Here is a 72,089-nt window from a genome sequence, read left to right on the forward strand (position 1 = left end):
GTTCGTTAGATAACACCTTCTTTAGATATTATTAATGAGGTACTAGCTTTACCTTAAAAAAGACTAGTGATGTAAAAAATAGCAAAAAAAAAAACGTTTATATTTACTTATTAATATGAACATATAAAACATTTATTATAAGAATAATCGTGTTTAAAAATCTAAAAATTATTATTAGCTATTTTTGAACAAATTAAAAAAAAATAATGAATCGACAGCAATCTTTAAATAACTGCTTTAAAAACATTTATTTGGTTTGTCTCAAGTAATTGTACCTGAAATTTATCAAAAATATTTCAAATCTAAAAACATTGAAAAAAAAAAGTTATGTTGGGGAAAATTGATAATTTCGAATGAAAGATCATTTTGGGTTGTTTATTACATTATAGAGAGTTTTATTGTACTAATGGTTAGAAAATATTACTGAAATAAGGAATACAACTACAAAAATTGATTAGAATGGAATGTAAAATTAAGTAGTAATGGTTGAGAAAAAAGTAAACATTTAATATTTAATGTGGTTTTCCGATATAAGGTGAAATCGAGAATCGTCTGCTTTAGTAAGGTTTTTGAGTTCTTTTCGTTCATAATTTAATGCAAAGAATATTTGGTAATAATACAGCACTACATTAATAACATTAAACCTCTATCCCATAGTGTGCCCAAATCGCGTTTTACTGTAAACAGGGAATGAATTCCTTAAAAAATCAATATTTGTATAGCTTTAAATATACTTAATTTTAATGTAGTCCAAGGTTGAATCTTTAAATATTTAGAAGCTAAACAAAAAAATCATTTAAAGGAAAAAATACTTAGAGATCAATTTGAACTGAAAAAAAGCTGAGTCAGCAAACTTTTAATAAGTGGTTTTTTGATTTTCTAATTCTATTTATACCCTTATCCCTAATCCACCTTACCCAATTACACTAAAAATTAATCAAAAGAATAATTTAAAATAATTAAAATAAAAATAAAATAAAAATAGTTTTTTTTTACTGACTCAGCTCTTTTTCAGCTTTTTTTTTAGCTCAGACTAACTTTATATATACAATCCGAGGAAAAGTTATATAACTTTAAGAAGTAGCTTTTTAAAACATTTTTACTCTATGCATTTTTTGTATTAAAAATATGTTTATTTTTTAAAAAACTAATGCAAGTTAAATTAATATTTGAATTAGTTTCTCTTTGTAACAGCTTGAAGATGTTTAGTAGATATAAAATAAAAAGTTTTAATAATAAAAAATCTATTTATACTAAAATTAAATAACTAAAATTGATAAATCAATAAAACATTTATTTGTAATGCTTTTTATCGATTATCTAGTATACTTTTCAAAAAAAATACTGGTCAATATTCACCATGTTTTGTTAGTGTCTTTTTGATCTACTAAATCTCAAGTTTAAAAAAAATGTATACAAATAATATATATATATGGTTTATGTAAGCTTAAATTTGTTATTTTTAAAAGTATACTAGAATGTCGTTAAAAAAATTAAGATACCTTATTTTATTAATTTCTAAAACTAAAAAAAATAAGTAAAATTTGATAAAAATGTTAAATTTATTAGTCAACTCTTTAAATTACATTTTCTAAATTGCATTAAAATTAATAAATCCTGTAATGTTATAATTTTTATAGTTTTTTTTTAATAGATTTTATTTAATTGCTGATTTTCGATATTTAAAGACATCAAAATCTGAACTAAGCAAAAACTCTATAAATGGCTTCGAGCCAACCGGTATACCTTTTGCAATAGATGGAATTTATTCGTTTAGTTTTAAGCACTAAATAAACTAAAATCTTGGCTACTTACCAACAAATTTTCATGAAGAAGTTATTTCTTTTTTTTTTCAGTTGTTCGCCCACTGTGGGGTGGGGGTCGACAGTCTTTTGCAAGTCGTGGGCGATTATATCTAGAAAAAGTTGCATACAGGACGCAATTTAAACATGTAATAATAAATATAACAATATTATTTTAGACCTAGCAAATGATAAAACGAAATAGTGAAACACTAAAAAAAATTGTAAATAATTTAAGTAAATACAGTTAAGAAAATAATATTTTTCTTGCTCTTGGTAGTCTTCAAAACTGTTATCTGATTAATTTGATTATTTCAATTATATTTAGAAGTTAAAGTTTAGGATAAAATTGTAGTATATGTGTTATACAATAAACTGTGACCTACATAACATACGTGCTATTTTGGTGATGAAAGTTTCACCGAAGTAATTCAAGTATGACATTTTAGTTTAAAAAAAAACAAAAGCTTGTTAAGTTTATTCTATGTTTCTGACAAGCCTACTACCGTCTTTATAAAATTTCAAGACTAGAAATTATAAGTTTAAAATCTGCAGTAATATTTTATTTTTGTATATGTTTCCTTAAATACCTAAATGTCAGCTTTCGATTTTTTCCTTTCACTTCCGTTTGTAAAACTAACTAAAAGTATTTAAGATACTTTAACTCTAAATAAATAAAACTTTATGATATCGCATCAAAAAATTTTATATTAGAAGTTCTCACATTTTTGATACATTTAGGTTTTTTATAAAGATAAATCTGATCAAGGGTAGTTAGTATGTAGTATTGTAGCGTATAGTTACTGAGTGAAGTGAAATTTATTCTAGAAATTATAGTTTAAAAGTGTTTTAGTGTAATAGTTTATAAAATCGTGCTACACTTTTGAAAATTTGAAAATTCTAAAAATTCAATAAAAATAAAGTAATATCTTATTTAGATAATCTGCAAAATTTCAGCTAACTCATTTTTTTAAAACTAGAGTATCGTGTATATAATAACTTCTCCAAATGAGCTACATTTAAACGCATTTTAAAAGGAAAAATTTATGAAAATCTTTGAATTGAAAACATTTGTAACTATTGTATAAATATATGATTTTGAATTCAGTTTTAAATATGTTAATAATTTTAATATTTTGCAGAACTTTAAATTTAAAAATATAACTTAGTGTCAAGTTTGATAAGTGTTTTTACTTTTTACAAACTTTTTGCAACCTTTTTATATAACTACTACAAACCTTATCTCTACTATTTTTATTGTTAAGTTGATGGAACTTTATTCAAAATTGATATTTAATTTTGTAAAAACAAATTATACAGTAATCTTCCTTTATTCTACCAACATATGTTTCTGTGTGTCAACGAATCAACACACTTCAACTGGGTTCTGTAAAAAATAATTACTGTAATGAGAGAATAGAAGCATGTTTTACATGTTTTCATTAAAATAAGATATTTTCTACAAATAATAGTAATTAATAAGTGAAATACTTAATATTAAATCCGACTGTTATAAAACTATATAATATTTGTGATTATTAAGTCTAAAATAAATAAGTAAGCTAAATTACACAACAAAACATAATATAAACAAACAACTCACGTTAATGGGAAAGATAACTAATTCAAATTTTATTGTTGTTAACTAATGAAAAATACATTCGTTACAACTAATAACTACGTCACAATGTAAATGAGGTTATTTGAACTATTTAATTTGTATTGTAAAGAACATTAATTTAGTTTTTATGTAATCTATTTTGAACAAAAATAAATCATTAACCATTAGTTAGTGAATCAATAAAATTTAATAAATTTTAACGATGCTGAAGGCAATAAAAGTCCTAAAAACTCGATGTAACATGTATATTATATATTGAATGTTTGTAATGATTGAATCAAAGTTATATAGAATTAGGAAGCAGGTTTAGTCCAAATGTAAATATCAAAAATTAAAAAATTAAACTTTAAGGAAAAACAAGTTAGTTGTAACGAATGTATTTTTCATTAGTTAACAACAATAAAATTTGAATTAGTTATCTTTCCCATTAACGTGAGTTGTTTGTTTATATTATTTTTTTTGTGTAATTTAGCTTACTTTATTTATTTTAGACTTGATAATCACAAATATTATATAGTTTTATAACAGTCGGATTTAATATTAAGTATTTCACTTATTAATAACTATTATTTGTAGAAAATATCTTATTTTAATGAAAACATGTATACACCTACTTTATTCTATGCTTCTATTCTCTCATTACAGTAATTATTTTTTTACAGAACCCAGTTGAAGTGTGTTGATTCGTTGACACACAGAAACATATGTTAGTAGAATAAAGGAAGATTACTGTATAAATTGTTTTTATTTATATTCCAGTGAAGTTACTTCACTAGGATCTTTTGTTAGCAAACAATTAAACCTAAATTTTGAACAGTTATTTAATTTTATAGTTAGATATTTTTTATCAGTAATTAACTTGTCAATTTTTGCTTTTTTCTGCAGATATGGAATTATAAAACTACGTAAACGTATTCAAAAAATTCTAAAACTGCTTATAAACAGTAAAAAGTTAAAGCATTTTATATTCGAACAGAAAAGATTATGAAAAATTTATAATACGAAGGAAGCGTAAAATTTTTATTTATAATAGAAAAGGAGTCACAATGAAAAGTTAGTTTGTAGAACAAGGAGGGTAATATTTTCATAATTCAATTAAAATACTTTAAATTCATTTTTTTCTATACCTGTAAAAAAAGCTCAATTAGAATTTTTCTTTGAAAAAAAAAAATCAAAAAAGTTTATAAATTTTTTGTAGTGACGAAATTGAAAAAAAATAAGTGCTGCTGGCTTTGCAAATGTTTGAAAAGAATTGTTTTAGACATTTTTATATTCCTTTTGATATTTTTCCTTTTGATACCTTTTAATATTTTTCAGTTTTTAATATAACTATCTCAAAATAATATAGTTTTTGAAGTAAAATAGTTTAACATCGGACTAAGCATTAACTTTTGCTTTAACAACTTAGTTAGTAGTAATATTATGACTTCTAACTTTCATCATGAGTAAACTTTTTAAAAATCTGAATACAGTGGTGGCGTTAAAAAACAAAAAAGTAACGTCGTATATTTTTACACTTAAAGTTTCTTAGTTTTAATGTAAGTTTTTTGCCAGATAAAACTAGTTTTTTTAATCTTTATTAAGAGAAATATATGATTATTCTACATGAGTTTTATACTAGATTTTTTACATTTCTAATTAGCTACCTGATTTGTTTTAAGTATTGTTAATGGAGTTTATTAGCTTAGCATAAACTATACACATTTAAGTTACTAAATAATTGCTTATATATATATTTTTTTTAATTCAGGTACTATTCGGTATTTTTATGATATTCATATAATGTTTTGAAAATATTTTCATTTGCTATAATAATTTTTTCAACCTATTGTTTGCCTTTGTTTCAATAGTCGTAAACATTTAGTTCAGTAAAACCGTGTTTTTTAAGGTTTTACCTGAATAATAAAATAGTAGTACTTTAGTTAAATTGTGAAAGAGAATAATGTTGGCTTTAGTTAGTAAACACTTTCATAGTTAACTTGTTGTAAAATATTATAAAAACATTACTTTATTATTATTTTTACAGGTTTAAATATGAGCAGTGTTTACAGTAAAGAAATGAAAAAAAAGGAAACATCGAAAACTTTATTCTTAGTTTGTAAAATTCAGATAACATTTATACTTTTTTATTTTAATTGACAAACATAATTTTTAGTTTTTTTACTTACTTTTCTTGTTTTGTTTTAGTTCGTGATAAATAGCTTTAAATGTAAATAAAATAAAATTTTATGCACTGAATTTTCTGAAAGTATATTAAACTTTGATTTCTTTTAATTGAAAATAGTTTTTTATTATTATTTATATGAAATACTTACTTTTGATTTATTTTCTGTTGATAAAGTTACAAGAAAAAATTAAATTACATGCTGAAAAAAACAAAATCTTTGTATTTGTTCGGTTTTTTTACATTCTTTAAATTAGGGAACCACAGGAAAGGTAGAAGTTTATGCCTGGTTTCAAAACTAAATATATATTAAAATATATAAAGTATTTAAATTACTAAAACATACAAGAGAATGAGTACCGACTATCTAAATTAACTAAAAGAAACAAAGTGAACAACTATCAATAGAATTTCAAGGTTTGCAACATTGCCAAACGACGTTTCAAGTTTGATGAAAATTTTGATCTTGATGATTATGATTTTGAAGTAAGCTATTAGACTTATGAAGAGAAAAAAATAATGGACATGTTTTTTGAAAATATTCATGAAGTTCTAGTTAAATATCATGATATTTTGCTGCAAAATGTTTAACACAGTAACTATTTTTGTAATAAATATTTTTTTGGTAAAAAAAAATCGGAAGTAAGAAAACACTTGTTTGAATTTTGTACATGCATAAAGATTTCATTAAGTGACGCAGTAGCTCTTAAGCCTAAAAACTCAAAAACAATAACGAAGTTCCTTTGTAGTATTTATACAGCGCATCTAAACTTATTGATTATAACTGTTATTTGAACACATTCAGAAGTATAAAAACTAGTTAGTAATTAGACAATAGATGACTTAAAAGAAAAATTTTCAGTAATTTTAGTAATTAATTGCAACAAAAAAAACACTTTACAAGCTTTAAAAAACTGTAGAGAGCAGAAAAAGTTCTAGAGAAAAGCATGGTAAAATTAAGGGGAAACTATTTTATTTGAAATAAATGTTAATGAATACTCAAAAAACAACTTCTTACAAATATTTACTTGCATATCTAATACAAGGGAAGTTAATTAATTATTTGTAAAATAAAAATAAGCAAAAACAATCCTTATTTTTATTATTTTATTGTATTTGCTCAAACACGTAATTACTAATTGATTAATAACTAATTACTTTCTGATTACCTAATCTTATTATATATATTTGTGTGCTTCACTTCGTTTTATTGTCAATCAAAAAAGCTCTGAAGAACCTTCTAGGTGAAACGGCGTAAGCTTGAATTGACAATTGTTGAATAAATTATATTTAATAATTAAGCTATTTATATTGAGCACTGTACTTCATATAGTTTTACAAAATGTGTATATGTAGTTTTAAAAGTTAACCCTGAAATTTTGATTTACATATCAGAAAATTTGAAAAAAGTTTAAAAAGAACTGTATGAATTTGTATTACCTCAAAAAAGTGTTATAGAAGTCTAAGATGTCTACTTAACATATTCTTTCAAAATAAGACTTGACTTTGCAAAAAGTAGTTTTGATCATTCTAAAACTGGTGTAAATTTTTTTAGCTACACAAATTTTAAAGGCCGACGAACTAATAAGATGGACTTATTGGGTGAAGTATGTTACTCAGACATCTACCTCAAAAACAGCTTTGATTTTTAAAATATCGTTTCATTAAAAGTTATTAGGTCATTATAAACGAAAGCATAAATTTAGGTAAAGAAATTGAAAGAATGTGTCATGATACGTTTTTAGGAAACACACAAAAGCAGGGAAAATAAAAAAATAATGCTCATTTTATACAAAACTGAGAACCACCGTAGAAAAAAAAAGAAATTTAGTTTTTAAGGAAAAAGAAACTAACTTGCGCTTACTTGAATCAGCTTTTCTTCACGTATGAAGGATATACAGATGGGAACGGAGAAATGTTAAAACGCCACATTTGCTTTAGTTAACTGAAAATAGGTGCTGAAGATTGCCACTAGCCTTGCGGATATTTTAACTGCAAGACTTGCATTGAAGGGTGGTTTGATATTAGAACTGAAAATTTTAATTAATTTTAATATCACATTTTGGACACAAAAGTTTATGAAATTTCAAATAAAAATGACAATAAACACATCATATAAAAATAATAATGACACTTGAATAGAATAAGAACCAGAATCAGATGAAATTTCAGAAGCACCATATTTGGAAGTAGATAACGATACAGCTTCAGATGTACATTAAAATTAATATGCGGTGGATGAAAATAAAAAACAAAAAATAAATATCCTATTTGTAAACATATTTTAAATACTTTCTATAAATACCATTTTTAGTAGAATTAGCTTTTTAAGTTTAAAGGTTATAAGGTTTACTTACCATTAAAAGAAATTAAGTTTTAAATTATTTTTTTAACAAATAAAGAAATTTTTTTAATGGTTTTTTGTTAAAAGTATAACAATACTTTATAAATTATCATTAAGCAATAATTTTTTGCTATTTAGTCTATAGGTTTAAGTTTCATCTTATTACAACTTTAAAAATAAAGATTTTTGTATAGTATTTTTATTAAAACGATTACGTTACTTTTCTTATATTTCATTTCTAAAAATATGTTAATGAAGAATAAAAATTATAAAAATAAACATGAAAATTGAAATTAAGCTTGAAATTTTTTGAATACATTTGCAATCTATCGGTTTTATTTAAGGTTGTAATAAATTCAATTTCAATTAAATTTAGTTATTAAAAACATTTTTAATAAACTTATTTTGTCTTGCATATTATTTTTAGCATTAAATATTGAAAAAAAAATCATTTTTTTTTAAATAATATTTATAGATGTGCTTATATTTGATTTTAAGTAGACATCTGGTTATTATACAGTTATAGAGAAATAATTCAAACCAGGGCTCGGCAGTATTTATAAGTTATATCCCTAACCGATCTTTTTACCTAAACATATAACTAATAAATTAAAAAACAATAATTTTATCAGAAATAATAAAACAAACTGAAATCAGATTCCAGTCAATCAGAAGCGCTTTAACTTAGCTGAAAGCAAAAAAAGTATTTATGTTTTTTATTTAAACTCATAAATATAACTTAGGGTATTTACCATAGGTAAAGTTCATTTTTGCACATGTAATTAAAGAAACCATTTTAAAGTATTTGAAACATGAATTTAAGTGTATCTTGCCATACTAGTAATGGTTTCCTCTTTGATATAAACACTTTTACCAGGATTTGAAAAAAATTAAAATGTGACAAATTGATTGTCCTCAAGTTTAGTTCAGGGGTAGGCAAACTAACTGCCTCTATAATTTTACCACTTGGTTTTTGTGTGGTTTTCTTAAGGATTATATGAGAAAACTTCGGTTAAAATAGCAGGTTGTGTCATTGCATCATGTGCCATCTCTTTTGCTTCAATGAAACCGATTGTTTCATTGACATCTTTCTCATCTAGACTTCCCCATCCTAGCACCTATTTGCTGATATCCTCATATGCTAGACCAGCCACTATAACTTCTTTTAGGACTAGGTCTGTGAAGTCTATTACTTACAGGGTTGCCACACACTCAGGGAATTCAAGGAAACTCAGGAAATTTTCAAATTATGAAAAAACTCAGGGAAACTATGGAAATTCTGACTTTTTTTTAAACTCAAAGAAACTCAAGGTAGTTTGGATTTTTTCTATAAAAATCAGGAAAGTTTTAAAAATTTTTTAAACGTCTCAGAGAATTTTTTTTTTAGATCTAGAATGAGATTTAGTTAATCCAGTTTCAATATTTTGGTCAAAATAATCAATTTTATTTATTTTAAAGTGCTTATTTAGAATTTATTTAGCGTTGTGGCTAGTTTTTCAATATTCTTAAAATTTAAATTAATTTATTAAATTAATTTTATAATTTTTTTTTAAATATTTTATAAAAACTCCAGGAAACTCAGGGAAGTTAAAGGTTACTCAGGGAAGTTTCTAGTCACTCAGGGAAGACTTTTTGCTCAAAGAATGGCAAACCTGTACTTGATTACAGTCATCTTTTGGGCAAGTACAGGTGTAAGAGCATGTACTGGCTTTTTCCTTTTAAATGGACAGCAAATGATCTGGTGTTTTCAATCGAGTCCTGTCTTGTACTAAGAAAGTCTGATTGTTGGACAACTACTGAAACAGTAATTACTGCAAGCTGCTTGATCATACTTAAAAGCTCTTGCTCAATTAAATTTACTGTGCCAGCATGATATTTAGAATAGCATCGCCTAAATCTTCACCACAGCACTGGTACAGTTGATGATGTTTTTTTTAGTCTGTCATTTCTGTGCTGTCTTTAAACAATGTCCATTTTTGCCAAAATATGTTCCATACCTCTTCATTACTGTCTTTTTCTATTTGAAGACAGTTCATCTTTTGAGACTTTGGTATTGAAAAACTTGCATTAATGTGGACATTGTTATAAATAATTAGCAAAGAAGCAGCTACAGAAGCATCAAAATCTGGCGTCCCATATGTACAACTCTCCACTGGGTATTTAATCACAGGTATTTTTTTATTCAGTACAATTTGATCATAAATAAAAATATTTATTGGCTAACTATTGTTAATGTTTAGACTACAAGAATGATCAAATCTGAAATAAATAAAAACATAATGAATTTAATTATTAACACAAATCTACAACTATAGCTGGGCAAAACAGTATACAGTATACAAGTACAATTATATCTTATACATACACTACTTAGAACAGTAAAAAACTAACATTTACATTTTACATCATGTCTGCAAAATTTAAACAGATTTTGTAAAGAATAGTTTGTGTTAGACTTAAAGTGCTTTTGATAATAGCCTATACTTACAAAAATCAAAAATAGGTGTTTTTATAGGTAAAGTTGAGACAGTATTAAAAATTTTTGTAGTCAGATAAAATGGTAAAATACAAATGGGTTTTATGAAAGTTTGTACATTTAATAATATTTCTGCAAATTCGAACTTTTTATATAAAGAATTGATTTTGTTTGAGTGTATTGTCTGGTTTTGCAACTATATCCTTTTACAAGAGGTGGGCTAGTTTTCTTATCAAAAGCTGCTAGCAGGCCGCTATTAATAAAAACGTTTCCGCTGACCACAGTTATTTGTAATAATTTTAGTAATCAATGAAAATACTTTTTAAATCAAAAAATACAATATAATAAAAGTGACCAAATTTAAGCACCAGTAAGCAGTTACTAACAAATGTAGAGCCTAGTTTTAAGTTTTTACTGCAAAATTTTAAAAAGTAAGTTTTAACTAAAAAGTAACTCAAAGGCAAATTATTTTTGCTTTGCTGGCTTCATTTGGCACCAGGACTGCAGTTCGCCTACCTCTCAAGTAAGGTTCAAATCAGTAGTTTGCAGTTTCATTAAGAAAAATATTTTAATATATAGTGTTATCTCTAAAAAATAATCAATCAGGGAATTAGTCAAGAGATATAGCTGGTGTTTACTAGAAGGTTTTTAGGTTGTCAAAAATGTGCATTAAAAACTATAATTCATTAACTCCAATATGCTCAAGAGCATATAGCTAATCGTATTCTTGCAAATGGTCCTCAACTATTGAAAAAGTCTAGAAACTCCATTGCAGAAATGATTATGTTGCTAGCTGTAATAAAATGTTGCCATTTGTGTTAAAAGAGCAGAGTATATGAGCCTGTAACTTAACATTAGTCACCTTTTTAGAACTTTATTTAAAGATCTATATAAAGCAAAGTATAATTTCTTTATTTCACCACAATAAATAAATGCAAGCATGTTACACAGAATATAGCAAGCTACACAGATAGCAAAAGTAGTGAAAATCATTATTGTTGTAGGTGCAGAAGATCCATTCCTTATCACTAAAAAAATTTTTTGGTTAATCTTTGGAAATTATTTTTTTCAATTGTGGAAAAGTAGGTTGAAACAAACACGGTTTACGGACTGTATCAGCAGTCTTTTTCTTTCAAAATAAGTAAAAAGAATCCATTAATAAAGTGGATAAGTCCTATCAATTACCAAGTAAGGTACCAGTATTAGAGCTGTAATACTATGTGCTATCCTTTCAATAATAAGGCTACCAAAAAAGAAAAATCTTTAAATTTTGACTTGTTGAGCCTTATTTTGACTTCAAAAAAAGCTTCCAGGTGCAAGATGATCATTCTGACTTTTGCAACTTAGATACCCAATTAATGTCAGTATAAACTATCAAAATTAATATATTGAATAACAAATATTTTAAGTTACTAGCTACTAGCTAATTAATACAGATCCTAACAAAACAAGTTACAAGGCGGGAAGACACTCAGTATAACTAAAGATAACTCTAGACGACAACTTAGGATCTTGTAATATTTTCTATATACATAGGCTGACTCAGGATAGTTTTGTTTTCTTATAAAAAACTCAGCATAATTTTAAGATTTTTAATTATCTCAAGACAAATCTTCTACTACATCTTAAATGAGATTTAGTTGTTTTGAGTTTCAGTATTTTAATATTTATAACTAATTTTGTTCAAGAACTTAGTTTTTAAAATTTTTGGAAAGTTCATTGAAGTTTTTAAAGTTTATTTTAGTTTTTTCAAAACACTCAATATGACTCAGTACATTTTAAGATCACTTAAGAATTTTCTTTTTGTAACAAGGAGTGGTAACCCTGTAATTAGTTGGAAGTATACAGTATTTACAGCAATTTTCACAGTACTTTTCCTTATTTAAGTGACAAATGTTTCTGTGTTAATAATTAAGAGAATCTTGACAGAACGCTTTTGGTATGAAATCTCTAACTAAAAAACAAATACTTTTCATAGAATATTATAAAGTGTAGTCAGCTTTATTAACGTTTTCTAAAATATTTATAAAAAAATTGATATCTTAATTTTTTTCATAAACTTTTCATAAGTTAAAAAATAAAAAGATACTTTTTATACAAAAAAAAATTAGATTTTGAGACATATTTAGTTTTACAATTATTTTTAAAATCAAACGTATATGTGTAAAGTTATGCATTTTATAGTAACATATTTCATTATTTGTAATAATCTATACATATGATTAATTATTTGATATAAACTATAACAATCTTATGAACAACTTTTAACAACTAAACTTGATGGTTGATGGAATGATCCATCATGGAAAATACAATTAACAACGCTAAAATTACAACAGACAAATGGTTAAAGTGTGAGATCTAGTGATCAACTTTGAAGATCCAATGGTTGAGCTGAAAAATCCAGTCGTTATCATGGAAGACCCAATGGTCAAGTTAAAAAACATAGCAATCAACGTGTAAGATTCAAGATCAAATATAAGAGCAGAAGTAGCTTACAAAGAATTAAAAAGTATACTAAGATCAAATGTTGATGCATCAGGAACCTATTCAATGAAAAGTTTTAACTTATTTAGAATTACCCTGATAATGATAATCAAGTTTTCAAGATGAAATCCTATATTACTTTTTTAGGAAAATTGGTTAGTTACTTATAAAATACTGCCAACCTAGAGTCTAATTATGTGTTAAAAGAATTAAGACTTAAATTCCCTTTAAATATTTTTTTGCTTTAAATGACACAATGGGGGTGCAAAATTCTGTATCATGTTTGATTCTTTGTTATGATCTTGATATGTGGTTCACTAGTTAAGATAAACTAAAACTAACTTAAATAAGGTTTTTTTTTCAGACTGAAATTTTTCATTGCTAATTTTACCAGAAATTTGTAAGAATTATTTAAATTTTGTTACGTGAGTCTTATATATTTAATACCTCAGAAACTGCTCCTTGTGTGTTGTTCCATAAAAAAGTTGTATTGTAGCACTCAATAAAAAGCGTAAAATAAATATTAGTTTAATTATAAATATTTCTACAATTAAGTTGATTGCTTCCTCAATAAGGTACCTACTGAGCACTAGGATGCTTATTTTTTAGCTACTTTTGTGTTTCTGGCTGGAAAATAAATTAAGCTTCGGAAATATCACAAAAATACCCTGTGCAAAATTTTAGATGATTTGAAGAAACTTTCACCTTAGCGTTTTAAAAAAATGTTTTTTGTGCTTTTAAATTTCAAAAAAAATGCTCAAATACTTAAGGAGAAAACTTACTTTCATTAAAGTTGTCTTTCTTCAAAATTTTAGTTTGCTTCCTCAATAAGGTACCTACAGAACTGAACACCCAAACTTTGCTCAGCTGTATCTCAAAGCTACTTAAAAATTAAAATTTGACTGGTACCTTGTTAAAAAATAGGAAATTTGAGACTAAGTTATAAAAAATCTGCATAAACTATAACAATTTTAATCGCTAAAAAAATTCTTGACACTTGGTATTAAGTTAAGTTGGCATCAGTTTGGATTTTTTTTATAATAAAGTTTATATACTGCTTTTATATAGAGCTAATAAATTAAAGTACTATAAAAAAGTTTAAAAAACTAAATTTAGGTCACTTTTTTTAGAAAATTAAGTGGCAACAATAGTTTCTGTAGATAACATTGTATTAATCAGCAGGGTAGAGTATACAAAGAGTTTTATAAGTTTATTATTAAAAATAAATTTTGTCAATACTCCAATACTCATTTACTTTAAATTTATCTTTTTGAGTAGTTTGTTTTGCAGATAATTTTTGTAAAAACAAACTTGTAATGGAAAAAAAGCTAACAGTTAAGGAAGACAAAGAAAACAGGAAAATTACAGCAGATGATAATCATTACTTTGAAGGAGTTGAAAAACTACTTGAAATCTGGTTTAAAAAAAGAAAAAATTCGAAGAACAATAAAGAATTAAGAGATATTACTAAGTAAGTTCTAAAATTTAAATTATAAACTGTTTTTTTTTAATTGTTTTATTTCAGTTGAGTTTTTAAAAACATAAGGTTTCACTTTTACATCATAATATATATAGATCCTGTATTATTCTGGACTATTACATCTTTAAGAAAAACATTGGTTTTTCTTTAAAAATCTGCTTAACTTTCCTGGATTATACTTTTTTTTGCTTTGTACTTACTAGTTTTTGATAATTTTTTATGCTAAAGTTAGTTTATTTATTTAAACAAGTAAACTTATGTTAAGGCTATGAGTATTAAAACAAGTTTTTAGTTCTCAACTTGAATAAACTTATAAGGATAGTGTACATTTTTTATACTTTATTATCATACCAAGTTTCATTAAAAGGGCTCATCAGTTACAAGATTTCAAACTTGAATAGAACTATAAAGTTCAAACAAGAAAAAACTGTCTTTTTAAATCATCAAAAAAAAGTTTTTTTAACAGATTGGGTATCTTTAATTGTCAACTTAATTTTTTTTAACAATTAAAAATAAGACTACGTCTTTTCAAGCTTTAAAGAGTCTTGTAGTTTTTGTTTTTTTGATTACTAAAATACTGCTCCTGCACTTAGTTTAGAAATGTTTAATTAAACAATTATTATGTGTTATTATAAAAACTAACCATATAAAGTGTTAACAAGTACTTTTTAAAAGCAAGCTTTTTTTTACAAAATTTTATATAAAATTTGTGATAATGAAAGTTTATAATATCAGCTAACAAACTGCTATAAAAAATAAATAAAGGATTATGATGAAATGTAGCTTAAATCATTGGTTCTCTAACTCTGAAAAATATGTGCAGGTTAAATAATTAAAGAAAAAGCATTTTGTAAAACAGATTTTGAAGTTAGTAATGTTATCTATAAGTAAATAAAAATTTTAGATGGATCAACAACTAATAACAAAAAAATAACTATTAAAAAAAAAATTGTTCTTAAAAAAATTCTGTTCAACTAGTAAATAAAACTTTTTAGAATTTTTTTTTTGATATTTTAAAATTACTTTTGTTTAGAAGCTTTTAAATTGTAGAACTGTTTGTCTAATAACTACTCAATGTTTTAAAAAAATATTTAGGGAATCTTGGGAGAATATCCTTGAAACAGTTAAGTGTGAAATTGTTGATAAAATAGAAAACAACAACCAAGTTGCCTATATTCTTAGGTAAAATATAAACTGTTTTAATATACTTTTCAAAATACTATAAAATAAATCAATAGTTGTAAAAAACAATTATGTTTCATTAATACTGTTAGTAAGAGTTCAGGTTCTGAAATGCTTTTATTTAAAACAAAGTCTGTTAATTTAAATATAGTTAAGGCTTGTTTTTAATGTTAAGTTATGTTTTTAAACTGTATTTGTGTAAATATTTTTTCTCTTTTCTTTTATCATAATATTATAATTACAATGTTTATTCAAAAAACACTATTTCTAGTAAAACTTAAAGTAATTTAGTACATTTTAACAATATTGCTTTTTAATTAAGTATTTCAGAGAATCAGCAGGCATTATGACTTACAAGCAAATTAAAAAAAAAATTTGCGGCTGCAGTTTTAATTTTTTATTTAATTAATTTTTATTTAATATAGTTTTAATTAACAAAGTTTAAGACTTTGATTTTCTTGAACATCACTGGTTTAGCTGATCAGATTTACATGCTTGTGAGCAGCAGTTTTACCTTTTGCGAGCCTCCTTTAATTAAAAATAAAAACATGCACGTGGGTAAAAGTTTGCCGACCTTTGCTGTAGTTTAATTAAAACACTTTAGTTTAATAAAATATTCAATAAAATCTTATAAGTTAGAAAACATTTTTTAATTTTAAAGTGAATCAAGTTTGTTTGTTACAAAAGATCGGATGATTTTGAAGACTTGTGGCACAACTCTTTGTCTTCAGTCTATTGATCTTGTTTTGGAACTTGCAAAAACATGTTGTGATTATGATGTTTCTGTAAGTCTATTTAATTACTTGCTCAGAAAAAAAGCACTTATTTAAAATTGACTACATTTATTCTAATATTGATTACTAGACTACTTTTTTATATTGTGTATTTCGTATTGACTTAAAATATTAGATTATTAGTTCTAAAAACATTTTATTTAAACTTTAATTTACCAATTAAAAGTATTTTATTTTTTAATTTCTAAAAGAATACAATATACCTAGTAGATAAGTTTTCAAGATTAGCATAAATTTAACAGTTTAAATGATGCATGTACATTATTTTTTCCTGACCTTAAAAACCATAAATATTATGTAATAAGACTTTGCTTTTCATTGTAATATATAAAGTAATGAATTATGTGTATAAAAGTTAATAATTTTATAGATTAATCTATTTTGAGTATATGAATTTATTTGATAAAATACTCAAGTATTTAATTTTAACTTTTCTGAAGATTTTCTGCAGTCACTATCTAATTTACATTTTTTTTAGTTAAACAATGTTTTTTAGTCGCCAAATTTAGTTAGTGCAAGTACAATATCATTTTTTCCTGAAAGATCTTAAAAACATACTTACATAATAATTCTAAATATGCTTAACTTTTTATCAGCAAAAGTATGATATACATTTGCTGTTTAAGAACTGAAAAACATAAGTGTATATAATTTATAATTAAATTATAAAGTTTAGATTTTATAGCTCAAGTCGAACTTTTAGATATGACCAAAAATTAGTTAAGTTTAACAATATTTTCTCATTATATGTTTTATTGATAATAAAATAATCCTTAACTGAAAAAATATTTAAACTTAAATATGCTTGTGTTTTATAGATTTTTTTTTTCAATATATAAGTAAAAATATGAGGTTTATTAAGCTACTACGATTTTGTTTTAAGTTTTAACTAAATATTATATGTTTAAATAAGTTTTAAGTAATCACATAGTAGTTAAGTACTGTTGAAGATTTTGTTTGATACCACTAAGAAATGTAAGCTTTGTAATTAAAAACTTATTTTAATTTTTTGTTTGTATGAGTAAAACTAAATAAAATCCAAACCTCTCAAAAGTATCAGAAAAGTTTCATTTAAGTTTTTTTGATGTTAAAAACAAAAGGACTATCATTTTAAACTATAGAAGTTATACAAACAAACACTTTATAACTTGTGTTGTTAAAATCATAGTCAAACTTTTACTAAATAAATTACTAACAAAAAAGATTTAAAAGTTTTACTGCAAACTTACTATAAAATCTATGATAAATAATGGAAAATTATCTGTAAAGTATATAATAAAGGTCTAATAAATGAATATTTTATATTTAATACTAAAAGTAAAAAAAAAATTATTAGGAAATTAATTTAAGGTTATTAAATGAAGAGTTGTTTTTATTTTAACAAATTTGTGTCCTTTTTTTAAATTGACAAATTTCTAAAACAAATTAATTTTTGTTTGGTTTTATCTATTGACTTACTTTATTTTGATAAAGCTTTTTTTTTCTCAGTGAATTATCAGAATAATAAATTTTGATTATATAAAACTATGTAAAATTAAATGTACACAGTTATTTTTTAATAGTTTGATTGTTGTTCATAAGTTCGTTATTTTTAAAATACATTTATCCTAAATTTTTTTTTTTTGCTTTTTAAGTTTAACTATTTAACTAAACAGTATTTCTCTCTTCAGTATAAATTCAAGTATTTAAAAGTATTGCTTACAAGAAAATACACTTACCCTTTAAGCAATTTACTGTTGTTTTTAAAAAATTACAATTAATAGTCTTTTTTAGTATAGGTTAAAAATATTAAATGTTATTGATAAAAAAAAGATTTTTAAAATTTCATTTAACCTATAAGCAAGTTATTTTTAATTTTAAAACTAGCAATATATTAAATTAACAGTTATTTAATTAACTTGTCTTTTTTAGTATAAACTTTAAAATATCAAAAGTTATTGTTATAAGAAAATACGATTATCTTATAAGCAAGTTATTATAGTTTTTTAAACTTAACAATTTTAATTAGTTTTTTTTTAGTATAAAGTTTCAAGTATAAAATTTAATTGCTTGTAAAAAGATACTATAACAATTTTTATGTTTATATTGAAAATTTTTAACTAAACTTTCATGTTTAACACAGAGTAGCCAAGTTATTTTAGTTTTTTAGACTTAACAATTTTAAGTAAATATTCTTTTAGTATAAAGTTTAAAATGGAATAAAATATTGCTTGTATATAGATACTATAACGATTTTATGTTTATATAAAAATATCTAAACTTAGCTTTTATGCTTAATACAGGGTTGCCATTAAACCTGGAATCCTGGAAAAATCTTTAGTTTGACAACCTAGGCAAAAACACCTGGAATTTGAAAAGTTTTGAAAAAGACATCGAGAAACCTGGAATTTTAAACAAAAGCCTTGAGTTTTAAACAATTTTTATATGTTAAATAATGAAATTCTGATAAGGTACAAAAGACTTTTAAAATTCAATATTTTCTTTGTATAATTTATAGTTTTATATATTATAAAACACATTTAAATCAGCATAAAAGTATCTTTTCAATAGTTTTCTTTTATATAAGACAGTTTTTTTTTTTCTTAAAATTAGTTTTATACTCAAAACGGACGAAAAAATTAAATTAAAAAACCTGGGAAAGTTTACAAAACTTCAAAAAAATTTGCTAAAAACTTATGGCAACTCTGTAAATACAAACTTTGAAAATAGGTGTACAACATTTAATATATTTTATAGGATTGTTTTTATTCTAGAAGAAACTTTGCAAGACCTGAAAAACAGTCTTTTCCTTACACTACCTTTGAAAATGAAGCTGAATTTCTAAACAAACGTCTTAGCCGTTAGTTTTACTGAAATTTCTATCCATAAAAATTACATACTCAATCTTTATTGATTTACAACTATTCTAGACAAGTCATAATTTTATTTTAGTAAGTTAATAAAGAAATTGGTTATTTTTTGAAATTATATACACAGGGGCGTGTCTAGACTTTTTTCAAAGGGGGTTCACAATTTTTTTTGTTCTTAATTTGCCGCTTAAGTACGCATTTCTTAGGTATGCCTTGCCAGTTAAGTACGCATTATTTAGCCAAAAAACTCTGTGTTTAAAATGCTTATTTTTCTGCTTAGAAATTAAAAAAAAACATCTAAGTAGTAATAGAATTTTATTTTTTTATTAAACTGTGTTAAACTTTAATAAATTAAAACTGTTCAAAAATACAGGTTAAATCGTTTGCTAACAAAAGATCCTAGTGAAGTAACTTCACTGGAATATAAATAAAAACAAATTGTACAGTAATCTTCCTTTGTTGTACCAACATATGTTTCTGTGTGTTAACGAATCAACACACTTCAACTGGGTTATGTAAAAAATAATTACTGTAATGAAAGAATAGAAGCATAGAATAAAGTGGGTGTATACATGTTTTTCATTAAGATAAAATATTTATACAGGTAATAGTTAATAATAGGTAAAATACTTAATAATAAATCCGACTGTTATAAAACTATATAATATTAAGTTTACAAAGTATCTACATATAATTGATTAACAATGGAAAGTCACAATCAGCTTTTGAAAACTTTCAAAGTATTTTAAAAATAACTAGCAACCAACAAAAAACGTCTACTATACATATACAACAAACTACACTGACAAACATTTTTTCAACAGCATCTATTTCTAAATAAATCTCAATTGCAATGTTCCTTTTTTATACGATTTTACATTTATGTTGCAATAATGGGGGTATATAAATAATATTTGCAGTGCTATAACTTTCGTTTATCTAAATTTTGTATAACTATTTAAGTATTTTTATCCCTATGTTTTATTAATGGGATGTGAAAATTTAAATTACACTGTTTGTTATTTTCGTTAAGTAAATAGACTTTAACATGTTTAGATATTAAATAATGGGTTTGATATACAGTTTGTAATAATTTATTTTCTAATATAGTACTTTTGTTTTACTACTTGAAGTTTGTATTTTTATTTTAAAGTAAAAATAAAATCACGTACCTGGGAAGTGCGTACCTAGTTGGCAGGTTACTATAATTAAAAAGTTAATAAAGGACCATCATGCTTTTTCAAGTTTACTTTATTTATCGTATTAAACTTTTAAAACTTATATAAATAAGTTTTATTTATGATACATTCTTTACGCTTAAAATTCTAATTAATCAGATATGTTACACTTGAGTTTAACTATAAAATAACTTAAAAGATATTTAATTTAAACTTATATAAAGCATATATTTTTAATTTATCTGTACTATTCGCAATTATCAATACTATAGCGCTAAATAAAACGTAAAAAAATTTAAATTACTTTTGCTACTTGCATTAAACTGGTGAATAAAATGCAACTTACATTTTTAGTTTCTTATAAAACGTTTTTTCATGGCAAACTTTTAGTTTTTATAGTTTTAATTTATATAGTTTATACACTTCTAACAATTAATAAGTTTTTAACTGTGTAAAAGTTTTGATAATTTTTTTACAGAATTTGTATAATTTAGTTATTGTTATGATATTTTAATGTACAAGTTATGACAGTAGTGGAAGCGTACGGCCTGCGGGGTATTTTTTGGCTTTAAAATTTCTTATGCAGATTAAATAAAAATACACTTGTTAATAATTTTAGGGTTCTTTTAGTTAAGTTGATGAGTACACAATACTTTTTATTAAAGGATTGTTTAATTTTTCTTTTACTTCTTAAAACTTTAGTTTTTTTTTTCTATTAGCGGCATGTATAATTTTTTATTAACTTTTTTTTACAAAAATTTTTATCCTTTATTTCTGGATCGCTAACTAGCAAAATTACCCACCCCTAAGTTATGCTGGTGCTATAATTAATAGTAGGAAAAAAATGTTGTTTTTTTTTACTGGGAGTTAGTGGACAAAAAATATCCTTCAATGAAGTTTTAGACTACTTTATTATTTTTTTTTAAGTGTATATGAAATATTGACAGTTTGCAAACTTTAAATTAATATATTCCTAGTTCAGAACAGTTTGGGCCCACTCTTGAGTAGGTTGGATACAATTTTGTAATAGCGAGTTATGATATTTATGTAAACATTGAATAAGTTTTAAATATTCAGATTTTTCCTTTTTTTTGCACATGTATAATGTTTTATTTTCTGGAAATGTGTATTTATTAAGCTAAATACTACATAAAAATAGATATTTTAGGCTCATTCTAGAACTAAAATAATTTAGTTTAAGAATTCAGCAGTCAAAAAAAGTTTAGATGTAAGCAAAAGTTTTAATAGTTTTTAACCAACTTATTTTTTTAATAAAATAAGAAAGTTTTAAGATGAGATTTATTTTGAAATTTTGCTTAAGATATTTAAGATTTTGAAACGATTACTGTTAATATATGTTTAAACGATACGTAGGCGGTCTGACTTTGTATTCAATTTCATTCCGGCAGCTCCTGCGACAATGATGAATCTTGGCTGTATCAGCTTTGCTGTTTCGCTGAGCTCTTCTCACTGTGGAGAGTGAGATCCTGCTGCATGGGCAACAGCTGGAATCTCAATGTTATGCCCTGGCTTTGTGCTTTGAGAGGTTTACTCCAGCTTCGCAGGTCCTTTTAGAGTTTTGTCATAAACAGAACCTCTGTGTTACCAATTCATTTTTTAAAACTAAATGGCAGCATAAAGTGTCTTGGAGACATCCCCGTGGCACCAATTAGACCTTATCTTAGTGAGACGCCATCGTATTAACGATGTTCTGTTAACTAGATCATATCAAAGCGCAGACTGCAACAGCGATCATTCTTTGGTCTGCTGTAAAATGCACATCTCAAAAAAGTTCATGCACAATTCAAACAATTTAGCTCGTAAAGTTCGACTAAATGTAGGTGCATTGCGGGACAAGGAAAATATCAAAACGTTCTCAACTCTGATGCCATCTGTCTCTTCGTCGGACACATCTGCTTCTGAGTATTGGTCTAGGATCGAAAAAAGTATATATCAGAATGCCTTTGAAACTTTTGGAAAGAACAAACATGCCAACAAAGACTGGTTCGAAGAAAATATCAATATTTTATCTCCTCTTTTAAAGAAAAAGCGACAGGCTCATGTTGATTATCAACGTCACCCAAGTAACACGTGTCTTAATAGACTTCGTGAAGCCAGAAAAATTTTTCGGAGGGCAGCTAGAAAATGTGCTACGGAGTTTTGGTTAAAGGCTAGTGCCCGTATTCAGGCTGCTGCTGACAGAGGAGATACCAAATAAGTCTACGAAGTAATAAGAAAAGCAGTTGGACCAACAAAGAGGTCAATATCACCTTTGTTATCTGAGACTAGTGAAATCTTACACAGTAGGAATGAACAGTTGAGTAGATGGGTTCAACATTTTTCCCTTCTGTATTCTACACAGAATATTGTTACTAATGATGCCCTTAACAGAATGGATAGTCTACCAATGATGGATGACCTGGATAGCGTACCAACTACTGAAGAACTCAGTAAAGCCATTGATATGATGGCTCCGTGGAAAGCTCCAGGTAGTGACGGCATACCAGCGGACTTGGTCCGCAATTGTAAGTCATGCTTGTTACCTCATTTAGCCACAAGACATGCGTGATGCTAAGATTATAGTCTTATATAAAAACAAGGGTTCCAGATCGGACTGCAATAGTTACAGGGGAATTTCTCTTCTTGCGATTGCTGGTAAAGTTTTTGCAAGAGTGGTTCTTCCTCGTATTCAGAAGCTGGCTGAAAGAGTATATCCTGAGTCTCAATGTGGATTTAGGTCTAAAAGATCTACCACCGACATGATTTTTTCTGTACGTCAGTTACAAGAGAAATGTAATGAGCAGAACATGCCTTTGTACATCGCTTTCATTGACCTCACTAAAGCCTTTGACTTGGTAAGTAGAGAAGGACTATCTGCTATACTGCTGAAAATTGGATGTCCTCCAAAATTATTCAATATTGTGAAGTCTTTTCATACAAACACAAGGGCAACCATTCAATATGATGGTAGTGTATCTGATTCATTTGAAATCAAAAGTGGGATAAAGCAAGGCTGCGTACTTGCTCCAACTTTGTTTGGAATCTTCTTTTCGATGCTATTAAAGCATGCTTTTAATTTATTAACCACTGGAATCAAGCTTCATACAAGAACTGACGGACACCTTTTCAACCCTTAAAATCTAAGAGCTAAGCGAAATCTGAAGAAAGTCACCATACGTGATCTATTATTTGCTGACGATGCTGCACTCGTGGCTCACTCTGCCCAAGACCTGCAGACACTGCTGAATCAGTTTTCTTCGGCATGCTCGGATTTTGGCCTTACTATAAGCCTTAAGAAGACTAAAATTCTAAGTCAAGGTACAAATATTTTACAATCAATCAAGATCAATTGTAAGGATATCGAGAATGTAGATAACTTTGTATACCTTGGCTCAAATGTTGCGTCAAACTTATCATTGGACAAAGAAATAAATAGTCGCATTGGCAAAGCATCAGGCACTTTCGCTCGCTTGACTGCAAGAGTTTGGGATAACCAAAAGCTAAGCATTTGAACAAAGGCTAACGTTTACCGTTCCTGTGTCTGCAGTACTCTGTTTTACGGTAGCGAGACATGGACGTTACCTAGCGTACAGGAGAAGAAAATCAATACCTTCCACCTACGATGCCTTCGTCGCATCCTTGGAATTACATGGCAGCAAAAGATCACCAATGAGGAAGTTTTGAGACGTACTGGTCTTACAACTATGTACTTTACCCTCAGTCAGCGCAGGCTTCGCTGGCTCGGTCATATCCTGAGAATGAATACTGAGCGGATCCCAAAGTTTCTATTGTATGGCGAGTTGGTCGTTGGCAAACGAAACTGAGGACGTCCAAAATTACGTTTTAAGGATGTATGCAAGCGCGACCTAAAAAGCTTGAACATTGGAACTGATGATTGGGAGTTGCTTGCAAATGACCGTGCCAAATGGAGATCAACTATACACAAAAGACTGCAAGAAAGAGAAAAGGAATATTTTATTTTAGAAAAACGAAGAAGAAGATGAAGAAATAAGAAGCAGAATGAATTTAATTGTTTTTTTTTGTGTGTTTGTGTTTTGTTTATTGCATCACTGTGTATGTTTTTTATTTTTTTTAAACATGTAATTTTTTTTTTCCTGTGCACAACACGCATAGCCGATCTCGGCTGATAGCGGGCCTTATTATTATTATAATCGTCTTTTAGCAAAAAAAATCTTAAAATTATTTCCAGACATTTAATAAAAAAAATCTTAAATTTTCAGTCAGTCTCGTGTAATCAATCTTGTACTTTAATAGGTGGGACGTCTTACAGACTAGGTAGTCTTACAGGGAGTGGATGGTACATGTGGACACTCAACCATTGTAACAATCCTTCACCTCCAATAGGAAGACCCGACCAGACACTTGAAGTTCTAATGACTGGTCTTGATCCTAAAGTTTCTAGCCAGTTTTACAAGTTTGACCCAAAAACAAGACAGGAAAGAACCTCGGAAGAAATAACCCTGGTAATTTTAATTAATTAATGTGATTAGTTTTGAAAATTAAAAGTAGCTTAGCATTTAAAATATCATACTGATTTGTTTTTTTTTCTTAAATTAAAGTTATCATACTTAATTATTAGAAATATTAACAGATTTCTGTATAATAGATTGAAATTTATTTTAAGGAGGTGTATAATTAGTAATACATAAGTTGTTTATGTTAAAGTGCTCTTGTAGTAAAATAATTTTTAGTTATTTATGTATGTATAACTATATTCAACCCACAAAATTTTAAAATCTTTCTTGTATCTCCTTGTACCTTACATATTTAAATATAACATAAATTTAATTAATAATTTTAAATAAATAAAGATTTATGAAAAAAATTGATTATGCTGTGATAAGTTTTTCTTATTCAAAAAAAATAGTTTAGAGTTATAAAATTTTACTCCCGCTTATTATTTGGTGATATTTGTATTTTAACTGGTTTTCTTGGTAGTAAACACAACAATAAAGGATAAAATGGTGTGGTGCTCGTAGTAGACTGTGGTTTCCATAGTCAATATTGGCAGTAATAGGCTTTAAAATGAGTGCTTATCAATTTTAAAAGTTTACTTTCTACTAATTCTGTTTATATGTAATTGTCATTGTTACCACAATCTCAAGTTACTTATGCTTCCCCGGACAATTCAGGCTAGCTTTAAATTTTTAAATAACTCATTTCGTTTTGGTTTTATTTTTGAACACAGTGTTTTTCGGTAAAAAAGTGCCTGGGAAGTGCACACCTAGTTGGCAGGTTACTGTATATTAGTTGTTTTGTTTTTTATACTACTTACATATAGAAGTTTCTTAATAAATAACAGCAGTCTTAGTTTCGATAAAACTAAAAAAGTGTTAAGTTTTTTATTTATTTAAAACTAAGCATATTTCATTTTCTATTAGTAAAACTTTGTTAATTACTATGAGTTTCTAAAAAAAAACATTTTTTAATTGAACTATAACAAAAATTATTAAAATTTTTCGAGCTGATTTGGTTAACTTTAAAATATAAATAGGAAATCCTTAAAACCCTGTTTTATCGATTAAAACTTATTTTCTTTTACAAAAATAACTTATAGTAAAGTTCAAAAAGAATAATTTAATACAAGTTGATATTTTTAAACTTGTATAATTTTTCCTTGGTTTTTTAATAAAATTAAGTCATTTAATATTTTCAAACTTAAAACTTGCTTTTGAATTTATTTGATTTTATTCCTATTTTTTTTTCTATTTCTATAAAGTATCTGTTTTTCAAACTAAAGAATGAATTGTTAATTTATAAATGTAAATTTTTATTTCAAATTTTAACAATAAATTGAAAAATCTCCAATACACTTTTTTTTCACTATAACTTCGTGTTATTTTAAACTTTCTGCAGTTTGAAAGCATGCGTATTAACATATTTCAAAAATTAAGTATAAACAGTTAACCCACAATGTCTGCGTTAGCCACATTAAAACAAATTAAGCATTTTTAGTTTAAACTGAATATAAAGTTTAACTTTTTTAGATATCATAGTTTTCTGTTATTGCATGTAATGTTTAAAACCTATTTCTCTTTTTGTTACAGACATTTTTCTATCTTTCATAGCTTAAGTTTCCCAAGCATTTTTATAAAAATAATTTTGAGTGGAAGTCATTTTTATATAAAATCTAATGTTCCATACAATGCTTATCCTACCATTGTTTTAAAAAAGTTAGATAATTAAAATTGTTTTAACTTAAACTTATTCCGACGGGAAGTGCCTACAGAAATATAGTTATGTGTTAAAGATATGAACACTGTCAAAATTTTTATTATTTATAATATTACAATGCAGCATGTACAATTTTTAAAGGCTATATGAAATATCGATATATAAAAATTGTATTAATATTTGAAATATTTTCAAAAAATTGTAGGCGAGAATTAATTTAGTTTTGAAACTTTCTTTTAATTTTTTTATGTTAACTTTTTATAATTTCTGGTGACAACCTTTTATTACATTTTTTTTAAACCTAATTTTCTTTATATAAATATTCATATTCCAGTGAAGTTACCTCACTAGGATCTTTTGTTAACAAACGATTAAAACTATATTTTGAACAGTTTTCTTTATATAGCCATTTAAAATTGTTTACAACTGATTTTTATACTTTTAAACAGATCTCTGGAATATCTAAACTGATTCCCGGCTCAAAAATAAATTCATTTCAATTCGATCCATGTGGCTACTCAATGAATGGACTAGTAGATGAGGTAGTTTGAGTTTTATTAGTTTCTTTGCAAATTTGATTTTTTTATAATGCTTATAAAGTTTTTGTTTCTTTCCAATGCAAAACTTCAACAAAAATTGAAGTTTTTTTTTCTTTAACTTTTGACTAAGACTTCTCAGTAAAAAGTCTTAAGATTATTTGAAAAATATAATGTTTTATATATAAAGTATATAATTTGTATGATTTTGCAAAATTGCTAAAATGTTTTTAAAAATAAAAATGAAATAAACTTGAATTGAGCTGTAAAATGAAGTTTACTGTTTATTGTTTTAATACACTAAAACTATAAAAGTTTATTTTAACAAAAATATTACTTTATGGACAAAAGTAAAAACTTAGGATCAGTATTGGACAATCCACATTACTCCTGAGGATAGTTTTTCATACGCAAGCTTCGAAACAAACATACCACCTACTGATAATGACAGTTATGAGCTACTTGTCAAAAACATTTACGACGTTTTTAAGCCAAAGCAATTTTGCTTGACTATTTTCTGGAACGAGGTTTGGTCTTAGTTATTTTTAAATACAATGGTTCGAACTAAACACTTTTTTGCATTCTCATTGTTTTCAAAGTTTAATGCATTTAAAACTTTTAGTATTTTAAATTGTAAAGAAACGTGATCACGGATAAAAATATTTACATCAATAGCATTATTTTTTTAACTCATGAAAGTATTTAATACTTATTAATAACTATTATTTCTATATAGTCTTCAATTTATCTAAGTTATTTTTTTGTTATAATTATTTGATCAAAAGTAGTCTTTGTTATTATTTAAAAAAGTAGGTTTTTATATTGGTAAGCTTGAAATAACTAAAATAATGCAGAATTTAATTATCAATACAATTTGGTAAGAAATAGATAAAAGACAGTAAGTTACAGAACTAACACGTAAACCTAAACAATTTAAAATAGTTAAAAAAACAACAAATTGAGTCAAAAGTGCTCTCTTCAGGTTGATGATTAAAAAAAATATAATTTCTTATCAAGTTTTCTGTCACACTATTTGTATAAGCACTGAAGCCACTTTTTTTTAAGTTTTAGGTAATAACTATTTTAGTTTTATTACTTGTATTATCAAAATGTGTTCATACAAAATATATCCTTACATAATAGCTTCAAGTTATTAAAAATCAACATTGTAATCTTAATTTAGGTAAGAAACTAAGTTTAAGAAAATTTTATTTAAATTTATATCAATAATTATTTTTAGTTTTCTCTGATTGACCTGGATTACTGGATGAAAGGATCAGGACCTGAGCTTCCTGAAATGAAAAGAATAAACACCCAAATAACCAAACTTCAGCACTACATGCTGCTCTATAGCGACTACGAGTCTTTTGATAATTGCTAGCATTTCTATAAATTGTAAAAATTGCTAGACATCAATGAAATGAATAGTTTAATTTTTTTATTATTATAGGATAAAAATAGTTTGTTAGAAAATTTTTAAAAAGCGTCAAAATAGTTCAAAAAAGTAATGTAGCTATGTCAAAATACTATTTATATTTTGGAGCTTATTTCACAACTATTTTGCTCAAGTTTAACATCCGGCTCTTCGACTTGCTTTTATTTGTGTTAACTCATTTTAAATTAAGTCGATTTTTTTTTATAATTTTATTTAAACTTCTTAATAAATTTTTAGTGCTACTCGCAAAAGTAAGGTTTTTATTTTATGAATTTTTTCAAAAGTATACAAATATAAAAGTGTGTGTCTATAAATTGTCTTACTAAAATTAAAACAACTATTATTTTTTTTTATTTCTAAATTTTTATACATAGTTTAATACGAAACATAGCTAGCTTTAAAAAAATATATGTACAAAGGTTTTATAATTATTTTTTCTTTTTACTTTACATGCTTTCTTTAAAAAGGCTTTATTTCTAAAATACGTGAATTTCCGTTCATTAAAAAAAACAATAAATTTTGAGACGTTGAACTTTTTTTTTATAGAACATAAATATACAGAACATAGTAAGGTTAGTTAACAACTTAAAAATGTTCTTGAAAATTTAGTACTACAATGTCTTATTCTATTACAGTGCTTCCTCTTTTATCCGGTCAGGACAAGCTTGTTTTGTAATTAGGGCCGGATAAAAAGAAAAATATATATTTTATTATAATGCAAAAAAAAAGCGTACAATTAATTATGTGTTAATTTAATCTATTTTAACTATTTTCAACGAACTAAAGAATTAAAACGGACAAAAACTAAACGAAACTTTGTAAAGTTTAAAATTTATTTAACAAAAACAAATTACATCGGAAACAGTTAAATCAATATTGGAACTTTTTTAGAATAATAAATACTTGAGGTTTATTTGACATAAATTTATTTTTCTTAGCATAAAACTCACGGAATTGGATAAGTTGTGAAACACTTTCTGGTTTGGTTTCTGTTTTTTGTTTTATCCAGCCGGTTGTGTACAAATGCTTAGGTATGTCCTGTCAACATTCTAAAACACAATTCTCTTTGTTAGAATGCGTGGTTTCGTCGCAATAAATAAACTTCATGTTTGGAGTAGCCCTAGTTTTAATATTCTAATATTTATTTAACGCGAGAATTATGAATCATAACTTCAAGTTAACTTTTTTAAGAATTATCATTTTACTAGTCATCTAAACCAAATTAAACGTGAATTTATAGTAAAGCATTGGTTTTAGCTGAGTTAAATAAATCTACTTCTCGACTAAAACCTGCCGGATATATGAAGAAGTACTGTACTACGTTTAATGTTTAGCTCGACATAAACTGTTAAAAATATATGGTTTTTTCAATTTTTTTACATCAGCTAATTAAATATTTTTTTAGATATTTATAAGTAATGTTTTTTTAACCAAGGGTTGATCATGCCTATTTAATCATCAGACCACAAGCTTCCGGTAGACTGAGATCAGTTTCGTCATTATTAAGACTCATTACTAAACTTGAGCTTGTTTCACGGCTGACGAAAGTCCAGGCTTCTGCTCTGCAAACTTTTGCCGATGTTTTTGTTGATAATACTTTTTTTGTTAAATTTTGCTGTTAGTATCATAACATTTTTCTTAAAATAAAAATTCATTGAAACTTTGATAAAATTATTTACAATTCTGTTAAAAATCTGCGAGCAAACTTACTGTTTATGTAAACTGTTATTAATATAACATCTTTAAAACATTTTATGCAAATGAAAAAAAATCTAATATTAACGCTTTTGTTCTGTTTTAAATAATTGTTTAACTAATATAGTCATAAGATAGAGTTGAAAAGTTATTATTTATAAAAGCTTTTAAATTTTTAGTTTTTTATATTCAAGTTAGAAGAAAATATTTAAATAGAATATATATTTAATATCATTAAGATAACTTTTCTAGTTCTTTAAAATATATAAATTAGTTTTCAAAGTAATATATAAAGCTTGTTTTTATTAGAATTAAATATTTCAGACAGAGTTCGAAAAAATTTCTACCTAATTCATTTAATTTTTATCCAAGATTTAGGAACAAAAATATTTATTTAAAAAAAAAAAATATTGTTATACATTTAATTTCTTCTATGAATAGATATTGTAACAAAAATCATTTTTTAGTTTAGGGAAAGTAGCTAAAAAGTTTACTTACAATTTTAATGTAAAAATAACTAGGTAAGAGTTTTAGATAAAAATCAGTAAATATATCGTAAAAGTTTTTTTTATTTTTAATAACAGTATAACACTAGAAGTAGACCTAAGCTCGGAGTTTTTTCTCAACAAAGTCAATACTATGACTAAATAAATAGTTCTAGCATAAATTTGAATTATATTACTTAAATTGAAAACAAGTTATTGATAAAATTAAAACTTAGGAGGGTCAACGTGTCATGATAAAATTAGTTTGATGTAAAAAAGTATATTATTAGAATCACACATATCTAGAACAGAGTTTTCTAAAGTAGGCCTTTTCAGATATTTATGAGGGTATGACTAGTAAAGGGGCCATAGGGGATCCATAAAGCCACAATTTAAAACTTATATTAGATATTATGAATGTGATGATCAAGAGCAAAAAAATGGACTTAAGCGTATTTAACAACTATTGCACTCTTTGTACATTTGGTTACTGATCTATTCTTAAATAACGTATAATATTGTAACTTGTTTTAAATTTAACAATTTAAACTTCTCGACTTAAATGTCTTTAAGGAAATTTTTATCCAATATTTATTTTAACAGTTTATTGCTTACAAAATAATGTTTCACTCCTATACTTGCATATAGGAGATCCTCAGTTGTTGTAAACAATAGAATATATTTCTATTTGAACAAGATTTGTTTACAACAACTGAGGATCTCCTACATGCAAGTATAGGAGTGAAATATTGTTTTGTTAGTAATAAACTAATAAAATAAATACTGGATAAATAACGTATGCCAAAGTTAGTGATCTACCGGATCCAGAAATCTGGAACCGGTCGGATATTGCATTTTTTCACTACTATTCGGATTCCGATCTATTTTTTTATTTTAAGATCCGGCCTGAACTGAATATTAGTTAAAAAGGCAATTAGTTAAAAAGGCCGGTTAGTGGATTCGGTAGATCTATATCAAAATCTTTAAAAGTTTTTAAAGTTATCTAAATTTTATAAAATAAAATTACAGAGTTTTTAATATAATTTGAATTTGCATAAAATTTTTTAACAAACATGCGTTTTTAAACTGCCTAAAAATTCAGAAAGAAAGTTGAAAATAAAGTAATACAATTTTATCTGTGTTTAAAACTGCCTGTAGTTTCATAAATTTTATCCAATATTTCTTGTGTTTTCATTTTAAAACAACTGTTTCTAAATACTTACATACTATTAACAAGTAATTTTTTGATTTTTGTTTTCGATTAAAGAATTTTTATAATGACATGGTCAGTTTATTGTTTATGATAAAAATCAAAACTGTGCAATAAACATCTTATCAATAACCTTTTTTGTTTTAGCAAACATAATGTAACTCAATTTATTAAAAGTTTTAATTTTTGTTTATATATAAAACTATAGTTTTTCTATTTATATACTCTTTACTACTTTGTATACTAGAGTGAGTAAAGAAAGTATTTTAACGCTTTTTGCCCTCTAATATCGTTTGTTTGTGAAAATTTATTTTTTTTCTAAAAAGTTAATACTTTACTTTTACTAAAGTACTATCAGAATACAAGTAGTATTGATGCCAATTTATTTTTCAAACACCATTGAACAAACAAACTGTAGTTTGCGTGGATAAAAAAAACTAAAATTTTAATTAACATTTGAAAAAAAATTCTGTGCTGGAAAAATATGATCAATAATTCATTTTATAAGTACCCCTAAAATTATTGATTTTGTACAAATTTTTATTATATAAGTAAAATATCAGATTTTTAGTTTGAGTTAAATGGATTATTTTTTAAGTTAAACACCTTAAACTGTTTACAGTACCATACACTTTCAATGAAAAATATTTTGTTCAGGGTTTTTTTGACTAATAAATATTAAGTAATATTTCATTAATTTTGAAATTGTTACAAGTCATGATAAATTTATAATTTAAAACGAAGAACAAAACTGTTTTAAGGTATTCAACTCTGTTTGATGTTTTTTATTATTATTTAGCGTTTGGAAATAAGTTTTGTAATTTTCAGTGATTAACGTTTATATAATGGCCCATTGCAACTTATATAAATTGAAAGATTAGACTTATAAAATCTAAAAACTGTATTGCCTTGGATGAAACTTGCATAATAGTACAAGATAAATTAGTTACCTTTAAGAAGTATTTTAAGCAAAACAAAATATGGTGTTTAGAATAAGGATGTTTCTGACTATCTTTTTTAATTTTAAAAGTAACATAAGAGGGTTTTTTTTGGCTTTTAAAGTTTCAATTTAAACAGCTAAACAGGGTTTCACAAACTTTAAAAACAAAGTGATCCGAATACTGAGTAAAATTTGGTTTATTATAAGCTAAAACCACATGTTCGAACAAGTTTAAGCGATTTTCTCATAGCTAATTGATCCTAGCTAAAATATCTAATTCTATTGTACTCTGTATGTACTGAATTTTGTATTCTATTAATAAATAAATATTTTATTTTCATCGAGTTTTATTTCAAAATTATGTTATTACATTGTTTTAAAACTTAAACATTGATATAAATATACAACGTCTTATCAACTATTTTTAGCTAAATATTAATTTTTAAAGATTCTGTTATTATGCTAATAATATGCTAGATACCAAAATAATAAAAAAATTAGTTGATAAAACCAAGCTTTTCAAAAAAAAAAAAGCTTCAGAAAAACTAACTTGAGATTTAGGAAAAATATCAAACTAGCAGGTTTTTTTTTACAAAAACTTTTACTAGCCTTAGTTGCCTGAGTGTGTAATAACCTTGTTGTAAAACTACCAAAACCTGATTAAATTGTTTCTATTGTTTAACTTTATATATTTTATTTCAAGTTAAAACAGTATTTTTTTATTTTCCAAATTAAGTTTGCTCACATATATAAAATTAAAACAACCTTATAAAACAGTCTAAAAATAACAAAGTATATTTATTTGAAAACATTAACATTTTTCCTAAAAGAAATATACATCATACAATAACACCTAGTTGTGGTAAAATAAAAATCCGTATATTAAACATAAAAATAAAAACTGTGAAAAGTTAAATTAAAAACCAGATCTTTAAATTTATTAAATTTTTACATTAATAACTAATGCTGCTCAAAATTATAATAACCTTGTAAGAAACAAATGCTATTTAATATACTTGTTTTACAACGCTCAGAATTTTGTCCAGACTAATAACAAACAATATTTTCGAATTTAAAAGAACCTTAGAACATTAAAAAACGTAATTTTCAGTATTCAAAACTTAAGTAGCTAAAACTTAAACCTTTATTGTCATTAAAATATCTTTTAATGTATGCATTAGATTTTGCAAAGTTTGAAACCAAAAGACTAGGTACTTGGTCACACAAACGATACAATAAAGAAGATAGAACTACTTAAAAGTAGTAAACTATGGTCAATTTTTAGAGGAATAAATCAATTAAGGTCTTTGTACTAAAACATATCTATAAATATAATTATAAGAATATTGAAAATAAGAGCACAATTTAGAAAAACCATAAAGTTATTTGTCGCTAATGTCGTAATTTTAAATAGTCTTAAAAAGGTGCTAATAAACTGTTCGCATTTGGAAAACCATTATACAACAGCAAATTACAATCACCATATAAAAGTAAATAAGCTACAGAACTACAACTGGAGTTTTATACAATTTTTCTAAACACGTTTTATTTAAAAAAATGTTTGCCTCTAATATTTTGTTTTTCTAATTGAGCTTTGCTCTTTTTTTTCTGATTGCAGTTTCTACGCTTCGCAGTTGCTCTTGGATCTGCTTCTGTTTCTCATGAATCATTTTTTGGTGGGCCGGGTCTAACTTGGCTGCCTTTCTTCTACTATCATTGAAAAAAACTTTTGGTTTTAGCCAAAAAAATTAAAAACATTAGAGTAAATAAGACCAAAAATTTAAAAACTTCATTTCTCAAAGCAGAATATTTATAAAATATTTTATTCATATCTTCCTAAAGCAACTTAAGATGTTTTCAACGTTACTTTAAAATATTAAATATTTTTAACTTTTTATGGTAATATTTGATTTTAAACTGCTATAAAGCTTTATATCAATTAAAAACTACCTATTTGTCTATTTTTTAAGTAAATGCAAAATTATAAATACTCTGCTGCTTGTTTATTTTAACAATGTGCAGGGTCGCCACCACTTGGGCTGAAAAAATTTTCTGACTTTTCCAAGTCAAATTCTTAATTAAAACTGATTTTAAAATACATAACCAAAGAATTACAAGACTTTAAATTTTTCCAAAAATTCAATTTGATCCTGAAAAAAAAGATGAATTGCAAATGCAAACTTTTTTAGAAAATAACGTTAGCAAAATTAAGTTTTTAGTGATAAAAAACTTTCTTATTAAGAACATGTTATTATCAAACTTCTTGACTTTTTTTTTGAAAACCACCGTTTTTCTTGATTTTTATATTTTTTTCGTTTCTCCTGACTTTTCCTGACTTTGTGGCAACCCTGAATGTGTAAAACTTTGAAGCTATGCAATTTATTTTTTACTTAGTTTTATATCTGCGAAAATATGAACATTTTTTAAAAATATATAGAAACAAATAATCTCTTATTTCATTTAAACATTAAAAACTTACCTATCATGATCTATGTTTCCGTATCTTTTCTTTGAAGCTGTTGAAAATTTTTTATTATACTTTATAATATATAAAAACTAATAATTATGTTCTTATACTGTGGTGTAAATTAAGCTTTACTAGACTCTTTTTTGAATTTCTAATAAAAAGAGAAATTTATATTATAAAATTTTATTAATAAAGTTTTTTATAATTTAGAATTAACAAAGAAAGAATGTTTAAAACAGCTAATATCTAACTGCAACGTATTTTAAACAAGAACAATAGTAGGTATACACAGTGCAAAATTATAGTTAAATATTATATAAATATATTAATTTTAATTAGTTTTTGTAACGAAATATGAGACTATATTCATACTTAGTTTGAGAACAAAAACTAAAATAATAGTAAACATTTTGAAAACAAAAATAATAACTTAATCAAAGTTTTGTTATATTATATATAACAATTAAACTCTAGTTTGCTTTAAACAATAAATACTTTTTATGATTTTCCTTTAATCCTGAGACACTATTTTAATTTTGTATTAAACTACTCTAAAATTCTACTAACCTTTATTTTCACCATCGCTGTCAGAAGAACTTCCACTGCTAGAGTCTGAATCACTAGAAGATCCTGATAACAATATAGATTTAGTTCCTAGTTTGTACTGACAAAAAACTATTAATTAATTTTTATTTTAAACAAAACATAACTAAGTTAGTAGACTATTTACAGAAGGTAAACTCATATTTTGTTCTTACTTGGTTTGTATAGGTAAATTTCGTATTGTTACTATAAATTGTCTACATAAACTCAAAAAAAAAAGTTTAAAGAGACTTATTATAACTAAAACGATTTAGTGTGTATAAATATTAATGGAATACATTTAGTTTTAAAACAAGTTATTTTACATAATACACACTTAATCAAAAAATATACACACCCTAACTGCTCAACTCTAAAGATTTTAAAGAATATCGTTTTTTTTTTTGAAAAACTTAAAGTATGCATTTGAAGATCATAGTAATTAAGTTTATTTCCCGTAGTTGGCTTGATTATTTTATTACCAACATACATATACTAAACAATGAAAATTTTAAAAGCATAGAAAGATTACATAATGTTATGAAGTTATAATTTGTTTCAAACAAACCAGATGAACTGCTTCCAGAAGAGGAACTTTCGCTTCCACTCGAACTTCCGGAAGATGAGCTCTCCTTCCGTGCTTTCTTTGTAAGAGGAGATTTCTTCTTTTTTAAAGCAGGCTGTGCCTCGCTGTCGGAGTTTGAAAACTCATCGCTCGACGACTCACGTGGCCTGCAAAGTAATTTAATTACGTCAAAATGTTTTCCATATAAATACTAACTTTTTATTTTCTTTATAACATCAGAAAGAATCATTTTTTAATAGAACGCATTAAGTAGTATTAAGTTTTGGTAAAAATAGTTTTTTAACAGGATTTTGCTGGTAATTAAACAACTATTTTTCTTTAAAAAGGTTTTTGCAATTTTTATATTTATATATAATCTTCAAATGTACAAATCTGTGCGTACCCTTTAATTCATTAAAAACTAATAAAAAGTAAGACAAACTTACATTTATGTAATTTTACATCAAATATTTAAAAACATAAGAGAAACTCATAAAACTTTTACATGCAACGATTAGAACAGTCTTTATTCCTACTACTTATAACATTTCACACCACAAAACGAACCTTTTCATTCCAACGACAGTGACTTTTCTTGGTTGCGCGAACTGCAATAAAATTGTCTATAGTTACAACTCATAAATACTGAATACAATTAATTTCCCAAATCTTATTCAATATTTTTCACTATTTACCATGAGTAAAAAACAAATTAATTTCTGTTAAATACTTTTGAAATGATATACCTACCAAACACTAATATTTGGGTTTGTTCAAGTATCACAATACTTTTTCATGGTTGCTAAATGTTTTTGGCAAATTTCCTCCAGGTTTTAAAAAGTACACATTTTTAGGTCTATTTTTAGTTTCAAGGTAAGTTTAAGGTAAAAACTTTGTTAAATAGAATAAAAACATTGAAAAGATACTGTAAAGCTACTTTAAATGTGTTGTTTAAGAAAAAAATTATGATGATGACAACATATTTTTATCTACATGATGGAGTTTTTGTGTCAAATCGAAATTTCACTACTTAAGATGTAAAAGTTGTTTAAAATTCCAGGTTAACCAGGTTTTTCAGTGAATTTTGTTCAAAATTCCAAGTTTTCCAGTTTTTTTTTTCAAAATTTCTCAAATTCCAGTTTTTTCAGCCTAAATTGTCAAACTCCAGGTTTTTCCAGGATTCCAGGCAACCCTGCTTTTTATACCTTCTACATTTCTTAATTTATTTATAAAAACATAAGCCTTCCACATTTTTGGTTGTAAATAATATAAGTATATTAACTACAAATAAATAATACATTTCGGTAAATTAATTATTGAACTTTTCGTTTACAAACTTTTTTCACAGCTGGCTTTTCGTTTTTAACTTCAACCTTCTTTTCTTGTTTTACTGCAAAATTAAATTAGATATTACTATTAATTACACCTTAAAATATCTTAAACTATAATAGTTAAAATATTTAAGTAAAAGAACAAAAACTAATATAAGGTACCTTTAATTAAAACTGACAATTTTTATAATAATAAATACTAATAAATTTCAACATAAGTCACTTATTTTATAAAAGTTCATTGATTAATTTCATTTAGCACAAAGCCAGAATAAACTTGCTAAAAACTGATAAGAATATGGTGTAAATTTAGTTATATATAATGATTTTTAAATGTCTTGGTAAAAATTGTTACGTCATAAAGAGTTAAGTGTAAAAATCTATTTAAACGGTTTAAATTAGAGTAAGTTATACTTTACAGATTTGAAGTTATTTTAAGAGAAAAATGTTAGAATAAAAACATTTAAGATTGTTGAAATTTTACTTGAAACTAAAATCAAAAGTACATAACAAAAAAAAACGACAATAATAATACTAAAAACACTAAAAACGCACTATTTATTAAGTGTTAAGTTGTAGAAATCTCGTTGCCTACAAACTTTCGGCTCGCGAGTTCTACTGAACAATAATTCTAGAATTGAGAGATGGTAAGAGTTTCTCGCTCTAGATAGAATTTCGAATCTACTATCCAGGTAGTTCTCAGTTCAACTAGGATCATTGAAAAGGTGTTCGTGGATGGATGATTGTTCACCTTTTGGCTTAACGTTGTTATTAAAAATAAACCTAAGTAGTAAAAAAGTTAAAAAGATTTATTTTTAATGACAACGTTAAGCCAAAAAGTGAACAATCATCCATCCACGAACACCTCCTCAATAATCCTAGTTGTGCTGAGAACTACCTGGATAGTAGATTCGAAATTCTATCTAAAGCGAGAAACTCTTACCATCTCTCAATTCTAGAATCATTGTTCAGTAGAACTCGCGAGCCGAAAGTTTGTAAGCAACGAGATTTCTTCAACTTATTTTTTTTATAAATAGTGCGTTTTTAGTGTTTTTAGTATTACAGGGTTGCCAATTTCTTTAGGTTTTCAAAATATTTTCTACGTTTTTAAAATTATACGTTTTATGGTCTATTTTTAGTTTAAAATTAAGTTTATGGTAAAAAACTGTGTTAAATAGTGTAATAACATTGAAAAGATATCTTAAAGCTTCTTTAAATGTCCTTATTAATAAAAATATTTTTGATGATGACAAAAAATGTTTACCTACACGATATTTTGTGTCAAATCGAAATTTTACTACTTAATATGTAAAAATTGTTTAATCCAGGTTTTTTTTAGTTTTTGTTCAAAATTCCAGGTTTTTTTTTTTTAATTTCTCGAATTCCAGGTTTTTCCAGGATACCAGGTTCTTAACAACCCTGGTATTATTGTTGTTTTTATTTGTAATGTACTTTTAAATTTAGTTTTAAGTAAAATTTCAACAATCTTAAATGTTTTTATTCTGACACTTTTCTCTTAAAAATAACTTCAAATCTGTAAAGTATAACTTACTCTAATTTAAACCTTTTAAAAAGTTTTTTTCACTTAACTGTTTATGACGTAACTATTTTTACCAAAACGTTTAAAAATCATTATATATAACTAAGTTTACACCATATTCTTATCAATTTTTAGCAAGTTTATTCTGGCGATGTGCTAAATGAATCTAATCAACTAACTTTTTTTTAATGAGTTACTTAAGTTTAAATTTTTTAGTACAAACCAGTACCAAAATCAAACTTTTCAATAATAAATACAAATGTTTCAATCTTTGTTTCAACATAGTTATTTAAACTAATTAGTTAAAGTTAAAAATTTTCAACTATATAATAAAAATAAAATAATACAAACCTTTAACAGTTTTTCTTGTTGCTGGAGACGGGCTTCTACTTGACGAGCTCGACCTTGAACTGTTGAAATAAAAGTTAGTTTAAACACTGTTTCCCTGCGTTGTAAAAAAAAAAAAGTACAATTAACTTATTAGTAGTAGAGAAACAAACCTGGCAGACGAGGAACTCGAAGAACTTCTGCTTGAACTTCCACTGCTTGAACGGCTACTGTGATAAATATTCATAATAATAAACTGTTTGTTCAAATTTTATTTCATAGTAGTTATCGATTTTTTTTTTATAAGAACAATATATCGTTGATTATAATCATTATCAACTTTATCCTAATTTATGTTTTTTTTACACTTTTTGGTAACAGCATTTTTTTTGTTTAAAAAAAAAGGATAAGAACAAATTTATTAACAGTATAAAAAGGTAGTTATATTAGTAATTTGATAATGGTGGGTTAATATTAAAAGTTTAGAAACAAGTACTATTTTAACTACTTTATAGTACTCAACAAAGATTAACTGTTAAAGCTTTTAATTATGTGATTAAAAATAAAAAAAACTAGCTTATAGTGATTATTTTGAAAGTATTTTATAAATGTTTATTTATTAACAAAAAAATTCTACATTGACAGCTTAAAACTATCCAAAAAAGATAAAAATAAAGTTTAAACTTTAGTTTATGAAAAAAACAAAACAGTTCTACACCGTTTTAAAACAAAAATGAATCACATGTTTATAATGAGAACACTTATTACTTCAAATAAAACAAAAGATACTACATGCCATCTTTGTAGCTACTAACACGACGCTAATCCTTTTTCTACGCAAAAAGCTTATACAACAGTATTTTCACAACCAAATTAATTTTGGATGAAAAGTAATTTAAACTTAATTAAAAACAGTTTTGATCTTTAAGTTAATATGTTTCAACTACTCTTTTCAAAGGCAAGAAACTCTGAAGAAGCCTCAAGTTAAGAATTGCTTCATTATAATGTACATATGAATTTGGATTACTTTTTATTTTCATTTTATTTTTATTTAGCATATAAATAAATATACCAACTTAAATTAAAGAACAGTCTATGGGGAACTACCTATGTCGAGAGTAACCACTTGATGATCCACTAGATGATGAATCACGTGACCTTTTTCTGTTATTTGTTTGGCGAATCCAAGGATCGTTCCACTGATCACCACGTTTTTCCATTGTGACGTATCTTGATCCTGATTGGCTAGATTCGCTGTCAGGTCTTTGTCTTCTGATTAAGAAAAAGTATGAATAATTAAAACAAAAAAAATTATTAAAAATTAATTTATTGTACTGAATTTATTTATAATACACCTTAATCTAGTTTTCTTAAAATATTTTAATGATAAACACTTAATAAATAAATTAATTTTATACAGTGTTACATTAACAATATGATGAGGTACATATGCGTATTTTTAATGATGTAAAAAACTGCAAAAAAGCTAATTAAAGGACCTTTTGAAAATTAATTAAAGTATTAATTATACCAAACTGTAACTTAAAAGTTGTATAACATACACTTTATGTTTCCATCAGCAATTTTTTATTACATTAGTCTAATAAAAGAGTCTTCTAAACCTTTTGTTATCAACTCTTAGATATTACGCATTTTTTACTTTATACAAAAAAATTATTAGTTACAATCGTTTAAGTAGACTAATATACTACCTGTATATACAAAATTGCTCCAACTAAAAAATATTAATTTAGTTTAAGCTTTTTTTACAGAAATTAAGATAAGGGTTAATGATAGAGTATTGACTGTTGGTCTAGCTTTTATTTGAACATTTTTTACTCAAATTAAATAAAAAATACAAATCAAGAGGAGTGTAAAAATTCCAAAAACCTTAGAAAACATAAAGACAAAAGTTTTGCAGAGAACACTTTAAATGCAATAAATTCGTTTACCTAAAAAACCTACTCAACTCAAAACTTACTAGACTTATTAATCCATCATCGCCAAAAACTTACTTAATTACTTGTTAAACATAATCCCATTACTATTTGACATAGTGTTAAATATTTTTAATCACCCTAAATATCACCTTATTTTTTGAGCTAGAGACTTAAAAAATACTACGTTGAAAATAATTAAATACTGCTAACATAAGATTAAGTGTAAAATTTAAAGAAGATAGATTTTTAGTGACTTTTTTTGCGTTTTTGGTCTGCATCTTTTATAAGGAGCTTGTTAAACTCACAAACTTTGATCACCTACATCACAAAGTAACTTTGAGTTTTGTTAAGCGGTTACAAATGTCTTATAGCTAAAGTAATATTCTAAAAACAAGAATAAACTGTAAAAACAATAAAGACGCCCTATGACTTTTAAATAATTACATAATTTTACACACCTCTTCCACACGATAAACTTCTCATAACTGATTATTTAAACATTAGAAATAATATTCATAAGCACAAACCTATCAATGTTTCTGCCAAATTTATCAACAGTGGGTCCATCATTATTAGGTCTTCCGTTCCAGTTATTTCCATTGTTTCTGTGCTGGTCGCTTCTAAAGTCTCTGTGAGATAATTTACGAGGAATTTTTAATATTTCATCAAAATATTTAGAAATATACAAAAAATCATTATATCTAACATTTAATTGAAAAGCTGTTGTTTCACAACGTACTTAGATTTCATTTTTTTAAAACTTAAGTAAAACAACAAAATAAATATAATTAATTTCTTGGTAAATAATTTTATGTTTTTTAGTAAGCACTTAAGAAACAAAACAACTTACAAACAAAAGTGTACATAACTACACATTACAAAATTATAATTTTTTTAGTAAATCTTTTTACCTATCATTTCTGAAGTCTCTATCGGCACCTCTACTATCATTTCTCCTTTCCAAGCTTCTGTATGGTGATCTGTTGTGATGTCATTAAAATATTTTATGAAAATTTTTGAAAAATATCAAATTGAAAACAAATCTTAAGAGATTTTTTTATAATAATAGCAAAGGTTGAACAAGGCTAAACAAAATAAAAATGGTTAAAAAATTGCAACTAATGCACTATATACTTGTACATTAGACCTATTATAAAATACAAAATTGTAAACTATTTAAATACAAGGCTTACAATACGTTACTAAAATATTGCTAAGCAGCTAAACTTACTTTTGATAATGTTTAAGAACTTACGTTTTGAAAATTTTATAGTTGGAATGTGCAAAAACAAACATTAATACTTGAATAACATTTGTAAAAATAATTGTTGACAAAAACCTTTAATTAATCAACTTGGCATAGTTATTATTTGTACTACACACGAAAGACTGATTATATATTGATATATATATTGACTAACCTTCTCATTTGCTGTTCTCTTGAAGGCGGGTATCTACCGTCGTGTTGAAGCCTACTACCATCATACGGGTACCTACCAGCCGGTGGCGCACTATAACCTCCACCGTAACCGGAATGCTATTTAAATTGAAACGTGTATGTTTTACTTTTTAAAATCAGCCAAAAAACTAGCTTTTTTACAATAAACTTGAACTTGATGTTATAAAGAAACTTGTGAAAACGGTGTTATAAAAGTTATGCGTTTGTGCAAATAAAAACATCAGTTTATATCAAAAATTAAGATGAAACTTACTAAAAAAACAAAAAAAAAATAGTTTACAAAGTATCTCACTCTTCCCTGGTTGTAGTTGTTAATTGGGGAAGGCCCCATCTGCCGTCCCCTCTGCTGCATCTTTATCGCCCTCATGCGATTAATTTCTTGGATTGTCGGAGCCGAATATCTCTCATCGTCTTCCAATTCAGCTAGAGGGTCATACCCCCTATTGTCGAACAAAACACAATTGTAGAATTTATACTTTAGTTAGATAAGATGTTTACAAGATTTAAGTGTATTTACAATTATAAATTCATTTAGGGTTTTTATAACTATTGCTAGCGTTGTACAAAATAATCGTTAAAAAAAACTCAACATTTAAAAATTGTACTCTGGTATTGACAAAAGTTTCTTTTTTTTCTAAATCTTAATAAAAATCAAGTTATCTTAATTCAAGGCAATAGGGGGGAGGGGGGGGGGGGGGGGGGATAAACCATGTTTTTTACAAGTTGATCTGATTTTATAGAGTTTTTTTAAGCTTCAAGATGCTTTTTATCGTTTTGAAAAATTCGAATAATTTTTTGAGATATTACCAGTCAAAGTCGGGCCGCATAATAGGTTCCCTATGGGAAGGGAAAACTAAAACAGCGAAAAAAGAGTATTTCATTTAAGATCTATCTCCTCCTACATTTTTCAAGCAATCTTCTTCAAACTTTCACAGTCTAATCTTTATACAACAACAAAAAAACGTTACTTTGGAATTTAAAAAAAAATTGTAAAAATATATTTTTTTAGGAAAAAAAATACTTTTTTTTGTGATAAATTGTTTTTTTCAAAATTACTAAAACTTTAAAGTAACGTTTTACCTTTTATTATAAGGAACGTTTCCTGAAAATTTGAAGAAGATTGCTTGAAAAATGAAGGAGGAGATAGATTTTTAGTGAATATTTAAATTTCCGAGAAAATTGACCCCAAAAAAATTGTGGTCCATACGTTTATATCGGAAATTTTTTACAAAAAATTTAATATCTCAAAAGTTAAATGACGTTTTTGAATTCTATAAAAACTGGCTTGTAGTTTGTACTTAAAGCTTTCATATAAAAGCCAAAGTTAATTTTTGTAAAAAAAATGTTGGACCCCTTCTATGGCCTTAATAAATACTGTAATAATTACTATCAGAGAGTTAAAACCTCACATAATGATCATAATATTTAAACTTAGAAGAACATATTGTTACATTATTACTTAAAATATTCAAGTATACTTCAAATGGTTATAAAATTTGTTGCCTTAATAGTTATGTTCTAACATGTATAAACAAACTTAGTATTGAACTCTTGAAAATTTCTACCACCAGCCCCATCTATTTCATCATCTTTGTTAATATCTTGATTTAAATTCACTACCTCCCTTTTACGGTGAAACTCTGGATCGTAAGCTTTCCTTTGTTTTGATCGTAATCTCATCTTAAAGCAAAAAAATTCTATATTCATCATTCAGATAATCAGTTTATTTCTTGTTTTGTAAGACTTGGTAAACTTGTAAAACACAATTTTTTTTTAATCTAGTAGTCGACGATACGGATCACTAACTGTTATAGAAGTTACAAAAAATTTTAATTAAAAATCATAAGATTTATTTTTGTCTTGCACTTTATTTGCCTATGCTACCTTTGGGGCTTAAAAAAGCATATTGATTGATTAATTTTTAGTAATTTTGTTTCTTCTTTACGTGACATACTAAACACAATATTCACTTTTTTTTTGATTTTGTACTAATTTCTTTTTTTTTTGAAACTTTATCTTTCTTTTTTCGATAATCTATAAAAGGATTTGAAAAAATTTCTAGTCGGTAAGTTGTAGGAGCCTTTAATGCAAATGGACTAGAATTGTTTACTCACGGGCTGCAGTTTTTAAAATGGTTATAGCATTTCAAAAAAAAATATTAACCACAAATTTGATTTTGTTTAAAGCTACAATAAAGCTCTAGTAAACACTAGTTATCAATATATATGCCTTAATTGAAAGTATTTACAGGAAAAATTTTTTATTTCATAGTTATAAAACTCTTCGTTTTACCTAAAAATTGGATCAAAGGATTTTAATATATACATTTGTGCTTGGCTGGCCGTAGTTTGCCGACTCCTGTACTAATCAATGCTTACAATTGTTAATCTCTACAAAAAAAAATGAACAAAAATATTTATATTATTGTCATTACTAATTAAAATTAAAAAGCTATCATGATTAGTACAATAATGTTCTCACAATCGTTATGTATTAATTGTTTAAAACAATTTTGTTTATGATAGTGTTCAAAATTCAAATAATATGTATATATAAACGGAAAAATAGACTGTTTAAAAAAAATAAATAAAAAAGTTTAAAAAAATATTTATAAATTGCATAAACTATGTATTAGATTTAAATGATAAATAAAGTATAAAAATAATTGCAAATGATGAATTGAAATAATTTTTAAAAGCTGCCGACCACTGGCCTATTACATGAAACACATGTAATCTAAAACTCTAAAAGTGTAAGTAAAGTAGTAAAGTGTAAAACTATACTGATTCAGAGCTTTTTATTTGTCATTGCACCAAACTATAACAATAAAACAATGAAATTATTACCATTGCTTACTCTTAATTTATTTTACATAATACATCTAAATTGTTTTTTGAACATTTTTACCATATCTTTAATATAAATTGTTATTATTAAAAATTTAATCGATAGCCGACTTCTACCTGCAGGGTTTCATTTCATAAATTTCTAGACTCTAAAAAAATACTAATTTATCTTAAAATTAAAAAGAATAAATCCGAATTTCTTTAATCTATGTTTTTTTAATCATTAACTAGAACATAATCATAGGTTAGGGATGGACAACGTACGGCCCGCGGGCTGGACCTTGCCAACCAGATAGAAATCTTTAGCATGTAACGTATTTTAACTAGAATACAACTTTTGCAAAACAACTGAAATTGAGCATTGATAAAAACGTGCCCATTAAATTTTATTTCCGTACAGGTAAAATTTTGCGTTTTTACATTTAAAAACATTATATAATGCACAAGCATCCAAAATAGCTTGGCCTACTAAGATTTTTTTCATAATATGTCTGGACCACAAATGGATTTTCTGATAACTTTTCCTAAAGTAGATAAGTTTTTTACTCCAGTGTTGCTACTTGTTTTTTCAAAAATTTTTCCAGGTTTTTCAAATTTCTTTCAGGTTTTTAAAAGTACACATTTTTGGGTCTATTTTTAGTTTTAAGTTAATTTCTATATAAGAAACTGTGTTAGTTAGTATAAAAATATTGAAAAGATATTGTAAAGTTACTTCAAATGTGTTTTTTAATAAAAAATGTTTTGATGATGACAAAAAAATCTTATTTGTATGATAGATTTTTTGTGTCAAATCGAAATATTACTACTGAAAATGTTAAAATTGTTTTAAATTCCTTTTTCCAGTTTTTTTGATCAAAATTCCAGGTTTTTCAAGGTTTCTTTCAAAATTTATCAAATTCCAGGTTTTTCCAGGTTATTTTGCCTAAATTGTCGAATTCCAGGTTTATAAAGGTTTTTTCAGGTTTCCAGGTAAAGTGGCAACCCTGTTACTACTTTTGTATGTGATAAACGAATAAAAAATAAATTTGTAGTTTTACTTATCATTATTGTTTTTGACTTAAACTAACTAGATCCGGATCCGGCCGGATATTGATTTAAAAAAAAACATTTTCGTGGATCCAGTAACTACTACTTCTTATTAATTTTAATACAATTTAAAACCACAACGATAAAAAAAGTTAATAATTTTCATATATGCTTTTAAAAAACTGATGCATTATTTACATGTTAGGAACTTAAGTACTATACTATAAAAAAAATTAAAAACAAACAAAAACAATTTTACCTCTTTCATCTCTCTTAATCCTTTCTCCCATGCAGTTTCTTCTTTAGGAGGTTTGCTTGCTGCAGTCTGAAAAAAATCCTAAATTGTACAATAAAAGAAAATTTTCATATCTAAGTAAATACAATCAAATTTTAGCTGGCAGTTCTTAATACAGTATAAGTAGTTCAACTTATCATGTATACTTGAAAAGTCGAAACGATATCGAATAAGGATTTCAAATGAGTCGCTATACATCAAAAAGCACATAATTAAAATTTGAAAAGAATTCTTTTAGAATTTAGTATACAAACAAACTACTATCAGAAAGACAAAAGACTTATTAACCTACTATGATAAATCAGTATTTATATAAAGTTGGCGTGATCTAGCAAGTTTAGTAATATTTTTGCTGCCGGAAAAGTACATATTTAAGTAAAGAAAAAATTTGCAGTTAAAACTAAAGAAGTAGTACATTGAAAACCGTTTATAATTAAATATTTGTAAAGTAAACAACTATTTTATCATTTTATTAATGTTTATAAAACATTTTTTTTTAATCTAGTACAATACTAATAACTATAACTATTCATTTTGATTTGAATAGAAAAAAAAAAATTACCTTGCATCAATTTAGTCTAAAAACATAATTTAGCATTACATTACTTCATTACACGTTTATCAAATTATTATCTAATTTATCTGGTAAATACAGAAATCAGCTATCAAATCAATGTAAGTAATTCTAAGTTTCCAAGTTAACAGCTTATTTACACTAAGGTTGTTGTTTAAATGTCAAGTGTTCGAAAACTCAATTTCAAAAAACATACCACTGCGTTGCTCTTCTCCTGCGGCTTCCTAGGTGAAGGTTTAACGGGCGTCTGGAAACTTTCGAACATGCTGTAGTTTCCAGACGTGTTCGGATCCTCGGAATGCCTGAACTTGCACATAGCACCCCACCTGCAAGAACCTCGCTTGTAAAACTTGCACACTTCATCGCTCGGTATTCCCACATCTGCTTGTAATTTGCGAGCAACATAATTATCAAAAACAAAACTGGACACATTATCAGCAATTTATAATGTAGCTAAACAATGCATTGGTACTTTGGTCTTGAAACAAAACCCTAATTTTTTGATTAAATTTGTATAATTTTGTATATAAAATAATGGATACGCTTGAAATGAAGACCTTTAAAAACTTCGTTGGTTTAGAGATGTCCAAACAAACATTTAATAAAAAAATTAAAACAAAATTCAAAATGTAGCATAAAAAAACATAGTTTTTATCATTTAATCTATTGAAAAAAATATTAAACATACCAAAATTTACAAGCTAAGCAACACTTAGATCAGTATTTTTCAAAGTTTGTTTAGAACTTATTTTATTGTACATAGAAATATTGGATAGTTTTTAACAAGGAAAAAAAAAACTATAATAATCTTGTCATTGTTAATAAAAAAGTTCATCAAATAAAATATTTTTTCTACGCTTTTTTTCAGTAGTTCATAGTTTTACTGTACACAGGTTTTGAAGACATTTATAATAGTATTTTATAATCAAACAATCTTTTAAGAATTTAAAATTATTACATTATTTTTTTTCATAAAAACCAACCTTCTCCATCACTCGACATTTCTCCTTCTTCTTTCTCAACTGATGGCTTTACTTTAGCTGCAGTTTTTTTAACATCATCTCCTTCATCACCAGAAACAATCTGTTGAAAAATATTAGTTTTAGAGAACCGTTTGGTATTCCTGTTTACAATGATTAGATCTTAAGTTTCAATGATTTTTTTGACTTTAAACTACAGTAACCTAATTAACTTTTTTTGATTGAGTCAATTAGTGTATGAATTAACTGAGCTTATTTTTTTGACTCCTACAAAAAAATTATTTAGCACGATTGTAATGAATCTTGTTTGATTTAACTAAAACAGAAGTTAAAAAAGGCGAAAAACTTTTTTTAAGCATACCTCTCCTTATAAGTTTTATCAAACTTTTTAAATTCTATTCAGTTTATTCTTAAGTAATTGTAATACTGTTTAAGTGTAGGAAATTTTCATAAAAAATTGTTACTTAAAAAAACTAAAAAACTTATATCTAGAAAAAATAAAATAAATGTATTCTGTAAAAACGACTGTGGATTATGTATTGATGTTTGATATAGAAGTGGTTTTTTTTAATGCCTAGATCACCTATATACTCTTACACATTTGTCAATAAGTTATTTATGATATGCAGGGTTGCCAAACGTTTTTGGCAAATTTTCTCCAGGTTTTCAAAATTTCCTCCAGGTTTTTAAATGTACATATTTTTGGGTCTATTTTTAGTAGAAAGTTAAGTTTAAGGTAAGAAACATTAAAAAGATACTCTTAAGCTACTTAAAATGTGTTTTGTAATAAAAAAAATTAATGATGACAAAATTTTTTTATCTATTTGATAGATTTTTTGAGTCGTATCGAAATTTTACTACTTAACATGCTAAAACTGTTAAAAATTCTAGGTTTTTTTTTCAAAATTTCTCAAATTCCAGATTTTTCCAGGTTTTTAAGCCTAAATTGTCAAATTACGGTTTTTCTTGGTTTTAAGATTTTTTGGCAACCATGGATATGGGAAGTTTTTTTAAAACTGTGTAAATGTTTACAACTATTTAAAAACTAAATTATATACAAAAATCTATCTATATAAAACGAAAACATTTACACTTTGACTTTACAAAATATGTTTATTATAACTTATTTTTAGTTAAATCAATTATGTGGCATAATAATTAAATAGTGGTTAAAAAGTCTTGGTAAAGGTTAATTTCCAACAAAATTATTCAGAAAAGCTCTACCTCTCCATCAGAAATTTCTCCATCTTCCAACTCTTTGCTTATTGAATTCTGAGAAAAACAATTTGCATTGGTATATAAACATATATTTATAGCTTGTTTATCAAGTTTACCTTAGAATTAAATTTTTAAAATGTTTTTTATGACACAAACATTTGATGACTTATAAACAAATATGGTTGTTTTATATTAAGGGTTTACTTGTGCTTAACTCGAATAGCATAAAATAACAAAAGAAAAGTATTATTTTATACACTTATCAGATGTAAATTATATTAAGCAGCTCATGTATTAATTGTAAACATAAAAATAATTTGCTAATTTTATTTAATAATATAATCAGATATTTAGCAATGAAATTTAATAATATTTGATAAATATTTAACTATTGAGTCTAAATCTAAGTTTATAACTAAATAGTCTTATAAAAACAACATATTTTAAACACATATAGTAGTATTCTAAATTAGTGTTTTTTATATATACTTGCAAAATGTAGTATACCTTGTTTTCATTGTTGTGCAAATCAAACTCATCATAGTCAAGTTCGTCTCCGTGGTTTTCTCCTAAATTGAAGTTGTCTGCCGAAGGTTGCTTAGCAACTGATGGTTCATTTTCTAACAAATACTATTGTTATTAAATATTTTCAAAAATTTACATATATTTTTTTGTTGTAAACCATACCCTACATAAAACTTTATTGAGTTTTATTAATTTATTCTATCAAATAAGAAAATAAATGTTTACAATTAAAGTATTTAAAACTATACTATTGTCGCCATTCTATTTTTAAAACTTAGGTTATACTTTATCATGAAGATAGCCAGCATATTATACAAACAAAAAAAAATTGTAAACCATATTTTAACAAATTGACCAAAATTATTTAAAAAGTCCTCAAAGGACTATTAAAGTAGCTTGAAAAGTTTTAATAAACCTATTTCACCATCTGAGTCAGGAAGTTCCCCATCGTCTGAAGAGACTTCTTCATTTTTGTTTTTAGATTCTATAATACTAAAGGAATCATTTTGTAAAACGTATTTAGGCATAACTTCCTTTTTTGGACCATTTTTATTAGAATCTTCAACTACCTCGTTATTAATTTCAACTGCTTCTTTAGTTTTAGTCTGAAAAAGATTTGATTATTGATAAACAAGTTATTGATTAAAATGTGAGTTACTTTATTAGTTACAAATAATTGTTTTTCAAAAAAAATCTTAATTTTAATTTCCAATGATTTTTTGATTACTAGAATTAAATTAATTATTAAATTCAAACAGTTTTATTTTCTAACAAAAGTTCTACAATGAATGCATGCAAGTTTTTACATGACTGCACTGCACAGAGTACATAACAACATTAATTTAGATGGTATAATTTAATTTTGAAAGTATACAAAATGAAAATAAATTGTTAATTTATAATTTTATAACTCATTACAAAAATTTAACATTGAGTATTTTATAATAATTTAAAAATCACAGTTTTAAAACTTTAATTTATTAAAATAAGATAGTGTAGGTAAAATACAATTATAATATTTTATGTAATCTCAAAACAAACTTAATGTGAAACAAGTTGTTTACAATTTTTAAAGTCATGTTACAGACTTAAAATAAGATAAATTGCGAAATAATATCATAAAAATGTCATTCATCTTGATTGAAATGAAAAAATTTAATTTTCAATGATTGTCTTTAATTTTTACAAAACATACTTGCATAAACAAAGATAAATACTTATTAAAAAAAGTTACTATATTTAGCATGATGTTAAATTACGTTTAAAGATACTTTTCTAAAACATAAATGTAATATAACAATAAAAAATTAATATCCAGTTTACTTAAAAGTTTTGAAATTACAGGAAATAACACAAATATATTTTACTTACAATATCTTATTTGAACGACTTGTGGATTAAAGTTTAAAAACAGTATTTGAATAAAGTAAACAAATGAAATTTACCATGCTTGTAGAAGTTTCATTTAAAGTTGAATGACCTTCATTGTCAGACATATTTTCAAGATTTATCAACTCTTCAAATCTGTAAGTTCAGTAATAAAATATCTTAAGAACACTAAAAGAATACTTATATAATCATTAGGTAAACAAATGTACTTCTTTTCTTTAGTTTTGAAAAGTCTAGTAAAAAAAGTATAATGGTAGATAGTTAAAATTTAAAAGACAAAAGTTAACCAAAAGTAATCAAAAATTCTTGCTTTATAATTACTTGCACAAACATAACAAATTAAAGACTTCATCAAATAAATGGTTTTGTAAACCCAGCTATATTTAATGGGTAATTTTAGTTTTTTTCATTTATAATGATCGTTAATTTAAAAAAAAATTATTTTATAATCAAATTTTAAAATGTTTCAAGCACAAAAAAATACACTTATTAGGGTCGCTAAAATTATAAAAGCTTTCATTGTGACAACTGTGATCAGAAATATTCAAAAATGCCAATGGTTACAATGGCTTACAGTAATGTAGCCTTAAAAAAGTTATGTTTAATATTCAACCTAAATTACAAACTAAAACTATGGTTCAATATACTTTTACAAGCTTATACAGCTTAAAAGACTTTGACAACAAGTAGGAAAACTTGAAAGATGTCACTTTTAAAAAATAAGTAGTTTTTTATGAACTTTAAATATTCATTTCTATATCTTATATCTTTTTTACTTTTTTACTGAATACTACATGGTTGCCATTTTTTTTGGAAATTTCTTCCAAATTTTTAAGAAACAAATTTTTTGGTTTATTTTTATATAAAATAAAACATAAGGTAAAAAAAAATTCTTAAATAGTATACAACATTGAAGAGATACTGAAAAGCTAATTTAAAGGTGTTTTTTTATGAAAGTTTTTAAATAATATAAAAATTTAAAACTCCAGGTTTTTTAGTGATTTTTGTTTAAAATTCTAGGTTTTATTTTCAAAATTTCTCAAACTCCTGGTTTTCCAGGTTTTTTTGCCTAAAATGTCAAACTTAAGGTTTTTCCAGGATTCAAGGTGATTTGGCAACCCTGATACTAGAAAAACATTAGCTACTGTTTGAAATATTTTGACTTATAAAATGCTATATAATATATAATACAAAATTAAATAATTTATTCTTTTATAATACTGAAAGCAAAAATAACTTGATTAAGTTTCAGGTAAAAACTCTTAATAATCATACTTAATTTAATAATATCATTAAACAATAAATATTATCACACTAAAATCTAAATTTTATAAAACAACATTACTTAATTATCATCATTACAAATTAACATCAAAACCTCTTCTTTTTTACTGTAATATTTAAAATATATACTTAATCTTGCTTATAAAATCTTGCTTTAATTTAAAACAATAATATTTTGTAAAAAGGTTTTTTGACAATACATTAATTAAACTTTTAAAACATTTTATTATTTTATTTTGAACTAGTAACACAATGGAGTATAACAATAGTTTCTTTGTTTATGAACTCTACTGAGTATAAACTTTTAAGTAAAATATTGTACACTATATCAACTTACATTATAATAAGTTACCTTTGAAGCATGTGTCATTTAACACTTTCAGCAAAAAGTCACAAAACTTACAACAGATGTCCAAAATATTGATGTGAACAACTTATCAGAAGCAACAGATAAACAGTCCAAATATAAGTACTAACTATTTTTTCTAACTAAATATTTAAATGTTTCTGTCATTACTTGTGGTGAGATTTAAGCAGGTAAACGTACTCAACCACATCTAACCTATATCTATCTTACTAGCTAAAGCTCTTCTACCAGATAGACAATTTACTGAAGTCAAGTTCAGTAGGTAGACACAACTTCAAGATTCATTTGACTCAACTTTCTCAAACTCAGTTTAGTGCATGGTGTAAATATTTTGGTAGCTGATGCATAAACAAAATTAGAATGTAAAAACTAACAGTAACATTTAGAAACAGTAAAAAAATGTATTTATTTTATTTTTTATGCATAAGTAAAGAAGACATAACATCTTACAGTTTAGATTTAGAGACTAAATGAATTTGAAAATTTATAATAAAATTTTTATTTTAAAAATATTTTAGTATAAAAAGTAATGAAATCAATTTATAAAACAATTTAAAAAATTTAAAGTATACATTTTAAAGAAACTTTATTATCAAACATTTACATACAGTAAAGACTTTTACAACACAGTATAAATTAAAGAAAAAGCAAAAATTGATTCAAAGAGTTGCCACTCTTTGGAAAAGGCCAGTTACAAAAAATAGTTCAAACTTAGGAATATAGACGAAAACTTGCCTTTACTGCACTTATTACCCCTGGCTTGAATAAAATATAAATACTTGTGTACAACTACTAAGAGTGAGAATGAAATGCAACTTAACTTACAAAACAATTTTAAATGTAGAATATACATAAGATTTTCAAAATTAAGATTTTAAAGTTACATAAATTTAAGGTGCGTGAGTAAACATTTTTATTTGTAGCTTTTTATATAAAAACTCAACTGCTTAAAAAGATAAGTTTAGAAAATTTAATGAAGTTTTCTCTCATAATTTTACTTGAAATCTTTTGCACCAGCTGTAGTTATAGAACTGTTGTCAATTAGATATACTATGAATTACATTTAGTATGTTATCAAAACAAACTGAATAAACCTTATAATAATTTAAAATATGCAATTAGTATAATTATTACTATCAGAAGAACCTATTCTAAGTTTTATATTTTTAAATGTTTTTAACTAAAAATATATCTCCTACAATCTTTAAGAAATACTTTAACTAATTTACTAACTTCATTAATTTTAATAAAGTTTTTTAAATGTTGTAGGTAAATAGTCTTTTTTTATAATTTTTTAAACAAAAAAAAAATTATTTAGTCACAATACTTGTTTTTAATTTTTTTAATTTTTAAAAAATAGTCTAAATGTTAATAATAATTACAATTATCACCTATAAACAAAAAAATAATAATTTAGTAAAAAAAATTGAAACTAAACAATACTATGCTAAAAATAATATGGAAAATATTCTCATAAACAATTTATAACATACCTGATTTTACTAATAATCTTTTAAATTCTTGGTTGTTTGATTGTTATTTATTACAACAGACAAATTTATTTTTAAACTCTGGAAATAAATTAATTCACGACTAGTTAATTAAGATACAAAAAAGTAAGTTTTACATGTTACTTAAAAAGTTTTAACTTGAAAAGTAAGATCTTTTAGGCTAATAGCAGTCAAATTAAACTAAAATAATAAGAAATTAGTAGAGGTAGACTAAATTGTGTCATATTTTGTTTATAAAGTTTAAGCTTTTTTATTAGTATATTAAACAAATTTTACACAAACTAAAAATATATAAAATGTATTTAATTATTACAGCTTGCAAAAAGATTTCAAGTAAAATTATGAGAGAAAACTTCAGTAAACTTTCTAAAAATTTGTATTTAACTGGAAGTGCATACTCAAAATGCGCACCTAAGAGATAAATAAAAGTCAGCCTAAATTTGTCAAAATCTTTGCAAGCCTGATGTTAAATGTACAATCTACAGCGTTGCCATGCAAAAAATTGTAAATTTAGCCTTACTTTCAAAGATTTTTACAAACTTAGGCTGACTTTTTTCTATCTCTTAGGTACACATTTTGAGTATGCACTTCCAGTTAAATACAATTTTTTAGTACACATGTTTTGACAAGTATGCATTACATTACGGATTTTTATTAAGTATGAATTTTATTAGAGCATCAGTAAAAAAATACATAAGAAATCATATTATAAATATGTTATAAAAAATACTTCCTCCTATCATTTAATATAAAACTTTTAAAATACAAAAATAAATAACATAATATGTTTTTACTTATTTTTAAATTTAAACAACTCAGAAAAATTACAAAAATGGTAAATCACCCACTTAGACTTGTTACATAAAATACTAACCTAAGAGCTAAAACTATTAAGGATTTGTTAATTTATTCAAACAAAAAACAGTTTGATTCTAAAATTTTGCAGTTAAAATTATGTATATATATCACAGTATCAATGTGGAAGTACTCTTAGCGTGCATCCGTTGCCCCTCTAAAATAAAAAATTTAAGTAGCACAATGAATTTTTTTTTACCATAAGAAATCATAAAAAACAGCTCAAAAATAGCCACTCTGCTTTTATCAAAAATGAGTTAATGACATCTGAAAACTTTTTTGAACTACATTTTAAAAAAGGTTAATAAGGGAGTCAAAATTTTATTTAGTACATTTTTTGACCTGTTTGAATTATTTTTGGTTACAATACATTTTGAAACTTGTTTGTATATGTCTACAAGAATATTTCAAACATACTTTTATAGTTGTCTTTTACATAAATACAAAAATCACAAAACTTATTTTTATCGCAAACTAATACACTTTTAACACTTAATTGGTTGTATTTTACAATATAAAGCAATTAAATCAATATAATATTTTATATTGATTATGATATTGTAAAAAAAGCAATTAAAAATTTAAGTTTTAACAATGTATAATAAATAAACTTAATTCTTTTTTTTGTATTGATACAGCTTGTCTAAAACAAAGTATCTTTTTAAACTAAACATATTAGGCTTAAAACATTGATTTTTAGCCAAAATTTATGGTTAAAAAAGACATTGAATATAATATAGTTTCAGCTTGATATTGGTGCAGCATCGTGCTAGTTTATTAGCAAACTTCGTAGATTGTCTAGGAACATTTCTTTAATTCTTTCTTTTTATGGTAAAAAAACTTCAGTCTCAAACTCAAACCTCTGAATGATACACATCTCAAACTCTACCCTTGCAACAATAAGCATTTTCTAGGGATTAAAATAAAAATTTTGAAAGAAAAAAATGTGAACGCTCACAACTAAGGTCAATGGATTGGTGTGGAGAAAGACCTTTTGGTCATCAAATTTCTTAAATCGATGAATTTCTTGAAGAAGTTAAACAAATGCTGCCTAATTTAACACCTTGTTCAGCAACATTGTTGACAACACTCATATCATCTACTATTGCTTTGGCATATATGTAATATTTGTTATTAATTCATTGTTCTGAAAATTTGCTAACAAAAGAATGATTGAAAATAGTGATCTTTTAACTTTGCTAAAATTGTCATGGTACAGTAACCTCTTGCATCATCTATATGTGACTGCACTCTCGTATAGTTACACATTTGAGAATTCTAAAAAATTCAAAAAACAAAATTTCTTTTTTTTTTAATATTGCACAAAGTAGGTTTATTGTATGTCTTTAATTTAAAATATGTTTAAAATGCTAATTCAGCTCTTCATATATTTAGAATTTGTAAACTTATGTTCTTTGACTAATTGATAAACATTTAGTTATATTTAAGTATATCAGGAATTTTGTTAACAATAAGAGATAAAATTAAAGTTCTGAAAGAAATATGAGTGTGTTAAATAATGAAAGTATAATGAAATTATGAAAGTTTAAAACACAAATAAAAAACACAGCACTCTACTCTATATATAAATAAACATCTAAAAAATAAATCTAATGAAACTTCCTAGGAAAAACTAGCAGTTATACATAATAAATATAGAGCTTACAATTAACACAATCTCAATTTATTATTATTAATATTAAAATTAGTAAAAATTTTCTTTAAGCATTATTTTTTATATAAATTGAAGTCCTTTATTTTTTATTTATGTATAGTTTTATCTTTTATTTTATATTTATAAATAAAGTTAACAAATTGTTAAAAGTGGCAAAGTCTCTAGTCAGCTTTTAAATAGAAGCAATATTTAAAAAAAAAGCCATTATATTAAGTATATTTGGTACCTATCTTTACGATTTCTCGTATCTTTACACTTTTTCTGTGGACACAATGTGCGTAAATAAGCGAGAGGTTACTGTAGTTATTTTATTTATTTTAATTAATTATGTTTAGTTTTATACTTGTACAGCATAATTTGTTTTTCTATTCTACTTAGATTTTCTAAAATATGTTTTAAGTTTACTTTATATTTAAAGATTTTCACCATAAGAGAGTTTTCATTTTTTTTAGAATTTCCCCAAATTTTAAAATGGGTTTTTAGTTTAAATATTCAAAATTTCAGGCTAATAGATTGATAATGCAGATCTTAGCGAAGCAATTTGTTGAATTTATAATAAAAACAATTTGCACAGTACTTTTTCTTTGTTAAACTAACATAAAATACTCTATTTTAAATAAGTAGACACATTTCCACGGAGTTGTTAAGATACAAAAATATAGTATTTATTTTTGATGACGCGAAACATCTCAACTTCGTTAATGATGGCTGAAATAGGCATTAGTTAAAACTGATAAAACGAGCGTAAACTATTGACAATATCTTAAACGTTGAGCTGTAAACAATTTAATTGCGTAATTTTTTAACTTTACCCCCAAGTGGTCGCTTTAGTGCTTATTTATTAAAATTTGTATCTGTATCACTATAAACCACCGGTCCTGAACCTTTTTCTCATGTTTTACTCCTTTTTAAAAGGTAATTACCAAATTTACTCGCAATATAAAACATTGTGTTTAATTTGAGGAAAAAACTATATTTTTAGAACTTTAAGCCTTTTAAATATAAAAAATCGTAAAACTAATTTTTATAACTAGTATTAACTAATAAAAATTTATTCAAAATATAAAAAAATACGGTTAAACACTAGTTTATAAATTAAAAAGACAATTAAAAACATTAATTTACATAAAAAGTAATAAAGAAATTTTACCCCTTAAAACAAGGGAACTTACCCCCAGGGTAAAACTACCCCAGGTAAAAAATCGTTGGTTTAAACTAACTAAATTACTTTACTGATTAAAAATACGAATATTCTTAAAGAAACGGTCGTAGTGGATAGGATTTATTGAAATTTAGTATTTGAAATTTGTAGTGGATAGGATTTATTTAGTGCTTAGTTAACTTTAAAATCATAAACTGTGTATAATTATAGGTTCAAATTCAAAGAAATATTTACTGAATTAAAAATAATTATAGCTTTTATTAATGCTATCAAATTATAACTTTGCAAATATATATCTAAATGAGTTTAAGAACTCTATTTTTTTTCTGAAATTTATCTTAAAACGTGTGGCCTTATGGAGTAGGGAGGGGTCCTAATGACAGGTTTTAAAGCTCTCTGAGTTGAACTGAGTTGAACATTACAAGATCAAAACATACAAAAAAAACAAGCTGCTAAATACTCTTAGCAGTACATTTCAGCAAACTTAAGAAATACTTCGACAATAAAACAACTTAATAGAACTATTCTAATAAGAATTTTCTATATAGATCTATTTTAAATTAAGTTCTACACCTAAAGTTATCATGGTGAATTTCAATGTCAATTGAAACAATAATTCTGGTTTTACTTTAGAATAAATTAAAAACTTGAATTATTTATTAAAAGAAATAATAAAAAAAGTATAATAAACTGTAAGTTTCAACTAACAAACAAAAAAAAAATTGTAATTGTTTACTAATTTTTAAATATCAATTTATAGTATAGTAAAAGTCACATTCACCACACACATCGCTATAACAATTTATTTTTAATCGCCGAAATAACTGCTGGCTAATATTGTTATAAACGCATGGAATGAAATATTTAGGAGTCTTCTTGAGTTTAACCAAATTTTTAATTGATTTTTAATTAAAATTGGTAAAAGTTTGCTTCCTAAAAATTTATTTTTTACAAGCAACTAGGTGTAGTTAAAATTCAGTATTTCTGAAGTAAAGTATAAAAATACTACTTTATTATTTTTTATTACTTATATGAATATTTTAAATTGAAAACATTAAACAACTTAGTTAAAAGTTTCCCTTTAAAAGTATGCTTTTTTTAAATATTTACTCATTATGACACACGATTATTATTTTTTTAAATATTAAGCGGAAAGCTAGTTGTGCACAAGCAATTGTTGGAACTTCCTTAATCTTTACATATTTAATTAAAAAAAAGTTTTTCTTAAATTTACCAAAAAAGCACAATCATCAAACAACATAAGTAAACAACATTTCTTCTTCTCTTTTTTTTATGGGATGAACAGGCTCCAGGAAACCAGTTAAAAATAAAAGTACGCCCAGCTACATTGTAAAACTCGCGTATTATTATTAAAACTATTCCTAAAGAAAATGTTTAGTAGTATCTACCAGTCGGGCACACATTCTTTAACAAAGTTTTATCAAAAATTTAATTTTTATACTCTTTAATGTAATAGTTTCTTTTATTCTTTTAATGAAATTTTTTTTTTAATTTCTCTTAAATGTACTTCCAACAACTATAATAAAAACAAGTGATATAGTATTTCTTTTATTATACCGACATATGTTTCTGTGTGTTAACGGATTAACACACTTCAACTGGGTTATGAATGAAAGAAAGAACCTAGTTGAAGTGTGTTAATCCGTTAACACACAGAAACATATGTCGGTATAATAAAAGAAGTACTGTATAATTTGTTTTTATTATATATTCCAGTGAACTTGTTTCACTAGGATCTTTTATTAACAAACACTTAAACTTATATTTTGAATAGTTACTTCCAACAACCGCTATTTTTCAAGAAAATATTAGGCTTATAAACACTCTACCTTAAGCTTAACTAAATTTATAAGTTTAGCAGTATTAAAACACGATTAATGCTATATATTTTAACCTGTATTTAAAATAGCATATTTGGCATATTTTGCTTTTTGGTAGCCTAATTTTCTCAGTTCTTAGACATCTGTAATTTTTTGTACCTTTCAAGAGCACTGTGTGTATAACATTACATTTTGAAAATTTTTAATAAATAGTTATTTAATGAAAATTTGTTAAGGTATGTAAAAAATTCGATATTTGTCAAATATATTAAAAATAACAACATAAATTTATACTTTATACTTTACCACAAATAAATTTTCAATTTTTAACTTCGAATAAATATAAATGTTAAAGTTTATAAATTATAGGTGTGCTGCTAAATTATTTATAACTGACTCTTTGTTTTTTGTTAAAATTACTAAATAAAGACGTAGCTAACGCCTAGTTTTACAGTTTAGTAATTTCGAAAATGCTATATGTTTAATGAATTTAAGCCTTTTAATACAGTTTAATAATATGTGCCCTGATTCGTGTGTTGTTAATGTTGATTTTTTAAGCTTAGTTTGCTTTTAAATGAGCTTATGCTAATTTACAGTATTTTTTTTTGATTTTGAAAACGTTTACACATTTTATTACAGTTTAAGAACTTGTTCACTTGTTATCGATACAAATTTAGTCGCAATCCTGATTCGACGTGCACCTGCAGATAGTATATATTAATTTAGATTCTTTAGCACAGTTATTCTAAATGAAAGTTAATAAATAAGATATTTTTTTAAACTTTATATTTACTTATTTATCAGAAAAAATTTATTCTAATTATGGTTCAGGAATGGACAATGTAAGACCCGCGGGCTGGATCTAACCCACCAAGCAGGAAGCTCAGGCGTGCGAAAATTTTTTTAGCTAGAAAACAACTTATTTTTATGATAAGTGTGCTATCAATTAGAATTCCACACATAGTAGTACTTATAAAGTTATTTTCTTAATACAACTTTGCGCTTAAAAATAAAAATAAAAGTATGAAATATACAATTTTTTTTAAAACGTGGCCACCAAAATTTTATTGGTATAGTTTATTGAACGATAAAATAACGCTCAAGATATTTGGTCTTAGGACCTTGTGCACGAAGAACCTTTCGGTTATCGGGTTGCACACCACGAATACCTTTTAAAGTCTTGTCCAGGACTTATTATTTGATTTGAGGATTATATGGTTTGATATGTCCGGGCTGAAAAAGGCTTTTCTGGTTACACTTTTTAATAATCAGCGACTAGAAAAGGCTTTCACTCTTTTCGTAGGTAATAAACAAACAAAAATAAAATTCGAAGTGTAGTTTAACTGGATCCAGATCTTGTTTTATGAAAGATATATCTAGTAGGTCACTTTTTGAATTTTAATAGTATACTGGTATGTGCTTACTTAATTTATTTTGTATAACTCTATGAATGAAAAAAAATCCCTACTGCTTGCATTTCAAAACCTTACAACTATAGTCTAACCATTTAAAATTATAGATTTCTTTACGAGGTCAATTTAGTGATCTACTGGAACCAAAAAATTAGGATCCGGTTGGTTCCGAGAATCTGGATTTATTTTAAGATTTGGTTCCAGTTACTTTAAACTTTTGCACTTTATCTGGCCGGTATATCTAATGTAAATATTGAAACTCCCCGCAAAAATATCTAAGACTTTTTCTTTGCTTTTCATAACAAACTCCAGAATATCTAATGTTGTTTTTCGTAATAAAAAAAATTCAGAGTACTTTTTCTTTATTAAACTAACATATTATTAAGTGTGTTAAAAAGTTACTGTATTTGTCTATTATATCATTCTGTACTATATCACTAAATCAAGAGTATTAAATTTATCAGTGTTGCTAAAAAAAACCTTATAAACAAAGTTTTTTTCTTATTATCGTCAAAACAAGTTATTTATTTCTATAAAAACAAAAGGAATTAGATTATTAGTGATAAATGTTCTTTAAGTTTTATAATTTATAGATATATAAAAATTAAAGTAATTAATACTTCCTCTAAAAAGTTTTTCAAGCTGGTAAGGAAAATTTATAAATTAGACATTAACTAAACTTAAAACATATTTGTTTAGTAAGTATAACGTGTTGACTTTAGTTCGTTTCAATATGTTGTTGAAACTGATTAAACAAAGGAAAAATTTTTAGATAAAGTAAATGTATCAAAAAATATTTGTTGCAAAATTCAGACAGGTACTGAGTCATATCGCTAAACGGATTATCAAACTGTGATTCTGCAAAAAAAAAAAAGACTAACTATGATATAATGTAGTTAAATACATTAAAAAAAAAATAAATGATATGTAGAAAAACATGTTGTATAAAATTTTAAATACTAAAATGTGGTTAATAAAGTTTTTGTACTAAAACTAAAAATAAGTATGTTAAACATTTTCCTATACAATATCAACTACATTTTTTGCATTTTTTGTCTGATAGTTTGTCCATAACTTAAAATTAATAAATTAACATAAAACTTATCATAATCAACATTACAAAAATGTTGTTTAAACCAACATAATTTTTTAATACTAGCTAAATATTTTATGTAGCTAACTTTTTATAAGAAACTATTCATGTAAAAAAAAAAACATAAAGAATTTTTACCAAAAAAATAATTCTAACGTTTTACACATAAGACAACAAATTTAAAGAAACAGACTTTTATAAAAAAAAAAGAAAAAAAAAAAAACTAGAATACGATATATAAAGTGTTTAAATAAATGTTTTTATTGTCTTTTTAGATAAAAAATTAGTTATAAATTATAAAAAAAAACGTTTTTCACTTGAAAATGTTCTAAATAAAAGAAAAGTTCTTGTGAAACAAAAAGAGTGCATTTGTTTATTTTTTTAGTAATATTGTATTTTGTTACAATAATTTTGTTTTCTTAGTAAATATTTAATAGTTTACTGTCTGAACAAAGGGGTTAGCATTGTCTTGGACACTGGAGATAAAAAACGATTTAAAATTTATAAGTTTATACAAATTAAGTTTAAAACAAATTATAACAAAAGCAACAGGAAAAGTCTAGAAATGTTCATCAAAGGGGATTTTTTAAATCAAGCATATTTTTGAAGTTCAACAGTTTCAATGATGGTGTTCACCCAACTGCTCTTTATAAAATGCATAGATTATTGCTAAACAAAAATCTATTTACTAAAAAACCAAACATAAATAACACGAGATAAATGGTTGCATGACAGTAAGAAATAAAAAATGACCAATAATACATCTCAAATAGTGATATATATTTGTAAAAAAATAGCTCTAGTTTGTCTAATGAACAAAAGATCTTTCTCCACACTAATTTATGACCATAGTTATGTTAAGAGCATTATTTTTTTTTCTATCTTATTAACAAAATTATGATTGCAAAAAAAAAAATTGGAAGACATCTTTAAATATGACTAAAAATAACTACAGTACTGGACAGGAACAGGTCTAAATTGCACAAATAAAAATTTGCACAAGGGGACAAAATTGCACAAAGACAATTTTGCACAAGTTACAATTTGCACAGAGTATCATTTTTGCAGAAGAGTAAAAAAAAAATTTATATATAAAGGAAAGAAAATAAAATTACTCACCAAGGGTAAGGGTTAGTGGTAACAGTGGTAGTAAAAAAAAATAAAAAAATAAATAATAAAAAAAATTATTAAAAAAAACAAGAAAAGTTAATATATTAAAATAAGTTAATTAAAAAAAAAGCTACCGACTGAGAGTAAGGGTTAAGGGTAACATAGATAGTAAATATTAAAAAAAATAAAAAGAAGAAAAATTAATTAATAAAAATTATTAAAAAAAAAAGTTACAAATTGAGGAAAAGGTAAGGGGTAAGTGTGATAGTGAAAAATAAAAAAACAAACTAAAAAAAAAATCCAAAAAATAAAGATATCATGCAAAGTTGTCTGCTTGTGCAAAAGTGTCATAGTGCAAAAGTATCTTTGTGCAATATTGTCTGCTTGTGAAAATTTGACACTTATCCTATCAAAGGAAAAACACTAGATTTTCCTGAAATCAATTGAAAATTTTGTAAAACACTGCTTTTATTTTCTAGATTTTACTTGTTTAGCCTAGTTCTGAACAAACTTAAAATTTTTCATTAACACACTCAGGCTACTCAAGATAACTCAGGTTAGTTTAAAATTTTTGGAAAACTCAGACTGTCTCAGGCTAGTTAACTTTTTTTTTTTAAACTCAGCTTAGTTTTTTTTTAGATTTATAGTTATTCTTATTAATAGTTGTGTTTTTATAAGTCCTTTTGTTAACATTTTGGTATTTTGTGTTTAATATTGCATATTGGTAAATTCTTACAATTCTTAGTTTATGTTAATTACTTTTAAAAGTTTTCTCACTAACTGAGGCCAATTCAGGCTAGCTTAAGGTAATTCAGGATAGTTTTTGGTCACTCAGGCTAATTTTTTTTTGTTAAAGGAATGGAAAGCCAAAAGTTGCTAATAAAAGTAATTAAAGAATAAGTAGAAATGTATGTTAAGTCTGTGTCTTAAAAATATGTGTACAGTAAATAAATAAAATGTCTTAAAAATTTTAAGGTAAATACATAAAATGGTATACATAAAACTGTATTTTATATATTTTTGCCTTTTTAAATATATTTTTTATTTATTTTTCACTATCTCTGTTACCCCTAACCTTTATACTTAGTCGGTAAGCGGTTCTTGAATTTGACTAGGTGGCATTTGATCAGTGAATTTTGAACGTGGGTTGATTTTGATTGCATGTGGATTTTGAACGTGTTCACATAAAACTACTATTTGTAATGGTAATTTTGCTATGTTAAACTAGGGGTAGAGAGTACTTGAGTGATGTTTGCTAGACACATTTAAACATATGATTCAGATGTGTTTTGGATCCATTAAAATTAATTTGAAATAGGAAAAAACTTTCCAAAAGAAAAATCTTGCACCCTACAAAACTGATTTGAACCCAAAAATTCACTTATTTTTTGAATTTTTGACTTATTTAGTAATAAAGTCACTTACATATGTTCTAGACTTATGATTTATATTTTAAATAAAAGATTATACTAAAAAGGAGTACATCTAAATAAAATTCAACTGCTTTTGTTCTATTATGATGTCATAATCACACAAAATATTCAAATTTTCTCTGTAAAGTGGTGCTTTTCGATAAATTAAAAAGCATAGCTGATTGTTTAATCTATTTAAAAATTTTTATTGTAAAATGAAACTTTGTAGGTATACTTACTTACCTTTAGAATTAAGGTGATGTGAATATATTAGCAGGATATTTGATATCATAATTAACTTAGCTACAAATGTTTAACAAACCTTGAATAATTATTAATTTACATTACAACAAAATAATGAAATTTTAAAATTTTAAGTTTGTTCTATGGAAGATAATGTTGTATAGCATTAAACATAAAGTTAATGATTTCAAAATAAAGACAATACTAAAGAAATAAAGATCATTGCCGAAACAAAACAAACATTGCACTGTACAATTTAGTATTAACACTTTGATATAGTATGATCAGTAGTTTTGCAGTAATGTTAAGTATAAATACTCAATGATATAGTGTTATGTTTGTTTTATTTTGCAATGTTCTTTATTTATTATAGTCTTTATTTTAAAATCAATAACTTAATGTTTAATGCTATACAACATTATCTTCCATAGAACAAATTTGAAATTTTAATTCTTTTTTATTTTGTTGTAATGAAAGTTTATTAATTTTAAAGGTTTGTTCAAGCATTTATAGCTAAATAAATAATGAAGTCAAATATCCTACTAATATATTCACCAAATCACCTAAATTCTAAAGGTAAGTAAATATACCTACAAAGTTTAATTTTACAATAAAGATTTTTAATTAGGTTAAACAAACAGCTATTTTTTTAATTTATCAAAAAACACCACTTTACAGAGAAAATTTGCATACTTTGTGTGATTAGGACGTCATAATACATCAAAAGTATTTGAACTGTCTTTAAATGTATGTCCTTAATTATAAGCTTTTATCTAAGATATAAGTTATAAGTCTAGGACATGTATAAATAACTTATTTGTTATTTGTGTTGAAAAATCAAAAAATATGTGATTATTGGGGTTCAAATCAGTTTTGTGGGGTGCAAGAGTATTTTTTGCAATTTTTTATTGTTTTCAAATTTTTCTTAATGAAGCCTAAATACATTGGAATCATATGTTTAAATTTCAATTTTACAATATGACAAAAAAATGTGCTGTGCTCCCTACCTGTCGTTGAGCATAAAAATAAATTTTATCAATACAAAATAATGATTATAAATTTACATTAAATAAAATCTTCTAAAATCGTCAATACCTTCTACCAGATAAAATTTGTTAAAATATATTTTCCTGGAATTTGATTTCTTGTTTGAAACTTGAGTGATAGCCCTTATCAAACTCAGTTAAAGTAAAAAAAAACTTATCATTTACAATTCAATTTTTTTTAAATTTTACACGTTAAGTTCATAATTTAAAAACTTTATTTGATTTTCAACTAAAAAATTACTTTTACACAAAACATAATTTGAGAAAATTTATTCTGAAACGCAACATCATTTTAATAGAAATTTTAAATTAAAAAATGGCTGTTTGGGGTAAAGGAGACCCGAGATGGATTGTTGAAGAACGTCCTGATGCTCACAATGTCAACAATTGGCATTGGAGTGAAAAGGATGCTACTGAATGGTCAAAAAAAGAGATTAAAAGGCTGATGAAGGAGGTAAGTTTACTAGTCATTACATAAGAGATTAATAGATTGACAATATAATGAAACAAGTTCACTGGAATATAAATAAATAATTAGTTAGTTATTTATATATAAAATAAACTTAAGAAAAGGAATTGTTTAAAAAATGTTTTGAAATTTTGCATCAAATAGAAATTTAATAGTTCAACAAAGTTTTGATTGTGTTTCAAATCATGTAAGTACAAAAATTGTATTATTATAATTAAATACTATTACAAATAATAAGTTTATTAAAGAAATATACTGAGGGAATTTAAGAATACCTTTAAAAATTTTATGTTTTTATATTGGTAAGTTGGAAGTTAGCATATACTTTTAAATTTTAACTAAGTAGATTTTGTACTTTCAAGTTTCAAGCTTGTTTGGTCAATGAATTCCATAGAAAGTTACAAAACTGTTACTTTTTCTTGAAACCTATCAGTTGTATCTATTGAATTATTAATTCAACTTTTTAAAACTGATTATTAGACAATTATTATTATATTATACTTGTTATAAGTTGAATGTAGTCTTACAAAGCTATGTTAATGGCATAAGTTTTTTTTTAAGTTTTGATTTTAATTTTCATTAAAGAAACATAATGCATAAATATGACTAAATTTATACTTTATTTTCTCAAAAGCCCACTCAGTAAACCTTATTTTTTAATGTACCACTCAGTCATGATTTAAACTTATCAGTAAGTAAACTAGATTTATAACTAATTCTAGAAGCTGTCAATAGTTCTTTCTTGATAAATTTGAACTTTGTCTTTGTTCACTTAAAGTTCTCCATGTTACACCAAATCAGAAATATCTACTGGATTGTACACAGACAGCTATTAAATGCATATTTAATATATTTTGACTTTTCAATAAACTTGTTTTATTTATTTTAGTAAGCATAAGGTTTTCTATTTAACTTATTGAGAAAAGTTTAGTAAAAAAAAACTTATATATTAAGAGCAATATAAAACAAAATTTTATTTTCTTAAAAAAATTTGTTTTAAAAACAATTGAAAAAATATTTTGTATGTTACTTTTAATTAAGTATAATTTTATCTTTCTATAGGTGGTTGTAAGAGATGAAAAAATTGGAAAGTGTTACATCTGTGATGTTAAATCTTGTGAAGGAGAGGCCACCATCAACAACAGAAAGCAAAAGATCATCACCTTCTATGAATTCAAACTCGTTTGCAAGTGGAAGGGAACATTAGAAGGTACTTGAATTTTAAGAAACATTGTTATTAGCAAGATTGCAATTTCCTAAAGATAATACAGCTAACTCATGTTGCTTGCTGGTTTATAAAAAAATTCTTGCTAGTTTTTTTTTTGCAAATGCTGACATTAGATATTATTATAGATAATGTTAAATAGATATTAGATTTAAATGTTTTTTTGAAATTAATGGTACAGCATTTAATCGAATATATTAAAGAAAAATATTTCAAAATCATTGATTTATATATATATAAATAAAAAAAATATATATATTTCTATAGAAATAACATACACAAAATAAACTTTTGCTTGGTACAGCTGTTTCTGCGTTTAATACGCGTCCTCAGCCAAGTTTTATTCGATGAAAAGTAAACTTGTAAGTACATATATATTTCTATATATATATTAAAGGTTTTATACAAAGTTCTGATCGATAGTGCTCGACAAATCAAATTGGAGCTTAATATTTATTTATTTAATTATATAAAAGCTATAATTCAAACAGCTGTTTCACACATTGAAATGTAAAATTTCATGTGATCTTCAGTGAGTTGATAATAAACTACAACTCACTGAAGATCACATGAAATTTTACATTTCAATGTGTGAAACAGCTGTTTGAATTATAGCTTTTATATAATTAAATAAATAAATATTTCTATATATATATATATGTATAAAACTTAAGCAAAATAACAGCTCACTGAGCACAAAATTTTAGTTGCTAAATATATTTGCTTTAATCTAAAAGCTAAGATACTTTATAATTATATACAATTTTCTTGTATGACAGCTGTAAGAGTATAATATAAAAGTGCGTATATTATCATAAAACATTCAAGGGCATAGGGAAGGTAAGGCCTGTTTTTTACATGTTGATCTTATTTTAAAGATCTTCAATATAGCTAGCAGTTGCTTTATACCCTTTTTTGTAATAAAAAATAGTTTTTCAAGTATGAGGGTACAAAGTCAGAGAGTTCAACAACATCCTTATGGAAGGGCAAAATTAAAAATACAAAAAAAGACTATTTCATAGAAAATCTATCTTCTCCTATAGTTTTTAAGCAATCTTTCTCACTAATATCTTAACTTAATAACAAACAATCTTATTGTTGAAATTTTCAAATTTTGAGTAAACTTTTTTTTTTAAACTTTGATTTTTATTCTTTTTTTGATTATAAAACTTTTTTTTATTTATTTTGTTTTTGGACTTTCCTATGCCCTTATAAGCGGTTGAAAAATAGCTGATGAATTAATGTTTAAATGCAGGGTGTGACATTGTATACGAAGGTGAACTTGAAGTTCCAAATTTGAGTGAAGAAAATGACGCAAATGAATTGGATGTAACTGTTGGTTTCACAAAGGATCAACAAAAATGTGATCAGTTGAAAGAGCTGATGAGAACTAAGGGTGCAATTAAAGTGCAAGAAGCATTGGGTAAATATATGGAAAATTTAAAAAAAGACTGTGCGTCAACACTTCAGGTTAAAGATGTATTCTAACTCTTTTTTTTTACTAGACTGCTACTTGTACCTAATTTCACATTTTCTTAGTTTTCTGGTTGAGTTTGTATTTTGAGCAAAAACAAAGTGTTCTAAATGCAATTTAAAAAAAAATGTACAACTTTTATTGGATAAAAAGTTATATAAAAAACTAATATTTATATCCAAGTTGATGTAGATTGTAGATAAACGAAAATATAAAGAATAACTACAAGAATAACGAACACACAAATTATAATATATTTAATATTTTAATACTTCATGACCAAATATGTCTCTACATGTTAATTACCTTATGGTTAAATCACAAACATAAATAAGCCAAATTAAAGTTAAGGCCATAGGGGGGTCAACACTGTTTTTTTTTTACAAAAATAACTTTGCTATTTATATGAAAGCTTTAAGTACAAACTACAAGCAAGTTTTTATAGAATTCAAAATTATCACTTAACTTTTGAGATACCTTATTTTTTGTAAAAAGTTTCTAATACAAACGTTTAGACCGCAAATATTTTGGGGTCAATTTTCTCAGAAATTTAAAAAAATCACTAAAAATCTATCTTCTCCTTAATTTAGCAAGCAATCTTCTTCAAATTTTCAGGAAATGTTCCTTACATTATAAGAAAAAACGTTACTTATAAATTTTATCAATTAAAAAAAAATTAAAATTTTATGACAAAAAAAATCTAAAAATAAGAACGTATTTTTACTTAAAATTTTCTAAAGTCTAAAGTAAGGTTTTTTATTATTGTATAAAGATTAGACTGTGAAAATTTGAAGAAGATAGCTTGAAAAATGTAAGAGGAGATATATTTTAAATAAAATAGTCTTTTTTTCGCTGTTTTAGCTTTCCCTTCCCATAGGGAACCTATTATGCGGCCCGAGTTTGACCGGTCATATCTCAAAAACTAATTTGAGTTTTTTTAAATGGTAAATATAGGGTTGCCACTTTACCTGGAAACGTCGAAAAACCTGGAATTTGACTTACACGATTAATTCAATTTTTATAACTAAGCAAGCAGTTTAAAGTTACGTACAGTTTCTAAAATTTTATCAAACTTAAATTTATAATTCATAGTTTTCGCGCTCAGTAAGTTTAAAAGTTTTTATTGTTCATTTGCAAGCATTTTAGATTTTTTTAAGGTAAGTTACAAACTTTTGATTTAATTAACATACCTGGCTACAAAACGGATAAGACAGCAAACATTTATTTTATTCTTTGTCTGTTTTAATAGTTTTATTCGTTAAAATAAATGAAAGTGTAGTAAAATAACTGAAAATTTAGTGTTTGTTTTATTCTATGCGTAGCATAATAGAATAAAAAAGGTAGTTTGTTAGAAAATATACAATTGTTGTAGTTATCCGGCCAAAATTCAAAAAAAATTGCCTAACAAGACCGGATAAGTGAGAAAGCACTGTACTATGTTGGTGTATTATTTTAAAGCCTTTTATACATTCTGCATAAAAACATGAAAATATTGTTCCCAGTGCAAATTAAGTATCAGACTACTATAGTTGTATTGTATTATTAAGTTTGTTTAATTTGTAAATTGTAAATCTTCTACAAATATATTATCTTAATACTATAAAATGTTATAAACTAAAAATTTTAATAGTTATTTTGTTTTAATAATTAAGTTTTTTCAGTTTAAATAAAATGTTTTATTTTGTAGAAAACTAGCTAAGTAAATTTTTAATAAAATTTAACTTAGTTTTTATCTTAACTTAGGTATCTGCAATTTGTTAAGACCTTGTTACGATACTTTTAAAACCCACTATAAATAATGTTTTACATCAAGTTCCAAAATACTTGAATATAAATAATTACTTGAAGAACTACTAGTATATTTTATATGACTCTAACAATTAGACAACAGTTATTTTTCTAATCAGGTCCCCACTAAAGACACTTTGAAAGATTCGCAGAAAACCAAAAGCTCTGAAATGAAACGTGATTTT

At 25.1% G+C, this 72,089-nt stretch overlaps 3 protein-coding genes across 10 annotated transcripts in view; 2 read left to right on the top strand and 1 right to left on the bottom strand.

Annotated features, from left to right (window-relative positions):
- Positions 1-14,189: 14,189 nt before the first annotated feature.
- LOC145829562 (S-adenosylmethionine decarboxylase proenzyme-like) lies at positions 14,190-28,784 on the top strand. Of its 3 annotated transcripts, XM_082937400.1 has the most exons (8): positions 14,190-14,365; positions 15,470-15,556; positions 16,218-16,341; positions 19,087-19,189; positions 24,653-24,861; positions 27,022-27,114; positions 27,471-27,635; positions 28,349-28,782. In XM_082937400.1, the coding sequence occupies exons 1-8, from the start codon at positions 14,211-14,213 to the stop codon at positions 28,487-28,489; spliced, it is 1,077 nt and encodes a 358-aa protein (XP_082793526.1). In that variant the 5' UTR covers positions 14,190-14,210; the 3' UTR covers positions 28,490-28,782. The 3 variants fall into 3 exon arrangements, with proteins under 3 accessions (XP_082793526.1, XP_082793527.1, XP_082793528.1); XM_082937401.1 differs by lacking the exon at positions 15,470-15,556 and having other exon boundaries at positions 28,349-28,784; XM_082937402.1 differs by lacking the exon at positions 14,190-14,365 and having other exon boundaries at positions 15,476-15,556; positions 16,244-16,341; positions 28,349-28,783.
- Positions 28,785-33,760: 4,976 nt separating this feature from the next.
- LOC145849552 (uncharacterized) lies at positions 33,761-57,105 on the bottom strand. Of its 6 annotated transcripts, none has more exons than XM_082954497.1 (23): positions 55,082-57,105; positions 53,574-53,926; positions 51,994-52,072; positions 50,964-51,153; positions 50,531-50,643; positions 50,030-50,077; positions 48,809-48,908; positions 48,022-48,206; positions 47,216-47,281; positions 44,622-44,764; positions 43,377-43,524; positions 43,047-43,162; positions 42,537-42,605; positions 42,153-42,254; positions 40,793-40,957; positions 39,859-39,915; positions 39,710-39,768; positions 37,825-37,877; positions 37,055-37,095; positions 36,491-36,654; positions 35,908-35,970; positions 35,353-35,389; positions 33,761-34,583 (listed from the first exon to the last, which is right to left on the bottom strand). In XM_082954497.1, exons 2-23 carry the CDS (start codon positions 53,582-53,584, stop codon positions 34,457-34,459), a joined length of 2,136 nt encoding a protein of 711 aa, XP_082810623.1. In that variant the 5' UTR covers positions 53,585-53,926; positions 55,082-57,105; the 3' UTR covers positions 33,761-34,456. The 6 variants fall into 6 exon arrangements, with proteins under 6 accessions (XP_082810623.1, XP_082810624.1, XP_082810625.1 ...); XM_082954498.1 differs by having other exon boundaries at positions 39,859-39,912; positions 48,022-48,209; XM_082954499.1 differs by having other exon boundaries at positions 33,761-34,580; positions 48,022-48,209.
- A 10,146-nt stretch (positions 57,106-67,251) lies between these two features.
- Positions 67,252-72,089, top strand: part of LOC145849886 (activator of 90 kDa heat shock protein ATPase homolog 1-like) — a 6,614-nt gene continuing 1,776 nt past the window's right edge. Inside the window, exons 1-4 of the mRNA XM_082954982.1 lie at positions 67,252-67,402; positions 68,480-68,627; positions 69,898-70,112; positions 72,024-72,089. The exon at positions 72,024-72,089 is cut by the window's right edge and continues 102 nt beyond it. Coding sequence (XP_082811108.1) covers positions 67,265-67,402; positions 68,480-68,627; positions 69,898-70,112; positions 72,024-72,089 — 567 coding nt within the window. The 5' untranslated portion in view covers positions 67,252-67,264. The remainder of the gene's footprint in view (positions 67,403-68,479; positions 68,628-69,897; positions 70,113-72,023) is intronic.

This window comes from Thalia democratica, chromosome 2, assembly GCF_965202585.1.
Source record: "Thalia democratica chromosome 2, ktThaDemo2.hap1.1, whole genome shotgun sequence".
Lineage (NCBI taxonomy): Eukaryota > Metazoa > Chordata > Thaliacea > Salpida > Salpidae > Thalia > Thalia democratica.

Bases quoted from the DNA above. Each gene is read 5' to 3' on its own strand.
- LOC145829562 (XM_082937400.1), top strand. From the start codon at position 14,211: ATGGAAAAAAAGCTAACAGTTAAGGAAGACAAAGAAAACAGGAAAATT. The intron at 14,366-15,469 runs GTAAGTTCTAAA...AAAAATATTTAG, and splicing joins GAATTAAGAGATATTACTAA to GGAATCTTGGGAGAATATCC. The intron at 19,190-24,652 runs GTTAGTTTTACT...GTACTTTAATAG, and splicing joins TCTAAACAAACGTCTTAGCC to GTGGGACGTCTTACAGACTA.
- LOC145849552 (XM_082954493.1), bottom strand. The intron at 48,210-48,808 runs GTTGGTTTTTAT...GCAAATTACAAG, and splicing joins AATGTCGAGTGATGGAGAAG to CAGATGTGGGAATACCGAGC. The intron at 40,958-42,152 runs GTTTGTGCTTAT...TTTCTTAATCAG, and splicing joins TTTGGCAGAAACATTGATAG to AAGACAAAGACCTGACAGCG.